Source organism: Hevea brasiliensis, chromosome 7 (assembly GCF_030052815.1).
Source record: "Hevea brasiliensis isolate MT/VB/25A 57/8 chromosome 7, ASM3005281v1, whole genome shotgun sequence".
NCBI classification, from domain to species: Eukaryota; Viridiplantae; Streptophyta; class Magnoliopsida; order Malpighiales; family Euphorbiaceae; genus Hevea; species Hevea brasiliensis.
In genome coordinates this window covers 2,805,755-2,876,375 of record NC_079499.1, presented here as the reverse complement: position 1 = coordinate 2,876,375, position 70,621 = coordinate 2,805,755, and the positions used below count along the sequence as shown (strand labels likewise).

The 70,621-nt window shown below is 29.7% G+C and overlaps 4 protein-coding genes and 1 non-coding gene across 6 annotated transcripts in view; 3 read left to right on the top strand and 2 right to left on the bottom strand.

Moving 5' to 3' along the window:
• The first annotated feature begins 20,572 nt into the window (after positions 1-20,572).
• LOC131168918 (protein DETOXIFICATION 29-like) lies at positions 20,573-53,218 on the top strand. 2 transcript variants are annotated; one of them, XM_058149686.1, is made up of 9 exons: positions 20,573-21,002; positions 21,235-21,776; positions 23,190-23,276; positions 23,679-23,735; positions 23,816-24,054; positions 24,207-24,325; positions 24,485-24,571; positions 24,693-24,773; positions 52,962-53,218. In XM_058149686.1, exons 1-8 carry the CDS (start codon positions 20,649-20,651, stop codon positions 24,738-24,740), a joined length of 1,533 nt encoding a protein of 510 aa, XP_058005669.1. In that variant the 5' UTR covers positions 20,573-20,648; the 3' UTR covers positions 24,741-24,773; positions 52,962-53,218. The 2 variants fall into 2 exon arrangements, with proteins under 2 accessions (XP_058005669.1, XP_058005670.1); XM_058149687.1 differs by lacking the exon at positions 23,679-23,735.
• Positions 27,591-27,698, bottom strand: LOC131181846 (small nucleolar RNA R71). The gene has a single exon (XR_009150322.1). It is a non-coding gene; the product is annotated as a small nucleolar RNA R71 (small nucleolar RNA).
• Positions 37,931-44,032, bottom strand: LOC110640702 (diamine oxidase [copper-containing] 1, peroxisomal-like). Its single transcript, XM_058149685.1, has 10 exons — positions 43,729-44,032; positions 43,084-43,389; positions 41,994-42,106; positions 41,584-41,914; positions 41,284-41,499; positions 40,935-41,171; positions 40,446-40,631; positions 39,620-39,760; positions 39,051-39,319; positions 37,931-38,423 (listed from the first exon to the last, which is right to left on the bottom strand). Exons 2-10 carry the CDS (start codon positions 43,084-43,086, stop codon positions 38,279-38,281), a joined length of 1,641 nt encoding a protein of 546 aa, XP_058005668.1. The 5' UTR covers positions 43,087-43,389; positions 43,729-44,032; the 3' UTR covers positions 37,931-38,278.
• LOC131181473 (protein DETOXIFICATION 29-like) lies at positions 48,752-52,664 on the top strand. Its single transcript, XM_058149690.1, has 6 exons — positions 48,752-49,183; positions 49,407-49,948; positions 51,401-51,487; positions 51,861-51,917; positions 51,998-52,236; positions 52,384-52,664. The coding sequence occupies exons 1-6, from the start codon at positions 48,830-48,832 to the stop codon at positions 52,578-52,580; spliced, it is 1,476 nt and encodes a 491-aa protein (XP_058005673.1). The 5' UTR covers positions 48,752-48,829; the 3' UTR covers positions 52,581-52,664.
• A 15,700-nt stretch (positions 53,219-68,918) lies between the features above and the next one.
• Positions 68,919-70,621, top strand: part of LOC110640680 (protein DETOXIFICATION 29-like) — a 4,442-nt gene continuing 2,739 nt past the window's right edge. The window contains exons 1-2 of the mRNA XM_058149689.1: positions 68,919-69,347; positions 69,568-70,109. Of these exons, the coding sequence (XP_058005672.1) occupies positions 68,994-69,347; positions 69,568-70,109 (896 nt within the window). The 5' untranslated portion in view covers positions 68,919-68,993. The remainder of the gene's footprint in view (positions 69,348-69,567; positions 70,110-70,621) is intronic.

Below are 70,621 nucleotides of genomic sequence, written 5' to 3'. Positions count from 1 at the left end.
TCAATGATATGGTACTTAAAATTGTATAAATTGAGAAATTCGCTATCACGAAAAATTCAAGGTGAAAGGATTGTTTTTTTTATAATTTTTGAGAATTTATTTATAGATATATTAGTAGTACTTTTTAATGTAAATAGGAAAATATTTAATTGTTAAAAAATATATAAAATAATAAAAGGACAATATTTTATTAAATTTAATCTACATAAAAATATTTTTATCACTTATGAAAAATTATTATTATTATTATTATTATTATTATTATTATTATTTGAAAAAAATAAAAAAATCCACATCTAATGTGCATGTTTTTAAATATAAATAACGAAAAACTTATGAATTGATTGCAAAGTTTATTCTAAATGGTTTGACCAAATACATGATTTTTTTTTTCATAAAATCAAATATATTATTTAAATCAATATTTATTGAGAATACATATTATAACCATAAGTAATAAAATTAATAATTTTGATTCTAATAAAATTCTCAATCTAAATACACCATGAATATTAAAAAGAAAAAAAAATCTTGAATAGCTTACATAAGAAAATAAAAATATGTCCACTAATAAAGAAAAATAACAATTATAGTTAAAAATGACACATAAAATCATAAATCGTAACGCCTCTGCTCCAACCACTAGGGGAATTACTAGTAGAGGAATTATCCGTTTTGGCCCACCCCGTCCTGAGTCTCACGGTTTTGTCCCATAAGTGGAATGGGGAACTTCTCAAGAGATCACCTATCATAAAATTTCTCTCAATCGAACACACTTAACTCTAGAGTTCTTCTAACTCTCCAGGCCATTTCACCAAAATGTGCCTCTAATAATTAGTTTCCCCCTTTTTAATGTATGATTCTGTTCATTCTTGCTCTCAATTTGGATAAGGGCACCAACGAGCCTTGCCCTACCAAAGGACCGCTCCAACCGAGGACTTCCCTTTTCGCACGAGATGTTACATAAATAGTTTTTATCACTGATGAGAAAATATTAATATAGTAATAAATATTTAAAATACAAATAGTATAATAATAATAATAATAATAATAATAATAATAATAATAATAATAATAATAATAATAATTATTATTATTATTATTATTATTATTATTATTATAGTTGTTGTTTAAAAAAAAATCAAAAGATGCAAATTTAATGTGCATGTTTTAAAATGTAGATAACAAGAAGCTTATGGATTGATTAAAAAGTGTAATCTAAATAGTTTTATCAAATACATGATTTTTTTTTTGATAAAACCCAAATGCAAGATTTAAATCAACATTTGATGAGGAATACATATTACCATAACTAATAAAAATTATATAATTAGATAGATTGGCATGCCAATAGGGTATTGTTATAGCAGTACTGCGAAAGGCTTTATATCTGTATTCATGGCTTTATGTTTGTATTCATGGCTTTATGCCCGCATTCATAGCTTTATGCCCGCACTCATTGCTTTTATGCCCGATTATGTGTTATCATGACTTTTTTTAGCCATACTGACTGCATACGTGGTTGACGTTCCACGTCCCATGGTATGACGGCCCGAGGCACCGCAGTGTCCAGTGCCAACGACCTGCTATCCAGTTTAGTCAGCCTGTCATAGGTTACCTGGGCAAAAAAATTTATTGAAATAAGTTAAAAATATTAGAAACTAAATAAATCAGTGAGAAAAATCCGAAAGGTATTAAACTAGTATTAAGAATTTAATTATTACGAAATGATCCACAATACATAGAAAATGTTAAGAGAGTAAATGAAAGACTAGCAAAATAAGCATAACGTAAGTAATTATTAGAAATGCATCCTCCATAATAAAATAAACATAAACTAAATATTTAGATTTATTTGTACATTATATAAATGATTATTGTAAACTTATGACAAAAGAGATTTTAGAGAGCAATATAAATGACGAAAAATGTACTGTCTAGAAAATTTCATATGAACCCAGTAAAATTCTTGAATATAGAAAATATGCTCCAATTATTTTTTATTTGTATACATTATTTCTTGTTAAATTATTGCACCACTAAGCAGCAATGCTTAGCGTGATGAATTTGTTTTATCGCGCAGGTACTGAAATTAAAGCCCAACGAATACTAAACAGAGATTTTGGAGTCTGATCTACAGAGTGTTCAAGCGTGTCACCTCCTCAGCAATGCATGTAGATAGGGCCCAATATAGATCATATTATGTATTTTGTACATTATAATTAGTAATTATTTGTAATGTAAACTATGAATTATATGTTGAAATATATATTATGGAACTGTAATTAATTTGTAGATCATGTAAATTATGAAATTATGTAATTATTTTGTAAATTATACAAATTAAGGAAATTTGAAAATTTTGCTTATGTAATTTGATAATGTTTACATATGAATTGAGTATGAATAGATTTATACAAATGAATATGTGAATTACAAGAACTGAATGTGAGATGAATATGATAAGTATGAATGATATTTTTATTGTAAAATATTATTGAAAATTTCAAGCAGGTGAATAGTGAAATACGTCAACTGATAATAAAATAGGAGAAATTTCGTTGGTTTCTCCGTAGAAAAATAATTGATATTAAAATATAACGAGATCAAATTATTAAAGGAATAAAGCAAGATAAGATAGGGTGCTCCGGCATCGAATAGAAAGGTCTCTTAGGCAAATCCTACATCGGCAAAGCACGAAGATGGTCTTGGGTTAAAAAAGTAATGATATATAAAATGGGAAAACTAATCACTAGAGGTGCCTTTTGGTGGAATGGCCTGGAGAGTTAGAAGAACTCTAGGGTTAAGCGTGCTCGCTTAAGAGAAATCTTAGGATGGGTGACCTCCTGGGAAGTTCTCCATTCCATCTATGTGACAAAACCGTGAGGCTTATGGCCAAAGCGGACAATTCATCTAGTGGTTGGAGTCCGATCATTACAATTGGTATTAGAGCCGCTCATGTGTCCTCTTGAGCGATGGTGGGGCAAACCTCAGCGAGAACGCTGAGTCCCGAAAGGGGGGGAGAAAGGTCCCTTAGGCAAATCCCACATCGGCAAAGCACGGAGATGGTCTTGGGTTCAAAAAGTAATGATACATAAAATGGAAAAACTAATCACTAGAAGCGCCTTTTGGTGGAATGGCTTGAAGAGTTGGAAGAACTCCAGGGTTAAGCGTGCTCGCTTAAGAGAAATCCTAGGATGGGTGACCTCCTGGTAAGTTCTCCATTCCACCTATTGGACAAAACCGTGAGGCTTATGACCAAAGCGAACAATTCCTCTAGTGGTTGGAGCCTGATCGTTACAATTTCAAATACAAAATTCAAACTCAACTCAAACCGCTACAAACATTATTTATCAAAACAAAATTCATCTCCACTATGATATATTATCCAAATTCATCGTATTAGAATCCAATGAAATCAAATACTTGAAAATATCTTATAATTGCCATCCTTAATAACTAGACTCACAAATATGAAGGAACATGTCCTTAAATTATGCAGAGATGAAACTTAGTTTTGGTATGCTAAAATTGATCTGATGATACTCTTAAATGTAAATTAAAAAAATAATTATTATAATAAAATAAAATTAATTTTTTATATTACTTACTTTTATTAATTGAATATCATGATTTTTAATTTTTATAATGAGCAAACAATCATATTATATATATAATTTTCTCAACAAACAATGATTAAATCTTAATATCAAACTAATTATTATGGTCATATAGATTTTTTTTTTTGCCATTTAACCCTGTTTGATATTATGATTCGTATCAATATTTAAAATTTATAAATCATATAATTTTCCAAGTAACACCAACTAAATATCAAATAAGCTCCTGAATTTTTAAGTCAAAAACTAAGTTGTATGTCAAATAAGGTCTTATACTTTCTAATAAGGCTAAATATAGGGGTGGCCACGGTTTGGTTTTGAACCGAAATCGGTTCGGTCAAAGCTGGACCAAAACCGATCAAAACCGGAACCGACTTCGAACCGGACCGAAACCGTCCTTTTACGGTTTGGTTCAGGTTCATATTTTTTAAGAATCGTGAACTGGCGGTTTCGAACCGTATTGAACCGACGATTTTAAACCGGATTAAACCGGCGATTTAAAATAAGTAGCAAACCAGTTAGCATACCAAGAAAACTTTTCTGCATAACTTTCAAAACTATAAAATTTTACACCAAATCGTAGTCAAATACTTTTTAGGCCAATAATAATGATGTTTAAAAGAAAAATCATTTGAGGGATTGAAAATAAGGATCATTGACTTTTACTCCTCAATTCTTTTCACAAGAAATCCTAAAAGATAAAACTAACTCTAATACTGTATGTACTTTCAATTCTGATTTTCAATGCAGCCTTGGAAGGTAACCTTTTCTTCTTTTATCTCCTTTGATTCGTCCTGTGTTATCCTTAGAATGTCATCCTTTCTTCAAGAGCACGAATCCATCATAAAAATCCATGTGTCCTTTTTCTTTGAGATGCACAACACTTAAAACAATGTTAGTTTGATTCTAGTTGAGTTTTGGTATCATCAAAATCTATGCTCCTTTGAGCTTGTGGGGTCAACAATCTCCCCCTTTTTGATGATGACAAAACTCAATTGAATCACCATGTAAATTCCAGTAAGTGTGAGTATGTGTATGAATGTATATGTGAGAATAACTCCCCCTATGTATGTGCTTATATCAACAATTAATCACAAATAACTCCCCCTTAATAATTTCAATAAAATATTCATAAGCATTTTCTTAAGAAGTCAAGTGTGACTAAAGATACTAACTAAATATGCACAATATGCACACTAATCACAAACTGTATATCATTCTCAAGTTATATCAACAACATGCACACTATAAAGTTATATCAACAATATACTATTCACAAACTATATCAACCATGAGTGATTAAATCACAAACTATATCAACCACAAGTAATATCAACCAGATTACTCATTCATAACTTTTCTCCCCCTTTTTGTCAGCATCAAAAGAATACAGGAGAAAGCATGCACATGTGAATAAATCAAAATTCAGGTTAAGTGCAGTGAATAAACAGTCAAAACAGTAACTGATATAGCAGACTAATTTAAAGTTCAGAAAAACCAAAAGTAGCAAACTAAGTAGCAAACTAACAGACAGACTGTTAGACAAAATTTAATCGACCGCTTTATCCTTTCTTTCAGAGCTTCTTCTGATTGGTTTTGGAGCAGCCATTTTCAGCTTTTTGGGCTTGACAGGTTTGTCACTCAAGGTTTGAAGAATTGCAGCAGCCAATTCAGTTCCGGGTGTCAAAGGAACAATAGGCCCAGCTGTGAGCTCAGTGACAACAGTAGTACCAGACTTAGCTGCAGACTTTTTGCCAGTTTTAGCCTTTTTGCCAGAGGGTTTACCAGTTTCCTCTTTCTGTTTGCTTCTTTGTTCCTTTTGAGCTGTTTTTCCCTTTCCTTTTGCAGGAGCAGAAGGAGCAGGTGTCTCTGGTTCTGCCTCAGACTCTGAGTCACTCATATCTTTCCCACTACCTTCTTTGCTGCCTCCATTTCCATTATCATCAGAATCATCGTCATCTTTTTCTGCTTTAGCTTCTTCCTCTTCTTCCTTTTCTTCCTCTTCTTCCTTTTCTTCTTCTTCTGTTTCTTTCTCTTCCTCTTTTTTTGTTTCTTCTTCTTCTTCTTCCTCTTCTATTTCTTCTTCTTCTTCCTCTTTTTCTTTCTCTTCCTCCTTTTCTTTTTCTTTCTCGGCTAGAGGAACAGAACTAAGAGTGACCTTCCGGTTTCTCCAAATTTCGATGGTTGAAATACCCAAATGAACTTTGATTTTAAACAATTCTTCCACATTCTTGTACATTAATATCAAAGTCCCATCAACTTTAGAGTCAAGAGCATTCATAAGAACAGTTTGAAAACCTCTAAATTTCTGTAGCTCTCCAAGTTCCATTTCAACAAATTCTCTCAAGTTGTTCACTTCCTCCAAAATACCTTCAACATTAATAGTGCCGCTTGCACTATCCTTGGAACTAGCACCTTGCTCAAATCTAAGCTTTCTACCATCATCATCTTTTTGCAAACTAGTGATTGGGATCATATTGGTCCTAAGTTTCTCGGTTTCCAAAGGTATCCCAAAGTCTCTAAACAGACCATTTAGAAGATGGGCATATGGTAGCTTGTAAGGTGGTTTCCATTTCATGATTTGCTTCGGCATAAAATAGGCAAGATTAAATTCAATTTGGTTCACTATATGCCAAATTATGCAAAGATCAAGGGTACTCAAATAGTTGGGACTGCCAGTTCTAGGATTCAACACATAAATGATAAAACTATGAAGAATTTTGATGTGTTGATGAGCATGGGTAATGCTAGTTTTATCCTTCACTTCCCCTTTAAACACTTCACCCTCAAAATCTCTTTTGTTAAATCCACCAACAGCAAAAACATCTTTGTGAGAACAGATTTTATTCCCACTGTTTGGAATTCCTAGGGCTTTAGCTAATCTAGCAACTGTCACTTCATAGATTTTCCCTTTCATTTTCACCTTAAAAGACTCATCTTTGTCAGAATCATCAACCCTCAAATTCTTATAGAATTCTTGAACTAAATCCACATACACTCCTTCAGTGTCAGAACACAGTTTATCCCATTTTTGATACTCAAACAAAGATTGCAAAGGAACAGAAACTTCAATAAAAGCAGGCCAGTGAATATACCTTGGCTCATGAATAGCCCTCTCCATATGTACAACTGGAGCTTTTGAAGTCTTTTTCTTTTTGGTTCCCTTTTCTTGAACTGGCTCACTGGTTCTTTTCTTGGGTGTTTCTTTTGGTTTGCCAATTACCAGAGGAGCATTTTTTTGTGGAGGAGGAGACGCAGGAACACTTGTGTCAGTGGAGTCCGATGATGAATATGTGGGGATTTTGGCTTTCCCTTTTCCTTTGTCTCGCGCCATAACCAATCTCAAAAGCAAATTAGGCCGTAAGGACAGTGAGGACTGAGATTACAAATTCAGTGGTGTGAGCAGCCAATATATATTCATATATATAATCAATCGAAGCATATCAACATTCATTTAGCACAACAGAGCGCAATGGCATAAAGATAGAACAGATAACACGAGATATTCGGGTTCTTACGAATCCATGGCAATCGATTTATTATTATATACCATATTTTACGAAATGTTAATGCCAAAAAAAAATTAACAACTGAGCGCTTAAAACAGAACAAACAAGCTAGAGCAAATAAAAAAAAAAAAATTATCAGCACATTGCGAAAGCAAATGAAACAGGCATAGATAAAATGTAAAACACGATTCCATTAAAGGTTTAAATTTTATACCTGAAATATACTGAAACAGAGAGTGCGAATCGACAAAGAAAAATATCCAACAGCAAATGATTTCTTTCGGCAGATTTAGTAAAATAAAGGAAACGAAAAATTTTGGGGATTTTCTTTCTGCAAACAATCGATTTAATCGATTCACTATCAACAGGTTTCGGAAATATTTAAGAATGATGAAGGGAGACGATGGCTTGGAAGGGTGTGACCGAAATGGGTTTGCAGGTGGAAAGGAAAAATGCAGCCGTTCGGGTTCTGGGAGACGGAGCGACGAAAGGAAATGAAGTTTTGAATTTTAAAACTTGAAAAGACACAACTGTAGGTTTTTGCAGGGAATAGGTAGCGTGTAGCAGAGGAGAGACGGCGAGAAGATTGATGGTTCAGAAAAAAAAATTGAATCCCGCGCAAATTAATGTGTTAAAAGTCCATTTTGCCCTTAAATACATAAAGATGCAATACTATAAGTAGAGGGGTATTTAAGTAATATGGGCTTTAAACATGCAGAATAGGCGCTCGAAAAAAAATTTTAGAGTTTTAGTGCAATCAGACCTGACTTCGGTTACAACGAAAAAGTAGGAGCAGTGGTAAAGCATTTAGCAAACAAGAAAATTAGCAAACGGATTAGTATGCCACTGAGATCAAATTCTGCAGAATACTGTTCATATCTGATAAGATCCAGAATTTTTCAAATTGCACCAAAAATATCAGAATGCATCTTTAACACTACAAACCAACATATACCACTTCATTTTCTTATGGAAACATGAGAATGCATCAAAACTTAATCAAAAGCATCAATCATACCAAGTTCTCTTCTTATTTTGCAGAAAATTTCCTCATTAAGTGGCTTTGTGAAAATATCAACAAGCTGTTTTTCAGAAGGGACAAATTCGATTTGAATATCACCATTTTGAACATGATCCCTAATAAAATGATGTCTAATTTCAATATGCTTGCTTCTAGAGTGTTGAACAGGATTTTTTGATAGGTTTATAGCACTAGTATTGTCACATCTTATGGGAATGTGATCAAATTTAATTTCAAAGTCTTCAAGCTGTTGTTTCATCCACAAAATCTGTGCAACACAACTTCCAACTGCAATATATTCAGCTTCTGCAGTAGAAAGTGCAATAGAGGTTTGCTTTTTACTGTGCCATGAAACTAATGCATGACCAAGAAATTGACAAGTTCTAGAAGTGCTTTTTCTGTCCAGTCTACTACCAGCAAAATCTGAATCACTATAACCAATAAGATCAAATGATTCACATTTTGGATACCACAAGCCAATGTTGTGAGTGCCAATGAGGTACTTAAAAATTCTTTTAACAGCTATAAGATGAGATTCTTTTGGACATGACTGAAATCTTGCACATAAACATACACTGAAATGAATATCTGGTCTAGATACTGTCAAGTAGAGTAAAGAGCCAATCATACCTCTATAAAATTTGTTATCTACCTCTTTACCTTTTTCATCTTTCTCCAATTTAATTGTTGAGCTCATGGGAGTTCCAACACTTTTCATATCCTCCATTTTGAACTTCTTTAGCATATCCTTTATGTACTTGGACTGATTTATAAAAATTCCATCTTTCATTTGCTTAATTTGCAATCCAAGAAAGAAGGTAAGTTCACCCATCATACTCATTTCAAATTCACTTTTCATCATGTTGGAAAATTTCTTACAAAGAGAATGGTTAGTAGCACCAAAAATAATATCTTCTACATAAATTTGCACAATAAGCATGTCTTTTCCTATTTTCTTAATGAAAAGAGTAGTGTCCACTTTTCCTCTTTTAAAATCATTTTGAAGCAAAAATTTACTAAGTCTCTCATACCATGCTCTAGGAGCTTGCTTTAAACCATAGAGAGCTTTAGTAAGCTTGTAAACATGATTTGGAAAGTGAGGGTCTTCAAAACCAGGAGGTTGAGCTACATAAACTTCTTCATCAATATACCCATTTAAAAATGCACTTTTAACATCCATTTGATAAAGCATGAAATTTTTAAAACATGCAAATGCACACAACATTCTAATAGCTTCAATTCTAGCAACCGGAGCAAAGGTTTCATCAAAATCAATACCTTCCTCTTGGTTGTATCCTTGAGCTACTAGTCTAGCTTTATTTCTAACTACATGTCCTTTTTCATCCATCTTATTCCTAAATACCCATTTAGTTCCAATAACAGTGTGCTTTTTAGGTTTAGGAACAAGTTTCCAAACTTTGTTTCTTTCAAATTGATTTAATTCCTCTTGCATAGCAAGAAGCCAATTTTCATCATTTTGAGCATCATCATATGTTTTGGGTTCAATTTGAGAAACAAAAGCAACATTACCAAAATATCTTCTAAGTTGAGCTCTTGTCATTATTCTTTGTGATGGACTATCAAGAATATCATCTTTGGAATGATTTCTATGGTACCTCCATTCTTGTGGAATATCTTGATGTTGAGGTTCCTCAATTTGTAGTTCTTCCACATTTGGTTGAGAGTCATCTTGAATTTCAATATTTGTGGAGCAAGGGAGTTCTTCTTCTTTGTCATTTTGATCATCCTCCACTGGTTCTTTTGATTCAAGCTCATCATTATTCGAACTCTTTGAGTTTAGAATCTGCTCAATTTCATCATCACAAGAATCTTTCCTTTGCAAGGAAGTGTTAGCATCATCAAAAAGTATATGCATTGATTCTTCCATGGTCAATGTTTTTCTATTGAAAATCCTATATGCTTTACTATTTGTTGAATAGCCTAGAAATATTCCTTCACAAGATTTAGCATTAAATTTCTTGAGATTGTTGTCTTTGTTATTCAAAATGTAACATTTGCAACCAAAGACATGAAAATATGCAATATTGGGTTTTCTTCCTTTCCATAGTTCATAAGGAGTTTTCTTTAAAATAGCTCTAATGGAAACTCTGTTCAAAATGTAGCATGTCAGATTTACATTTTCCGACTGTAAATATTTTGGTAAACTGTTTTCATTCAGCATTGTTCTTGCCATTCTTGCAAGGATCTATTTTTCCTTTCAACAACTCCATTTTGTTGTGGAGTTCTAGGAGCTGAAAATGTATGATAAATACCATTTTGAGAGCAGAAATTTTCAAAGGAATTATTTTCAAATTCTTTTCCATGATCACTCCTCAAGGATGTAATGCAATATCCTTTTTCATTTTGAGTTCTTTTGCAAAAAGCTTCAAATATATCAAAGGTTTCATCTTTATGAGCAAGAAAGAAAGTCCATGTGAATCTTGAAAAATCATCAACAATTACAAATGCATATGCCTTGCCTCCTAGACTTCTAGGTGTGATTGGGCCAAAAAGATCAAGATGTAATAATTCCAATGGTCTAGACGTAGTTACAACATTTTTTGATTTAAAAGATGATTTTGTATGCTTACCAAGTGCACAAGCTTTGTATTGAAATTCTTTTTCAAATCTTAGCTTTGGAAGTCCTCTAACAAGGTTCTTTCTAGAGAGTTTAGCAAGTGTACTCATGCTAGCATGTCCTAATTTTCTATGCCATAACCATGCACTATCATCTGAAGTCATAAAACATGTTTCACAATTTTCTTCAAGACTTGTTAAATCAAGTAAGTAAATATTATCTATTCTAGCACCAGCAAACATAACATTATTTCCATGAATCTCACAATGTGTAGAAGTAAAAATCACTTTAAAACCATTATCACACAATTGACTAACACTTAAAAGATTATACTTTAATCCTTGAACTAATGCAACATTCTCAATGCAAGGATTTTTACCAATAGTTCCACATCCAACAATTTTAGCTTTGTTTTTATCACCAAATTTCACATAACCTTCTTCTTTTAAAGTAAGAGAGGAAAACTCGCCTTTATTTCCTGTCATGTGCCTAGAGCAGCCACTATCAATGTACCAATGTTCTGTTTTCAGCATACTCCTTAGGCAGACTTGAAATCAGTTAACTGTTCTTAGGTACCCAAGCAACTTTGGGTCCTTGAATGTTAGTAACATTAGGTACGGTTCCTTTAGGCACCCATACTTTCTTTGCCTTAAAGGTTCCTTTCCTAATAGGACAAGCATTAATCATATGACCATTGTGATTGCAATAAAAGTATGTAATACTCGGTTGAGAAAAGGATGTAGCTTTAACAAAAAATTGTTTGTATTTTCCATACTTCATAAATCCATCATATCCAATTCCAGATTTTTCATTTGTGGATCTTTGATTCCCAAGAAGTATATCAAGTGTTTCTTTACCTTTTGTAAATTTAGATAAATCTCTTGTCAAAGATTCTACTTTTTCTTCAAGAATTCTGTTTTTCTCAAGAAGTCGTTCACACACTTCTTTTGATCTTTGAAGCTCATCATTAACTTCCTTAAATAATTTCATTTGAGATTTATAAAATTCATTTTCCTTTGAAACCATACTCAATGAAATATTTTCTGATCTTAAGGCACAATTTTCATGAACTAAAATTTTGCATTTCTTTTTAAAAGTTCTATATTTGTCATATGTCTTCACAAATGCAAGTTCTAATTCATCAACATTAGAAAGTTCAAGATTTACCTCATTTTCACTATCTTCGATGTGTGAGCATTCACCTTTTTCTTCAATTGCCATCATACAAGTGTTTGCAGCCTCTTTGTCACTTGTTTCATCATTTGATAAAGAGTCACTATCACTCCATGTTGCCGCCATTGCCTTTTTGCTTTTGTCCTTTCTAAACTTATTTTTCTTCTTCAATGTAGGACATTTTGGCTTAATGTGGCCTGGTTTGTTACACTCATAACAAACTATTTCACTTGAATGATTTGGAGTCTTTGGAGCATATTTCTTTGTGAACTTCTTGTATTTGCTTCCACTTTTCTAAATGCTCTTTTGAATCTTTTGACTATCATCGCCATATCTTCATCATCATCACTTGAAGCACTTGAATCATCACTTGAACTAGCTTTAAGAGCAACATTTTTCTTTTTTTTTATCTACTTTTTCGGATATGAAAGCTAACCCTTTCTTTTTCTTTTGATCACCTTCATTCTCATCTTTCTTATAAATCATCTCATGTGCAATGAGAGAACCAATCAGCTCATCATAGGTGTATTTTCTGAAATCCTTGGTGTCTTGAATAACAGTAGTTTTTGCTTCCCACGTCTTTGGAAGAGACCTCAGAATTTTCTTTACAAGTTCTTGTTCTTCAAATCTCTTTCCAAGAGCTTTAAGTAGATTTACAAGGTCTGTAAATCTAGTACTCATCTCAGCAATAGTTTCACCAGGTTTCATCTCAAATAATTCATAATCACGGATGAGGAGGTTTGCCTTTGACTCTTTTATCACATCAGTTCCTTCATATGAGACTTCTAGTTTGTCCCATATCTCTTTTGCAGTTTGACATCCTGAAACACGGTTATACTCATTAATATCAAGAGCACAATGAAGAATATTAATAGCCTTGGCATTTGTAGAAATTTTCTTCCAATCATTATCATCAAATTCAACTTCAGCTTTAGGAATTTGTACAGTTCCTTCACTGGTTTTATAAGGAATATAAGGACCATCTTTAACTATTCTCCAAGCATCAATGTCAACAGATTGTATAAAGTTTCTCATTCTAGTTTTCCAAAAGGAGTGATTTGTGCCATTAAAAAGTGGTGGTCTAGTGATGGAATAACCTTCAGCTAAGGGGGCAGGTATACCAGCAGAATTTCTAGATGAACTAGCCATGTGTGTGGATCACTCTAAGGGGTTTAATCCTCAAGCAAGAGAGACAAGCTCTGATACCAAATTGATGTCCCAAAATATGTCCAAGAGGGGGGTGAATTGGACTTTAAAAATAATTTTCGGTTCTTGCTCAAAACCTTTGAAAATTGCAGCTAGGTTCAACTTAATTGTCTAATGCGAAATATGAACAATATAACTCTATTAACAAGTTGATTCAAAGTTAAGCTTTATGCAATCAGTATACTGATATAACAGACTATATTAGCATTCAGTAAATATATCAGTAATCTGGATAGATTTTTAACACGACAACGAGCGTAATACGGATATACTAAGCGGCAAGATTATACAACAAGCGATTATACGGATATCGAGATTTAGCGATGTTGCTTTTTCTCAGATAGCAGCAAGTTCAACAGCATATGATATCAATTTTCATATCAGCAAAAGAATATCAATCATAAAGCTAAATTGCATAAATGTAAAGAGCAAGGGTTGAGAAAATGAACACTGAAATTTTTATAGTGGTTCGGCTTTAACAGCCTACATCCACTCTCTCAAAGATTCCACTTTGAGTCTTCTCTCCACTATTCTTCTCTTTTCAAGGCAAGAGACAAAGCCCTTTACAAATCTTCTCACCAAAGCTTTTACAAGTAGCTTTACACTTCTACCAAGTGTTATCCCAAACACTTTTCACAACCAAGCTTCAATAGGTGCTTGAATGACCTCTCACAAATGATAATAATGTGTTTAAAACTCACTCTCACTCAATACAACAGAATCTATAAAAAAGAGTTGAGTAAATAAGCCAATGATGAGCAATAAATCACTTTGAGCACTTTGAATGAAAGCTTTAAAGATTTTGAACAGTAGATGGACTTTCATTAAGTGCAAAATGGCCAAAGGAAGGTGTATTTATAGCTTTGGAACGTTTTTTACCGTTGCAGAAATCATTTGAACGTTACAGATACGAATTTCAAGAAAATAGCCGTTATTTTGTCGTTTTCTGCGATGTTGTGCAGAGTTGAAACAGTTAGCGTACTTGAGAAAATAGCGAACTAGTTAGCATACTAAAATAAGTAGCAAACCAGTTAGCATACCAGGAAAACTTTTCTGCATAACTTTCAAAACTATAAAATTTTACACCAAATCGTAGTCAAATACTTTTTAGGCCAATAATAATGATGTTTAAAAGAAAAATCATTTGAGGGATTGAAAATAAGGATCATTGACTTTTACTCCTCAATTCTTTTCACAAGAAATCCTAAAAGATAAAACTAACTCTAATACTGTATGTACCTTCAATTCTGATTTTCAATGCAGCCTTGGAAGGTAATCTTTTCTTCTTTTATCTCCTTTGATTCGTCCTGTGTTATCCTTAGAATGTCATCCTTTCTTCAAGAGCACGAATCCATCATAAAATCCTTGAGTCCTTTTTCTTTGAGATGCACAACACTTAAAACAATGTTAGTTTGATTCTAGTTGAGTTTTGGTATCATCAAAATCTATGCTCCTTTGAGCTTGTGGGGTCAACAGTTAATTTATTGATAGTTGAAGATGATAAAAGGAAGTACAATGGATGTACCGGAGTGGCGTGGCTTGATATATCCTTTGAGCAATTGACTCTAAGTAGCAAACATCGTGTTTTGTTATTGTCTCTTCTTGACACTCCACAGATTATAAATTTTTTAAACCAAGTGAAAACAATCCGCATTAACCACCTTCAACAATATTAATAATATAATAATGTAAGTGGCACATTCACTACATTAAGTGGCAAAAGGTAAGGATACACAAAAATCAACAAATACATTAATAATTTATATTTTAATTTTTTAAATAATAAAAATTAATCCAAAAAATTTAAATTATAAGTGAAATATATTAATAAAAACTTAAATTTGCTAATATTGTTGATTATGCCTCATATGTGGCTTTAGTCTAATTCAGAAATAAATACATATCTCCATTTAAATATAAGAAAATTATTATTTAATTTTTATATTTTAAAAAAAAATAATCATTTAATTTTTATATTTTAAAAAATATACAATTTAATTTATATACTTTATTTTTATTAAACTATTTAGTCATTCTATCAATTTTTTTATTAATCAATTCTAGTTAAATTATTATTTAATCTCTCTATTTAAAAAAAATTAATTGGTCGGTTCCTGTATTTTAAAAAATATTACTATTTAATTTAATTTTTTTAGTAAAACTAATTAATTGATCCATTTATTTTGAAAAATATAATACTATGAGATAAAAATAGAAATTTACTATGTGGAGATTAAATCTAAATTTACATTTTTTTTGAATTATTCAAATATTTTCATCCAATTTTTTAGATATCTTTTTTATGTTTTCTCTATGAGAAACTAATTTTTTATGATTACTTAAATACCTGGGAAAACTAATTAACTTTTTGCACAAAATAGCTTATACTATTTTTATCAAAAATGAAAACAGAGAGATGAGGGGGAGAAGAGTGTAGGTGTAGAGAAAAAAAAATATGGAGAAAGAGAAACAAGTGAGATTAAAAGAGAGATGAAAGATAGAAGATTTGAATAGTTTAAGTATACAAAATAATTATAAATTTAAGTAATTAATAAAATCAAATTAGACTATTAAAAAGATTGATTGATATATTTTTTAAAATATAATAATTAATTAATTTTATTAAAATGAAATAATTTAATTTATATTAACTAATTGATGAAAAGACTAAATAATTTAGATTTGGAACTTCCTTTCTTCCTTTTGCAGAGAAAGGAAAAAGAGTGCTCTTGAGAGTACTCACAGTGGTGGCCCAAAATGTAGAGGCCGATCTATCTTTTTCAGCACAGTACAAGCCACAGGTGAAATTATTGTTTTTCTATATCCATGTTTTGCCAATAAATCCACCACAAAATAGGCCTCTCTCTTGCAAAAAAAAAAAAAATTAACATTAGTTTTTATTGGGCTCCATCAGCGTCTGGTGTCCTGGCCCAAGAACCAGACAGTTTTTGGTCATTTCCAACTCTCCAAGTATCATCACTCTATCAGAATCACTATTTGTCGACTACAACTTGAAAAAAAAAAGGAACACACACACACACTCGCAATTGTTATGGTGGGCTGTCACTGTATAGGATCAAAATTTTGTAAGAATTTGATTCTATTTAATTATAATAAAATAAATTTAAATAATATATAATTAGATTCAAAATTAATTTAAATTTAAAAGATAATATTTGTGGCGAATTTAAACTTCATATATTAGATATTCGTTATTTAAATTTATTTATAAAAATATTTAATTAAATATAAAATATATATTTTTATAATAATATTTATAAATTTTATATTTTTATTTTAAATAAAATAAAATTTAAATATTTTATAAAATTATTAAATTTTTAAAAATATAAATTATCAAAAATAAATATTTTTTTATGTAGATTATTAATTAAAACATATAAAATTAAATAAATTTAAATATTCTTTTGATAATAATAAATTTAAAATAAATTTAGATAATTAATAATAAATTTTAATTAAAATTAGAAATTATTTTTTTAAAATATTAATTAAATTTAAATTTGAGTAGAGTAATTTTGCCTAGAAATTCGGTGCACCTCTCTTGTTATTCTTTTTTAAGGGGGTGTTTGGTTTACTTGTTGGGTGCAGCTGATAGCTGATTGACACAAAAATAAGCAAATTATAGTGTTTGGCAAGCTTAAAAAAATAGAGCTGATAGCTGATGGGCAACTGATATGATATCCATCAGCTGCAGTTTATATCAGCTCTACTTTTATAGCTGTTTCTCATCAGCTGATAGCTGATTTGGTTTTATTTTTTATTTTGACCATATTATCCTTTTTTATTTAACTTAAAAATTAATATTATTAATGTTTTTATTTTTTATTTGTAATTTTAACATTTTAATTAACATATTTTAACTTTGTTAAAATATTTTTTTATTAATAACATAAAATATAAAATATTTATTTATATCTAAGAACTTAAAATTAATTATAAATTTTTCTATTAACAATAATAATTATTTTATCTATATTTTTAAAATTATTTAATTATCTTAAAAAATAATTATTTTCTTATTTTAATAATAAAATAAATGATATAATATAATAGATTAATAATTATACATTTATTTAAATAATATAATATATTAATTTAATAATTATATATTTAATTTAATAATAAAATAAATAATATAATGTAATAAATTTATAATTTTATATTTATTTAAAAATTAAATAAATTACATGATATATACCTTTATTAGTCATTTCACATATCAACAACAACAACTAAATATGATTTTACCAAACACTTAACATAAAACAGCTATTATCAATTATCAATTATCAGCTAATAGTAACAGCTATCAGTTAACAATAACAGCTATTCAGCTAACAGCTATAGTTATAGCTATAGTTATATTCAAAGGTTAAATCAAACAGGCCCAAGTTTGATGCCCACGTGTTCCCCTTTTGTAATGATCTTGACGTCTTCTGCGGGCCAAAATTTGAGTCCATTTTTTGTCCATTCCAAGTAGTGTCCCTCTTTAAAATACTAGTCATATTAGTATTCCATCTTTTTTAGCTTGTCTAATTCGACAATATTTTACATTTTTTGATAATTAAGTTGAAACTTACGTTTAATTATATATTATTTTTCCTGTTACAACCATTCAGAAAAAGATTCAGTCAGAGTAAAGGTAAGTTGCCCAGTAGGCAAGTATGCTTTATTTAATGTTAAATCAATTTTATGCTTTATTTAATTAATTTAATTATACTAAATATGAATATGTGATAATAAGAAATATATCTTTAATAAACACATGATTATCTTTTGTTGTGTGTCAAATTTTGCCTTTTAATTAATGGGAAAAAAAAAAGGCTCCCATTGTCTTATTCTTCCATTCCTTCTCAAAATAAAAAGAACACACATTCTTGTTGTTCATAAATTGATTGTTAGGTTTCAAATATTAATTATATCCCAAGATTAAGCAATTAGCTTTGTGGTAATTAATATAAAAAAAATTATTATATAATTTTATAAGTAAGACAAATTTCTTTAATCAATACATAATTGAGCCTAATGGCAGAGCTTTCAGATTTCCATTCTGTTGTCTAGTCTCTTAATTATTTTTCAACAAAACAGGATGTAGGTCATGAATATTGTAGCCTGTAGGTGTCAACATATGTGGAGAAGTTTCATTACAATGGTCCCATGGAGTTTGTATTATTTGCTCTCTTTGTCATGGCAAATTATGCAATATATTGGATGTGTTAAAAAGTAATGCACTATACACTCAAAAAAAATCAATTATTCATTTCATTTAAGAGATGAGATCACCCATTGTGAGTAAATATGCACGTGCATAAATGGCACACAATAATTCGCCTTTTGTCACTTATTTCTCCAGGTTTTCATCATTGCTCTGTCAACTAACATTCACCCCAAAATCCAGCAGCTAAACTACGCTTTGAATGTTAGCTTTCCCGACAGTAGCTTTGCGAAGTCAATCTAGTGATCAGTATTGCCGTCTTGGAATGTTCTGCTAAATGTATCCAATGTATCCTTTGTCTTTATTTTTTTTTTAAACAAAATATTATTAATAAAATATAATTATTTTTAAAAAATATTAAATATATACATTCAAAAATAATATATTATTTTTAAACAGGGGACCAACAACAATGAATATCTCTTGAAGCTTTGAAATCAACCTATAAATTATTATTGAACTTTTCCCATTTATGAATTTATGCATGGACAGAATTTTTTTTTTTTTCTCATTAGCGTATCCTTTATATTCATTTTAAGGCAAAAAAGATTAATCTTTTTAAGGTTCTGCGAATTCAATCTTATGAAAATTATAAAAATTAAAATAAGGCAGTAATGGGATCTAACTTTAGGTAGCTGCAGGAAGTTTTAAGGATATTTGATGGAAAATGGCAAAATCGCAAGTTTTGATGACAAAACTCTTTAGAGAAACCAGATCGATATATAAAGCCTGCAGTAAATGCGGTTGGAGTCACTTCTTGATAAAAGTTCTTATGATTGTCTCCATCATAATTTTATAGCTTTAGCCTTAATTCTTTCAAGCCATCAAAATGATGTGTGCCGCCAAATCAACTATCCATGGCCGCTTCTTGCTTACCAATCATTAGTCTTGTGTCATTCAAGTGCTCACACGGTAGCGTATATACATACTCAAATTCGATGTGTGATAAATAAAAGCCTAACACATAAAATATATAGTGAAATTCATTTATTAAATATATGAATTTTATATATTTATATTTTTTATTTATAACAAATTAAATTTAGATAATAAATTTTCATACACATAAGGGTGAGCAGTATTTAGTTTGAATTGAATAAACTAAACTGAATCACTTTAATTCGATAATTTGAGTTTAGTTTGATTTTGAATTTTAAAAATTTTGGTTATTTCGGTTCGATAGTTTTGAAGAAAAAAAATTAGTTAAACTGAATTGAATTGCTTTATTAATTTTTAAATTACTTTATTTTTATAGAAAATTCATGTATTATATATATTTTTACATATATAAATTGTTTAATTTTATTAATTAATGGTTATTAGTTTTAAATCAAGGTTAAAATCAACCCAAATGACTTGAAAATCAAGTATAAATAAAAAATCCATCAAAGCTCAAAAATTGATCGGTTTGAATCTAATCGAACCGAATTGAATCAGAGCAATTCGATTTAATTTTGTATGCATTTGATTTGATTTGATTTTTAAAATATAATAACTTAATTAATTCAATTTTGATAATTCAGTTCGATTTGAATCGAATTCTCAATCCTACATATATATTGCTTTATCTTTATTTTTTTTTAGTTATTTGTGTTTGTATTTATTGATTTTTAAATTGCTTTATTTTTATAAAAAAATTATGCATTATATGTGTTTTTATATATATAAATTATTTAATTTTATTGAGCAATGGTTATTAATTTCAAATCAAAGTCAAAATTATACTAAATGACTTAAAAATCAAGTATAAATAAAAAATTCATCAAAGCCTAAAAATGAATCAATTTGAGCTGAATCTAACTGAATTAGAGCAGTTTGGTTTAATTTGGTATGCATCCGATTAGATTTGAATCGAATTCTCAATCCTACACATATATATTCCTTTATCTTTATTTTTTTAGTTATTTGTGTTTGTATTTATGTGACGTAAAATGATTCACATAATTATTTATCTCAATTAATTTGAGATTAAAAATTAATTATTGTTATATATATATACACATTTCTATTTGTGGAAGTTGTTTCCACAATGTATGCATGGGATAACTTCCCTTTAAAAGTTACCATTTTCACAAAACCATGCACCCATCATGGGTAGATCCAACAATTCCACAATATGTGCATGTGTTAACTTTCCTTTAAAAGCAATCATTTTCACATAGCCACCTACCATGGGTGTATTCATCTTCCAACATGGAGTCCTATATATTTGGCTTAATTTCATGCAATCATGGTCTCATAGTCATCATTTATACTCCTTTCTTGGAAGAAAAACCCATCCCTCTCTTTCCCTCTCCCAGACATGGAGGATTCAAGAGAGCCGCTTCTCTCTCAAAGAGAGGACCAACACCACAACCATCACCATGAGGATCTAGACCGTCTACACTCACTTCCCATATCAACAACAAGCACTTATTCCTTCGTCCCCGATGCCGATGACATCCCTCCTATCAACGGCATCCGTGATTTCTTCAGAGAATTCTACAAGGAGTCCAAAAAACTCTGGTACCTGGCCGGCCCTGCCATCTTTACCACCGTTTGCCAGTACTCCCTCGGCGCTATCACTCAAGTCTTCTCCGGTCAAGTTGGCACCCTGGCCCTCGCTGCCGTCTCCGTTGAGAACACTGTCATCGCCGGCTTTTCCTACGGCGTCATGGTATATGACTACGTATATATTTATTAAAACAAAGTCAATACTATTGAGTCAAAGCTGATTAGTACACATATAATACCATATCTGCTTATCAAAAAATACCATATCTGCTGTGTTCATTGATTTTCGTATATATATATATATATATATATATATATATATATATAGATAGATAGATATGTTTTGGGTTACAATAAATTGATATTGCTGATGATTTATACGTGGTAATAAACAGCTTGGAATGGGAAGTGCACTCGAAACGCTATGTGGGCAAGCATTTGGAGCAGGGCAGCTTGATATGCTAGGAATCTATTTGCAAAGATCATGGATCATTCTTGGTACTACAGCCTCACTTCTCTCATTGCTGTATATCTTCGCCGCACAACTTTTGAAGCTGATTGGGCAAACAGCAGCCATATCAAAGGCAGCTGGGATATTCTCAATCTGGATGATACCACAGTTATTCGCTTACGCCATGAACTTCCCTATGGCAAAATTCTTGCAGGCTCAAAGCAAGATCATGGTCATGGCCTTGATCGCAGCTGCAGCCTTGGTTTTGCATACATTTTTTAGCTGGCTTTTGATGCTAGATTTGGGATGGGGATTGGTTGGAGCAGCGGTGGTGTTAAATGCTTCTTGGTGGTTCATTGAATTGGCTCAGTTTTTATATATTATTAGTGGAACTTGTGGGCGAGCTTGGAATGGATTTTCATGCAAGGCCTTTCAAAACTTGTGGGGTTTTGTTCGCTTGTCTCTTGCATCTGCTGTTATGCTTTGGTAAGTTATTGCTCTCCATTTTTTTTCTACTATAACTTTATTATTATTATTATTTGTTTTATGAGGATATTGCATGTTGAAGAATCAAAATTGAACACGCAGTGGACTGGTTGTTGAGTCACTTAATTAAGGTCTGTTGAGGAAGAAACCAAAGGAGCTGAAATTTACAATTTCATCTTGAGATAAGCTAAATCTTCTTCTTGGCTTCATGTGTGATTGTCATGTAGTATTATTATATCTCAGGTCTCCAAAAAAAAGCTTTATCCCCCACTCTCTAATTAATTAATTTCTGATTGCACACTCTCTAATGGGACACATAACACATGAGAAGATTTTTCCTGTTTAATTATTAATATTTTTTAATCTGAATTAAAAAATATAAAAAAAAATTTAAAATTTTATCTTAAGCACGATTCCAACTTGTCTGTACGCGTAGCTCATCGATGCATTTTCAGATTTTGTCACAGATCTGAAGAATAATGTAGTTTAATTTGGTGGCTGAACAAACAAAACAAACAAATAAATAAATGCATAAAATTAAATTAAAAATAAGTATAATTCAATTCAAATAGAAAAAATAAACAAATTGATTTAACTTAAAATTTTAATTTAATATTTTTATAAGTTTATTTGATTAATTATTGTTAGATTTATTCCAAAAAATTAATAAAATTAAACTGAATTAAATAATTTATTTTTTAATTTATCATTATTAAAATTTTAAATTAGAGTTTATTATTACTTAAAAAATAATCGAACAAATTTAATTTTATATATTTTAATTAAAATTTTTTTTAAAAATTTATTTTTATTAATAATTTATATTTTAAAAGTTTAATAATTTCATAAAAATATTTCAATTTTATTTTATATAAAATAAAAATATAAAAATTAATAATTATTATTATAAAAAATATATTTTATATTTAATTAAATATTTATATAAATGAAATTCGAGTAACAAATATCTAAAAAGTAAAATTTAAACTTAAATTTCAAATCAAACCCTCCTTAAATCTGATTATACACTATCCAAATTTATTTTATTAAAGTTCAATCAAATTAAATATCCGCAAAAATCTGAGCAGTTGTAATTCCTATTTGACATGAGTATAAAATAAGCTCAAAAGAACTCAAGGTGAAGTCTAAAATAATAAATCAAATCAAATTAAATTAAATTGATTTGATTCAATTTAAATTAATTTTCTTTCTAATTCAAATCAATTCAATTTAATATATATATAATTTTTCAAACCAAGCCAAATCAATTATTCAATGCTAACCTCTAAATCAAATAAATATGTTAATAATTAATGTTGTTGTCAATTAATATTGGTTAGCTTAAAAAAGTATGCATAAAAGATTTGCTTAAGTTATAATAATTATATTTAAAATCTTTGTGAGCGGCTGCAGCTTAGAAGTTTGGTATTTTGTGGCATTGATACTCTTTGCTGGATACTTAAAGAACGCAGAGGTTTCAGTGGATGCCTTGTCCATATGGTGAGTATATATTCCTTTAATTATTATTATTATTATTATTATTATTATTATTATTATTATTATTATTATTATTATATTTGTTTTTAATGCTGGATTTTGCTTAATTCAGTAATTGACTATGCCTATACGACATCCTCTGTTTTTTAAAAATATATAATTTATTAAGCTTATATTATTATAATTTGGGTTTTCGGATTCCCACAGTATATGTATATTTTCTGCTAAATGTATTTAAATATTTATATATTTAAATATTAAATTATTTTTACTGTGCACTACAGAAACTATAAATTATAAATAAAATAAAATAAATACACAAAATAATAATATTTACGTGATTCACCCTCTGAATACAAATAAAAAAGATTTTTAATTTATGTATCATGAATTGTTAAATTGCAGCATCAACATTTTGGGCTGGATGGCCATGGTAGCTTTTGGAATGAATGCAGCTATAAGGTTTGTTACTGCTGTATTTATATAAGTTGAAATGAAGAGTTACCAATTTCATTAATCATAGTGTGTTGATATGCATGCAGTGTAAGAGTATCAAATGAACTAGGCGCAGGTCATCCAAGAACAGCAAAATTTTCAGTAGTAGTGGCTGTTATATCATCCCTCATGATTGCTGCCATTCTTGCTCTCATTCTCATCCTCACAAGAAATAAATATCCATCTTTTTTTTCCACGGATTCTCAAGTTAAAGAACTTGTCAACGATCTAACACCAGTCCTTGCTCTCTGCATCGTCATTAACAATATTCAGCCTGTTCTCTCTGGTAATCAAAAATTTCACCATCTACATATATAGATAGCAATTTCCATAGTTTTTGCCTTGTGATTCTCTGTTTTTTTAATCTGATTCAACCAAGATTTGACTTCAAAATTTCATAGTTTTTCTTTTTTTTTTTTTTTTTTTCGGTCATTTAAGGTGTGGCTATTGGAGCAGGATGGCAAGCAATTGTGGCTTATGTGAACATAGCTTGTTACTATGTGTTTGGGATTCCTCTGGGTCTTATAATGGGTTATAAACTTGATATGGGTGTTCGTGTAAGTCTTTTCTTCTTTATGCTCAAGCCCTTTGATAATTATGATAATTATTTGGTTATAATAGAGCAGATTAATTACGTAGATAAAACTAATTAATTATTATCATAATGGGCCAGAGGGAAATTATTAGAGAACTAATAATTTTTGATTTTGGGCCAGGGGATTTGGTATGGAATGTTGTCAGGGACTGTAGTACAGACTGTTGCCCTTTTCTTCATGGTCTATAGAACAAATTGGAACAAAGAGGTAACCTTCCACATATTATGGGTTTTTTTTTTGTCTACATAATTTAATTCAGGTAGTAGAAATATCTGCATACAACATTCAATTGTTAAAAAAGAAAATTAAATTTTTGTGTGAATTGCAGGCTTCTATTGCTGAAAGTAGGATAAAGAGATGGAGAGGACACGATTAAAGATTCAGAAGCGAAAAACAATGAAAAAATAACCTTGTCCTGAAGGTGAATGGAAATGAGCATGGATTGTGATTCTTTGAAGGAAAAGCAATGATTTATCAATAATTTCCTAGGGAAAATATCTACTTCTCATCAGAAAGCTTTTCATTTTTGTTTAGAAGAAGGTCAGGATATTGAAACCCCAAGACTTATGCTTACAATTATCTAGAGGTGTACTAATATGTAGACCTTGCCATGGCCAGTTTAATCCGAAATCGAAATTGATTAAAATTGCATTGATGATCTTAAAATTGGATAAAAAACGGTTAATTCAGTTACGGTGTATAACATTCAATTAAGTAATTTTAATTTCTTAGTATTAATTAGAGTTTGAATTCAAAATCCTACAATCTTGAAATGTTGAAATCAATCTTGAAAGTCGAACTTTTTCAATTAATATGTAATTGTGAAACAAAAATAATTTCATGTTAATAAAAGTAAGCAAATTTAAAGAAAGAAATTAATTAGACAACTTTTAATGGTGGGGTTATCATCTCCAATCAACAATAAGAGTCAGCTTCTGGTAAGTCATACATGCACAATGGTGACAATCATGTTTTGGCTATAGAATGATAACTAACAAGAAGGGTATTGATGCATACATTTTGCATAATCATTGAGGTTTAATTTCATAGCCATTTTATTTGATTATTAGTCATTTTTAGCTAATTTCATTAGTTAATTAGTTAGTTTTTCATAATTGTCAATTTTGGATTAATTTGTAATTTTTACTTTGTTTTGTGGGAAAAATGGTGTTTTTGAAGAACTGAAGAGAATTTTGCCATTGAGGAGTGTCTTCTACAGCCAAAGATGTCAAAAACAAGTTTTCAAGCTGAAATATGCATTGACCAAATTGTGCATAACTTGCCGCATAAGCTATGCAGATTTGCATAAGGAGAAAGATCACTGTTCCAGAACCAGTGAAGCGCATAAGGGATCGCATAACTTATGCGATCCACTTATCTGATCCCATAAAGAGTTCATTAATGAGCTGGCAGAAGATTCCCTTAATGTATTCCTCCTAGAACATACTATTTTAGGGCTCCATGTCAGAAAAATGCTATATATAGTCTCATTTTCCCATTTTAGAGGGGGACAAGGAGCAAAGAAGAAAAGGAGAGGGGCTGAGCAGAATTTGAAGAGCCATCTTCACCTTCCACACCATTTTTCAACTAAGATTTGCAGATTTCTTTCTTTCTTTACACTTTTCTACATTTCTAGTGTTTAATTTCTTACTTCTTAGCTTAGATTAAAGCTTTATTTCCATTTAAACTCATCATATCTTGTAAGCATTATGGATAGTGAGTAGTTTACTTTTGATTCTGGAGTAAGGGATGTAATATTTTAGTTATTTTTGTGGATTTGAACTGGGTTAGTCCCAATTTAATGAATTTATGAGGTTTAATCCATTTCTTGTGTGCTTATTCACATGCTTAATGAAGGGCCCCATTAAGTTATGTTCTTAATCCTTGGTTGAAGCACCGAAAGGAGAAAACCAAGTGATAGTTAATCAAGAAATTGGACTTAATTAACTTAGATCTAGAAATAGACTAAGGGTTAAGAGGGTTTTAATAGATTGATTAAAGAACCTAATGGGTCTTGGTTAATTTTAACTCCACGAAAGTAGGATTAAGTTAATTAAGGCACTCTTTGTCTCACTCGAAAGAGTTTTCAAAGGATTTTAGAATTAATCTCCTTTAAACCCATAAATTTCATGGATTGGGCTAGCTAGGGAAAATCCCAAAATAGCTTGAATATGAAATCCGAACTCCTAATCGCCTTTTTATCATTGTTAATTTCTAATCGAATTTAATTACTTGCCATTTTGAATATTGCCATATTTGAATTTGCTTTATTTTAATTTGATGCAAATTTAGTTAAATCATTACATAGTTGAATAGATTATTAATTTTGCATATATAGATTTCATACTCCAATACCCATCAATTTATTACTTTAATTTCAAAAATAGTCCAAATTAGTTAGCATTTTTATATCAAAAATTCAATCATTAACACAACTCCTCGTGGGAACGATATCTTTCTATATTACTTGTACGACCCGTGCACTTGCGGTTGGGCCACATCAAGTTTTTGGCGCCGTTCTTGGAGTTGTTTGCTTAAGATTGAATTCTTGATTATTTTAGTTGTTTTTTAGTTTTATCTCTGTTATCTTTTCATTTTGTGTTTGTTTGTTCTTTTTCAGGTACTCTTAATCTTTTATGAGAAGAGCTAGAAGCACAAGTAATACATCCTTATTATTCAACCACAAATTGAGAAATTTTGTAAGGCCAACAAGAAAGAAACCAGAAAAGAAAAGAAGCCTTGATAGAAACTGAATTAGAAGCGGACATGGTGATGAAAGAATTAGAATTGGTGTTGGTAATGCTGGAAATGGTCAAAATAATGAAAATGCAGCCCATGGTGAAGAAGTTGTTAATGCTAACGTGCCTAGGGGAAGTATGATGGATCATGCTTTTCCACGTTTTGATGACTTGAGAGAGAGCATAGCAAGACCAAGGATTGATGCAAATAGTTACAAGATGGATTTTGGAGTCATTCAAATGATTGAATTCTCAATTTGGGGTCATCCTTCGAAAATCCACACACACATCTGAAGAAGTTTGCTATGATTTGTGACATGCAAAAACAACCTGGAGTATCTGATGATGCAGCAAGGCTAAAATTGTTTCCATTCTCTTTGAAAGATAGAGCATTGGATTGGCTTGATTCTTTACCTCACAACTCAATTACAAATTGGGAGCGACTCAACGATGCATTTCTTGCCCAATACTTTCCACTGAAAAACTCAAGAGTTGAGGAATCAAATGATTGCTTTTAGACCAAGAGAAGATGAGACTCTTTATGAGTCATGGATGAGATGGAAGGAGTTGGAGAGACAATGTCCACATCATGCCATTCCCAAATGGATGATAAACCAGAATTTTTACACAAACGTTACTCCTGCTATCAGAGGGATCATTGATGCTCAAACTGGAGGGGAATTCATCATTAAGCATGAAGATGAAGCTTATGAGTTATTAGAGAAAATAGCAAAGAGCAGTCATCTATGGAGTAATCCAAGAGGGTCAACTCCAACTCAAAAAAGGCAAGTTGCTGAAATGTATGAGCTTGATCCATTCAACATGATCAATGCCAAATTTGATGCACTCACTAATTTCCTTGCTAAGAAAATGGAGGATTTAAGTATGCTAGTCAGTTCATCATCATGCTCTGGAAGTTCTCAACAAGTTACTTATGCAGAAGGAACAATGAGCTGTGGAGTAGATTATCCTTCATATGCTTGGAGGAATCATCCCAATTTTTCATGGGAGAATCAGCAAAATCAAGCTTGAACTCAGAACTTTCCATCACAACAACAAGAGCATCAATACCAACAACCTAGGCAACCACCACCTAGTTTTCAGCAAAAGAATGCAAATACTGCACCTTTACCAAGACAGCAAGAACAAAGTTCCACCACAGAGGCTTTATTACAACAAATTCTTGCTAATCAAATTAAGCGTGATGAAGAGTTGAGAGAGATGAAAGCAAGGCTGGAACAAATGCAAACACACAATAGGATCTTTGGAAAATCAGTTGCACAACAAGCATGCTCATCAAGTACCAATTCTATGGGGAAACTTCCTAGTCAAACAGAATATCGATGGGAGCTATGTGATGACATCACTTTGAGTAGTGGTAAAATAGTGCATAATGAGAAGAGTGAAAAAGTTGAAAAGAGAGAAAATGAGGAAGATTTTGAGGGAGATGAAAAACAAAAGAGTGAAAAAGGGAGTGCAAGAAAAGGTAAAGAGGAGGTTGGAGAGAAAGAAGAGAAATATATACCTCCAGAGCCTTACAAGCCACGACTTCCCTTTCCACAGATTTCAAAAGCCAAGCTTGATAAGCAATTTGGGAAGTTCTTAGAGGTTTTGAAGAAGCTATATATAAATGTGCCCTTTATCGATGCTCTTTCCCAAATGCCTTCTTATGCTAAGTTTTGAAAGAAATTCTCTCAAACAAAAGAAGACTTGAAGATTATGAGATCAGAGCCTTAACTGAGGAATGCAGTGCTATCCTCCAAAGGAAACTTCCTCCAAAGCTCAAGGATCCAGGGAGTTTTTCAATTCCATGCCACATTGGGGAATCATGTTCTGTAAAAGCTTTATGTGATTTAGGGGCTAGTGTTAGCCTTATGTCCCTCTCCATTTATGAGAAGCTCAATATGGGAGATCTTAAGCCAACCCACATTTCTCTTCAGTTAGCTGACAGATCAATTAAGTATCCTGAAGGGATTTTGGAGAATGTGCCTCTGAAGGTTGGGAAATTCTATATACCTGTTGACTTTGTCATCTTGGACATGGAAGAGGATTCTCATATGCCAATCATTTTGGGGAGGCCTTTCCTGGCTACAGCTGGTGCTTTGATTGACGTGAAAGGTGAAAAGCTTACTCTTAGAATCGGAGAGGATCAGTTAGTCTTCAATATTGGCAATGATAAGAAGAAGCAACATGAAGATGTAGACTCTTGTTTGAGAATTGATATAGTTGATGAGTTAGTAAAAGAGCACTTTAGAAAGAGCTATCCGAAGGCTTCTCTTGAAAGTTGTCTTATCCATGAAGGGAGTATCAATGATGAAAATCCAAAAGAGGCTGCATTTGCACAAGATTTGAATAGTAATCCACCTTGTCCTATGGCACCAATCTTTCAAGTTGAGCAAGTGGAGAAAAGTGAAGTAAAGCAACCATCTCTCAAAGAAAAAGATGCACCAAAGGTTGTCAAGAAAGAAATGGTCGGATTTTTAGACAAAGCAACAAGGATCTTCTCATGTGATGGAAAGAAAATGAAGTATAGATTCATTGAAGCACCTATTGGAAACAGAGGCAACAAATTCCAATTTCAGCCACCATGAAACATGAAAAGAGTCTAGCTAAGGACTATAAATTAGCGCTCTTGGGAGGCATCCCAAGTTCTTTTATTTTGCTTTTGCTGATTTACTTTTATTTTCATTGCTTTTGTTTTATCTTAAATCTCCCCAAATTCAATTTTTGACATTATTAAATCTTGTCCCTTGTAGATGTATATCAATAAAGAAAGGCTGGTGAACTATTGGGAGCTGCAATCTGGTTATTGCAGAGGAAAAATGCAATCTGCAGAAAAGGAAAAGTCTGCAGCAGATAGATTCTGTCCTTGAGCTGCAATCTGGTTTATGCAGAGAGGAAGAAGAAATTCTGCAGCAAAGAGGGTGTTTGCAGCAGATGGCTTGTGTTTTTGGTGAGGTTGGGTGTGAGACTTTTAAGTATGTGTGATTTTAATCTTAATATGGTGGTAAGTGAGTCATTTTTGCAGTTTTGAGCTTCTTTGGGTTGTAGGATTCAAGGTAAAAATGCTGCATTTTCTTGGCAAAACTTGGAGACTTCATTTCATCATTTGTGGTTAGATGCAACTTCATGCAAATTTTATGGAGTTTTATGTGCTAAATGTTGATTTGCAGAATTTGTCTTAAAATGGCATAGTTCTCAAAGGTCTTTTATGTAGGATCCATTTTTACATGCTTGTGTGATGCCTTTTTGATATACTTTGTATATATTGATGTGTTTTTGGTGAAACTTCTCATGGTTTATGCTTCATGGAATTATATTTCCTCATTCTAGGGTATTTTTCACACTTGCAATCCATGTTCTATTGCATTCTTGATCTTGCTAACTTGTGCATAAGCAACTGCATAGCTTATGCAATCCTGCATAACCACAATTCTTGCCATTTTCCACCTTTATTGCAAGTGCATAAGGAGAGTGCATAGCTTATGCACTTCTGCATAACCTCATTTTGTCAAATTTCATATCTGTCAAAACTTGCATAAGGTGAGTGCATGACTTATGCACATTTGCACAACTTCAAATTCTGCATTTTCTCTCTCTGCCGAAGTCTGCATAAGCAGAGTGCATAATCTATGCACTTCTGCATAACCAAAAACTCTGAATTTCCAATTCTGCCGAGGGGTGCATAAGCAGAGTGCATAACCTATGCACTTCTGCATGACCAGAAACCCAGAAAAATCAAACTTGCCGAGGGGTGCATAAGGAAGGTGCATAAGTTATGCACTTCCGCATAACCAAGAACTCCAAAAATTCAAACTTGCCGAGGGGTGCATAAGCAGAGTGCATAACCTATGCACATCTGCATGACCACCAACCCAAAATTCCAAAAATTGCCGAACAGTGCATGAGCAGAGTGCATAACCTATGCACTTCTGCATGACCCGATTTTCTGAACAACCACTTCTGCCGAGAGATGCATAAGGGGAGTGCATAACTTATGCACTCCCGCATAACTTCGCTCCTCAAAATGCACTCCCGCATAACTTCGCTCCTCAAAATTTCAAGGGTCACCGAAACTTGCATAAGGAGAGTGCATAACTTATGCACTTCCGCATGACCAAAAAAAAAAAAAGAAAAAAAAAAAATTTTGCAAATATTTTACGTAGCCTATGCAACCCTTATTGCCACTCATGCAGAACCGCACGGCTTATGCACCCTACTTATGCACATGTTCTGGAAAAGTTAAAACCTGCTGAGACTTGCATAAGGAGAGTGCATAACTTATGCACTTCCGCATGACCAAAAAAAAAAAAAAAAAAAAATTTGCAAATATTTTACATAGCCTATGCAACCCTTATTGCCACTCATGCAGAATCATGCTTTATGCACCCTACTTATGCACATGTTTTGGACAACACTTTACTCTGCATAACCTGTACAGCCTCTTATGCATCACCATTATTCCTTGAATTCTCATCTACTCTATACCAGGTAACTCTTTCCTTTTGCTCTTAAATTTCACAATTCCTGGTAATTTCTCTTTACTTTGAATTTTGATAATGCACTACTTGAGACATTGAGGACAATGTCTAATTTTGAGTTTGGGGGTGCACATTCATTTTGATTTTTGCTTCATTTTTTTTACATTTTGAGTATAGGAACATCTCATCCCATTTCATTTACATATATTGTAAATATTTTACATATACATCCATACATACATATACATAACACATTTACACACACATTATACATCACTTAGAAATTATACACTTTGCACACAAATAGACTTCTTCCATTTAGTTAATGCATTGCTCATTTTTAGGAATCATGCATCATGCATTAAATTCTTTTGCCAAATCCCTTGAGTATTGAAAAGTTGCCTATGAGAGTGATTTGACTTACCTTTAGTTGGGTTTGTGGATTGAAAGTTTCCTAAGAGGTGCAAAGTTTTGAAGTGTTATCCCTTGCCTATATCTTCTTAGCCAAAAAGCCACCCAACTAGTCATTTGGAGATGGAAGTGTTTAGAGGGAGTTATTGGATATAAGGTAGTCAAATGATGTCTTACCAATCCTAGAACAAATTTTCTAAACCTTTCAAGGCGAAATACCAGCTTGTACTTGAAAAGAGAGATGATTAGGCATTCTTTGATTTAAACCTTCTCATTTTAAACCTTTGGCCCTTTTTCCTAATTAAAATTGACCTTTGAAAACCCCTTTGAGCCTTTTTATCCTTAATTTTTCTTGAAATCCTTATTGCTACCTAGCCAATGAACCAAACACTCCAACCCTTTTCATGAGAATAATATTGAATGTTAGGTACACTTTCTAAAAAAAAATAAAAATAAAAATTAAAAAAATATATATATACAATAAAAGGGAGAAGAAGTGCTTGTCATCTTGTACAAGTGCTACTATATGTGCTTTTCACTATTGTCATTCAAATTGAAAGAAATCCACTCAAAGTATTAAAAGGAATGAGTTTGGGGGTGGCAATTTTAGGGACAATCATAAAAAAGAAAATGCAAGATACAAGTTTAAAGTATCAAAATGTCCCTCCATTTTTATGTGTTTTGCTAGCACTTGACAATTCTCATTGTGTACTTCTCTCCTCCATATATACAAAAAAAAAAGAAAAAAAAAAAGAAAAAAATTATAATAAAATAAGAAGTGTACCTTATGTTGTTAAGATTTGAAATATTCTCATGCTTTGAATCCTTTTTACCCATTCTTCTTCTTAGCCTCATTTTGAACCCCATGGCCCCATTACATCCCTAAAAAGACATTTGATCTCTTGATAGTATTTGCTACATTAGTGGAGATAAGAGTAGGAAATTTGCCTATGGGATTGAAAAATTATCCATTCATTCATTTAATTCCATAATTCTATATAGAGACACTTTGACTATTGATTGTTCTAGAATTCCTTTTGAGCATGACTCTCTCTCTTTTGATTGGTTGGTTTGGGGATTTTGAATGATAATTGACTTGATGGCTAAGCGGTGAAAGCTTGGATAAGCATTAGATTCTTTGCATTTTGAAGGATGGGTATATGGATTGTTAGTATGGCTAAAGGTGTGTTTAGTTACTTTAATAGGTAATTTTCATAGCTCTTTGGATAAGGCACCCCTAAAAATTTTGCATTACATTTTAAAGTTTGCTTGAGGACAAGCAAAAGCTTGAGTTTGGGGGTATTTGATGCATACATTTTGCATAATCATTGAGGTTTAATTTCATAGCCATTTTATTTGATTATTAGTCATTTTTAGCTAATTTCATTAGTTAATTAGTTAGTTTTTCATAATTGTCGATTTTGGATTAATTTGTAATTTTTACTTTGTTTTGTGGGAAAAATGGTGTTTTTGAAGGACTGAAGAGAATTTTGCCATTGAGGAGTGTCTTCTACAGCCAAAGATGTCAAAAACAAGTTTTCAAGCTGAAATATGCATTGACCAAATTGTGCATAACTTGCCGCATAAGCTATGCAGATTTGCATAAGGAGAAAGATCACTGTTCCAGAACCAGTAAAATCGCATAAGGGATCATAACTTATGCGATCCACTTATCTGATCCATAAGAGTTCATTAATGAGCTGGCAGAAGATTCCCTTAATGTATTCCTCCTAGAACATACTATTTTAGGGCTCCATGTCAGAAAAATGCTATATATAGTCTCATTTTCCCATTTTAGAGGGGGACAAGGAGCAAAGAAGAAAAGGAGAGGGGCTGAGCAGAATTTGAAGAGCCATCTTCACCTTCCACACCATTTTTCAACTAAGATTTGCAGATTTCTTTCTTTCTTTACACTTTTCTACATTTCTAGTGTTTAATTTCTTACTTCTTAGCTTAGATTAAAGCTTTATTTCCATTTAAACTCATCATATCTTGTAAGCATTATGGATAGTGAGTAGTTTACTTTTGATTCTGGAGTAAGGGATGTAATATTTTAGTTATTTTTGTGGATTTGAACTGGGTTAGTCCCAATTTAATGAATTTATGAGGTTTAATCCATTTCTTGTGTGCTTATTCACATGCTTAATGAAGGGCCCCATTAAGTTATGTTCTTAATCCTTGGTTGAAGCACCGAAAGGAGAAAACCAAGTGATAGTTAATCAAGAAATTGGACTTAATTAACTTAGATCTAGAAATAGACTAAGGGTTAAGAGGGTTTTAATAGATTGATTAAAGAACCTAATGGGTCTTGGTTAATTTTAACTCCACGAAAGTAGGATTAAGTTAATTAAGGCACTCTTTGTCTCACTCGAAAGAGTTTCCAAAGGATTTTAGAATTAATCTCCTTTAAACCCATAAATTTCATGGATTGGGCTAGCTAGGGAAAATCCCAAAATAGCTTGAATATGAAATCCCGAACTCCGGAATCGCCTTTTTATCATTGTTAATTTCTAATCGAATTTAATTACTTGCCATTTTGAATATTGCCATATTTGAATTTGCTTTATTTTAATTTGATGCAAATTTAGTTAAATCATTACATAGTTGAATAGATTATTAATTTTGCATATATAGATTTCATACTCCAATACCCATCAATTTATTACTTTAATTTCAAAAATAGTCCAAATTAGTTAGCATTTTTTATATCAAAAATTCAATCATTAACACAACTCCTCGTGGGAACGATATCTTTTCTATATTACTTGTACGACCCGTGCACTTGCGGTTGGGCCACATCAGGTATATATATAGGATATAGGTAGCCGTCCTCTCCATATCCACGGCTCCATCCCATATAAGCAAAGGTGAATTTAAGATGAGCACGTCTACATTTTTATCCTCGCTTTATAATTATAGTTTAGTTTTGTTAAAGTTGAATTTCTATAATCATAGTAATCCCTCCACTCTTTGCCATACACATCTTTATTCCTCTTTTCCCTCCACTTCAAATTTAAAACCCCATTAAGCATCGAAAATGCATAGGGATGATTATTGGTGGCCGCTTCAAAAAGAGTTCTAAAGGAAAAAAGAAAAGTAGATATGAAAGACAGAGAGAAAAAGAGAGGAAATGAGAGTTCCATATTTGTTTAGTTTATTAGTTCTTTACTAATCTTAACAACAATATTATGCTACTTTTAACTATCCAATTTTAGTTAACAGAAAGTTATTAATTTATTAATTACTTTGTAAATAGAATAAAAACTCATCTCTTCAATGTCTTGAGAGTGTTTGATTTAATTTATAAAAAAATTAACTTATAAATAGTGCTTATAAGCTAATTTGAGTTTATAATCATTAAAAGTTATATATTATTTAAAATGCTTATGAATGATTAGTAAGCAGTTGATGTGTTTGGTAAAAGATAATTTACAAGTACATTTATTATTATAGATTAAATGAGGATAATATATTGAAATACTTGGTCAAATTAACTTATAAGTATTAAAATGAAAAGTTAATTACTCTAGCAGGACGGAACTGCATTTGTGTTGGAGGAGCCATGGCCTCCCCAAAGGTTTTTAAAATTAAAATTTTGCCTATAAAATTTAGTATTTTCTTAAAAAAATTATTGTTTCCCCCCCCCCCCCCCCCCCCAAAAAACTTTTAAAATTTAAAATTTTACTTATAAATTTTAGTATTTTTTTTAAATTACTATTTGCCTTTCCAATATTTTTATTTTTGTTTTAACCTTTGTATTTTCATTATTTTTTTATATTATCTTATTTTGATCTCGTAATATTTTATATTTTTATTTTAATTCTTATATTTTATCAAGATTTTATTTAGTTTCTTTTTAATATTAAATTTTGGCTCTCCAATCTTGAATTTTTAGCCCTTGACCCCAGCTTATTTTTTTCAGCTTATAAGCTTATATAATGTTCTAAACAAATAGGTAAGCTTAATTTTGATCAAATCAGCTTGTAAATTATGACAAACACTCTCTTTGCTTGAATCTTTATTATAGTTACTAGTTTGCTCATGGTATCAGAGCAACAACTTGCCTAAGATCTGTTGAAGATCCTACTTCTTCTTCATTTGCTTTTGTTCTCTGGAATCTATAATTGATTTGCGAAGGCTGAGGTTATGGAGGAAAGGGAACCACAGAGAATTCGTGGGAGTGAGAGCTCAGATTTGGACAAATGGAGATCAGAACTTTAATGGAGATCCCATGTTGGTGCATAGCTCGATCGGACAATCCTTTCATGTAGAGGTGATAATGAAATATTAGCTAAAGATTGGAGAATGACCAAAGAATTAAAGCAGTTGATCTATAAATCAAACTCAAAATTAATAAATAAATAAATAAAAATAATGGTGACCAGTTGCCTTGTGGAGCAAGGTAGCTGATTCTTCACTTTAAATGGTTCCAAATTACTAACCACTTGAGAAAATTATTCCATTTCACAATTGGCATGAAGCTTATTTTTAAAATTCTTTAATTGACAAATGCAGTCCACTACATATATTGACGGGAATGTCTTTATTTAATATATTTTTTAAAATTATTTCTCAAATTATTATGTTAAGTCCAACAAATTAAAAAAAGTAGTTTTCAATAAATCTCGTCGAAGAGAAGATTTTTAGTGCAAATGAGACGATTTGAAGGCCTTCTTTTTGGTCTAATCATTTTGATCAAATATTAAAAAAATATATATATTAATGATATTATTTTGAATTATTATTTATTAAGTTAAATATTAAAATTAATAATTCATATTTTAATTGAACAAGTAATCCCAAATTTAATTTTAAAATAACACAAATTTTTTATATTATTTTTTAAAATAATTTTATTGTTCATAAATCAATGTTTAAAGAGTTTTATATTAACAAATTTAAGTTAATGAATAGTTTAAAGTTGATGAATAATCTATAAAATTTACCTAAAAAATTGAAAATTCATTAAATTTCTAATGCAAGTGAATAATATAATTTATATATTTATTAATCATACATACGTTAAACTAATATATAATGTATATGAATTTTAAATTTGATTCTTTTATTTTGATTATCAGTTTGTTTACATTTATTATATATCATTGGCACATGAACATCTTTTCAATTTATTATTGGACTTTTTGGAGTTGAAATAATATATATATATATATATATATATATATATATATATATATATATATATATATATTTTTTTTTTTTTTTTTTTTTTTTTGCGCCCATGTAGGTAGCTACCTACGTATTTGCTTACTTACTTATAAGTTATTTGATGTATGTGTAACACATATGCTTCAAAAAATTAGTATGAATAAAGAGGTAAACTTTTAAATAAATATTAATACCCTTAATTTTTTTTATATTATTTATAATATTATAAGTTCTCAATCTAAACTTACAACATGACTATTAATTAAAAAAAAAATCTTGAATAGCTTATAAAGGAAAATAAAAATTTATCCAATAATAAAGAAAAATAAAAATTATAGTTAAAATAATATAGTACTTTTTTTGTTTGAAATCAATGAAAAATTCGAGGTGAAATGACTGTTTTTTATAATTTTTGAGAATTTATTTATAGATATATTAGTAGTACTTTTTAATGTAAATAGGAAAATATTTAATTGTTAAAAAATATATAAAATAATAAAAGGACAATATTTTATTAAATTTAATCTACATAAAAATATTTTTCTCACTTATGAAAAATAATTATTATTATTATTATTATTATTTGAAAAAAATAAAAAAAATACACATCTAATGCGCATATTTTAAAATATAAATAACGAAAAACTTATGAGTTGGTTGCAAAGTTTATTCTAAATGGTTTGACCAAATACATAATTTTTTTTTTCATGAAACCAAATATATTATTTAAATCAATATTTATTGAGAATACATATTATAACCATAAGTAATAAAATTAATAATTTTGATTCTAATAAAATTCTCAATCTAAATACACCATGAATATTAAAAAGAAAAAAAAATCTTGAATAGCTTACATAAGAAAATAAAAATATGTCCACTAATAAAGAAAAATAACAATTATAGTTAAAAATGACACATAAAATCATAAATTGTAATGCCTTTACTCCAATCACTTTATTCCCACTTTACTTCAACAACTAGAGGAATTATTCGTTCGGGCCCATTCCATCCTGAGTTTCACAGTTTTGTCCCGTTGGTGAACGAAGAACTTCTCGGAAGATCACCCATCATAGGATTTCACTCAAGCGAACACACTTAACTTCAGAGTTCTTCTAACTTTCCATGCCATTCCACCAAAATATACCTCTAATAATTAGTTTCTCCCATTTTAATATATAATTCGGTTCATTCCTGCCCTCAATTTGAATAAGGGCACCAGCGAGTCTTGCCCTATCAGAGGACCGCTCCAGTCGAGGACTTCCCTTTTTGCACGGGATGTTACATAAATAGTTTTTATCATTGATAAGAAAATATTAATATTGTAATAAATATTTAAAATACAAATAGTATTATTTATATTATAATAATAATAATAATAATAATAATAATAATTATTATTATTATAGTTGTTGTTTAAAAAAAAAAATCAAAAGATGCAAATTTAATGTGCATGTTTTAAAATGTAGATAACAAGAAGCTTATGGATTGATTAAAAAGTGTAATCTAAATAGTTTTATCAAATACATGATTTTTTTTTTGATAAAACCCAAATGCAAGATTTAAATCAATATTTACTGAGGAATACATATTACCATAACTAATAAAAATTATATAATTCTAATTCTAATAAAATTCTCAATCTAAACCTATACAATGATTATTAATAAAAAAAAAAATTGAATGGCCTATAAATAAAAATTTATCCAATAAAAAAAGAAAATTAAAAATCATATAGGTTGAGAAATTTGCTATCACAAACAAATCAAGGTAAGAGGAATGATGAAAAAAAAAATATCATCTCCACTACCTCAGTTTCTTCTATTTATATTATATTATATACTAAAAAATGAGGAAGAAGAAGGAAACAAGACAAGGTGAACTCACCATAGAACTATGTTAGTTTCTTCAAGGGGTGGATTTTGCTTCACCCAAGTAGCCAATCCCTCTCCAACACGAGGATTTTGATTAGGAAACTCTCCTCCAGGATACATTTCATCACGTGCGTAAGGTGTTACCCAAAGATTATGTTTCAAGAAAGCAGCTCTTCTTAAGAATTTTGCCTCTGAACCAGCCAGTGGTAAACAATTTGAACCAGGTACTAACTTGTAACCTGTAAGCTGCCCAGTCCGGTTGACAGTTCTTGTGTTTCTGATCTGAACAATGAAATGGTCATCAACGCAAACTAGATATGGTGATTTATCCCAAAATAGGAAAAGAAATGTGAAAAGGCAATATCATACAAACCACTTATGCAACCTACACAGCTTACATTCCAGGAACATGTCCAGAGAATAGGAATACAAAAATGGTCTTCAGTCAATCAAATTATAACAAGAAAAAGCATTCACACATTTGCTTCTACAATGTGCATACGAGGAACAATAAAAAGATGTAAAACAATATCATAAACAATATGCATATAATGCTAAGAATTGTTATAGACAAGTACATACAATCCAATGGCGAGCAGTTAATGGATTGCAATCACGCATTGCTTGCAATTCAGATCTGAGCAGTTCCTCTTCAGCATAGAATGCATTATCATGCACATTATCCTTTCCTGGCTCTTCAACTTTTACATTCACCTCAACAACCTATAAGAAAAAGAAAATAGACATCTCTTAGCAGATAGGTATACATGGAATACTCAGGAAATATCCAGGAAAAAGAATGTTCTGATCTTCAGATAGAAAGACATATCAAAGGGCAGAAGATCTGAAACCCAATCTGGTCACTGGCGGATGTACTAATAAAAATAAGGGTTCAATTGACCCCTTTTTTTTAAATTACTATAATGTATATATGTATTTTTCTAAATTGATCCCTCATAAATTTAATTATTGAATCCTCTTTTTTAGTGACATATGTATATTTCTGCAAATGGGAGGTCAATTGAACCTCTTTTTATTTTATATAAAAAAAACCTTGATCTTAAAAACATGGGTTAACATCTAAGGGCCACAAAATCCCCTGAATTTACCCTACAGCAACAGGGCATTATCCCTCTCAAACTACTATCCCTCTCAAACTAGTCTAAGAAAAATTCATTAAGGTTTGGAGAAAGTTTCAAACCACCAACCTAGTCCTTCATGAAGCACCATAAATGGGCCATCTTGAGTGCGTTTTGTGTGTTGGAACAGAAATGGGATTATAGGGTTAAACTCTAAAGAGAAACAAGAAAGCCAGTCATGAAAGAGGGGGGAAAGAAGGAAAAAGAATGCTGTTAATAAAGCCCTAAAAGGTAATCATTACAACAATATCATACTACAGTGAACCCACCTGATTGAATGTTTCGCCAGGCTTACAATCAACTGCCATATCCATACGTGCCACAAAAAAGTGTTGATGGACAGGTGCATATAATCCAGGAGCAATTGTTGTACCATATTTCCGTATTTCCCCAGGTTGCAGTGCTCCTAAGCTAAGAATTCCAGTGAGTTTAACCTCAGCTTCAATTTTCCCATCCTGAAATAAAGAACAAATAGCTAAAGATATTAACAACTCTTCCTCACAACTTCACACAAAAAGCTAAAGAGATGGCAACTGTACAAAGAGTAGACACCCTAGCAATGCGAACTATAGAAATATTCCTCACTCAACAATGACCTCATTTTGCTATCAAAAGGGCAGCTAAGCCTTGCTGCTGCACTCAAAAAGCTTTGCATAGATTTAAGAAGAAAAATTAATTGATTAGGAAAGATATTGTGCCATCAAACCAATTTACATAAACCAAAAGGAGATACCCAGAGGAATTCAAGTCAGACTTACCTGATAAAAATGCCAGAAAAATCCATACTCATAATTAGCCACAGTGCATATAAAAGAAACTGACAGCCTTCTAGAACGTCGGACTTCTGGTAATCCTGTTCTCCAATCCTGATGCTTCCATAAGATACCATGATCCTCTTCATGCAAACAAACACAATTCTCAATTGTTTCAACACCTCCAGTGAAATTTGTGAAGTGTGCATCAAAGTACTTGATGAAGCCCAAACAATCACAATTCTGCAGGATAACAGTTGTGTAATTACTTGGTATCTTCAAGTCAATCAGGCAGGAAGATATACATGGTCCTATAACACGCACACACAGACCAAAAAAAAAAAAAAAGCCCCACCTTCTTAAGAGAATGTGCATTTTTACCCAAGCCGTCTTCCCCTGCATCAAATGCATTTTTCCTATAATGCAGATCATTTGGATCTCCGTAGGGAACCACCCTCTCAACAAAACTTAACCTGTGGGCCACAGGTCTCCGACCTCGACTACCATCAACATATGCAACAGAATAGATAACTAAACCCTCTCTGGGCGTGAAACCAATACGAAAATTCCACTGCCAAGCAAAAAAACCAATAATAAGCATGAAATTTTAATATAGACACTAGTTAGTAATGCAGTTCCACAAAGAAGCTAGCACCTTCTGCCACTGAACAAAGTGTCCATTAACACGAAAGCTTGGGCCTTCAGGCTGAATGATCTGTAGAGGTTTCACATCACTTCTATCAACACCTCCTCGAGATTCACCAGCAGTATAATTTCTTAAGGGATCAGCTGGTGGTAGGGGAACAAGTTTACGGTCATCAAATTCAATCACTACCATGTTTTGCATATCAACAAGAACGTGGATTCCTTCAACTGGATGAGCATAACCATTTTCAATTGGACAGTCACTCTCGGTTCTGCAGAAGATAAGAGGTTTAGCAAGCCTGCGGCTAGGAGCATCAGCTTCACTGTGATATCCAACACACCTACAAAAATTGAAATGTCAGAAAAGGAACAACACAAGCATGAAACACATTATCCACAAATAAACAGAGTAAAGCTAACCAGGGGTCCACCATCACAAGATCCATATCCTCAATACCCCTCTTTTTCATTGCCTCCCGAAATGGAGGGAATGCTTTCACCACAGCTTCACATTCAGCATATTCCATAGCATCCTGTAATTATAAAAGCCAATTAAGAAGAAATCCATGTCGGACAATTATATGCAGAATCACTTCAAATGCACATAAAAAATTAATAAAAAAAAAAAAACCCAAACAGAACTTATCTTCTAGACACTAGATTCAAATGAAAACACTCAACAGGGTACAGATTTCAACAGACCTAATAGCACAATAGTCTTCTTATTCTGAATATTTAAGATCACAAGTTAGAAATTATGCAGATGAAGCAAGAATATTGAGTTTTATGGCTCATGTTTTTAGAGAAAAAAATATTAAACACTAAAAGCTCCAAGCAAAATGGGGGAGAGAGGGGGTGGTTTTGCAGAGACGCTGTAGGAGTGAAGCTTAGATAGCTGATATTTCTGTAATTGCAAGTTTCTTGTTTTCCTACTTGTAAAATTAAAACTCTAGCAACTCTATAAATAGACACTTGTAATTCTCCTTGATAGTGAAAATTGCTGATGGCTCTCTTTGGATGTAGGCGCATTGGCAAACCATGTAAAATTCCATGTGTAGTTTTTTCACCTTTTCTATGATCATTATTCTAATTTGCATCTATGTGTGCGCGTGCGTGTGTATTGCATGGTCAAATTTTCAACAGAATATTACTTATTAGAGATAACACACCAAGCTATGTATGGAAAACCTAAGCAAATCTTTTACTTTAAAAGGTAGTTCATCATACAATAACTGGAGAGGAAAAAAAACACTAATTCTTCTTTACAGAATTTCAAATCTTTTACTTAATGCACTTTTTTGTATCTTCCAAAATTTGCTAGTTCATTAGGTCGTTCTTTTTTGTCTGATTTAGGCAAACAATTTTTACCATGTAAACAATATTTAGTAATGAATGTTCCTTTCTTCCCTTTTTTTATATCATTATCATTATCACTTAGCACTAAGTTTAACAATAAATATGTCAATCAACTCTTTAACCTTAAAGTCCATAACAAAAGTTCTTCATATACCATAGGAGGCTGAACGTTTGGAACAACTTTGGATGAAATGACTTTGCCTCTGTGGTGGCCACCTCGAGTTGCAGCATGCACTTGTTATAGCTCAACAATCCATATGCTTGTTTCATTTGACTTTTTATTTTAAACAACAAGCCTTGCTTGTCTGGGAGGAAGTTTGGTGGGAATTACAGGCCCACCTTTAGTTCTAGGAAGTAATGAGGGCTGGAAGGGAGGGAAGAAATACGCATCCGCCAATGCAACAACATGCTTATCTGGCTCCAGTAAAACTACTTCAACAAAGCGCATGCTATCTCTCACCTGAAAATAAAGTAACCACTTCATTTCTTCCATCAATAAATTTCTAAATTATAAGGGACAAAGTTCACATACCAGCTTGAGGTATCTTTAAATTTCACAAAAATCCCATGTATCTTGAAAATATAAAGTACACAGAAATCCACCAGTAAGCAGTTATTGCTATTTAACATTAACCTACTACCTATAAAGCAACAAAACAGGTAGTGAAAGTTATTTTGTGGTTTCTTTGTATTTTTCAAAACAGAAAGATGTTTGTACAATTTGAGGATACCTCAGGATGGTAAGTACAATTTACCCAATTATAAGCCAGAATTCAAGATAAAAATAGCTGTAATTAACCTCAGGAGTTGCTCCAGCTGCCCTGACAGTTGCCACTGCAACAGAAATTTCAGCAGCCGTTAAAGTGTCCAAAGGGTGGCTGGTTTGTGCCCTTGCCATCATCGGGATTCCTATACAAGAAAATAAGAAAACATAATAAGCAAATTTCAAATGAGATTAAAATTATCAAACAATCAGATAACCTAGAACTAGAAGAGAAGTCCACGCCACATCTTGCAGTTTTCAAGTTTGGACTCCCTTCCAGGGTTAATTGCTTTCTGTAACTCATTGCGTTGACAAGAAAATAACCAGGTCAATGGGGCATATCCTTAGATAAATGTAATAAATTTCGAGCATTAACGGCTTTAGCATCTAGGATAAGAAAACCATAGAAACCCAAATAAAATATATTTTTTAACATAAAATATTTAATTAATAATTTAATTTATATTAACTAATTGATGAAAGGACTAAATAATTTAGTTTGGATCTTCCTTTCTTCTTTTTGCGGAGAAAGGAAAAAGAGTGCGCTTGAGAGTGTTCACAATGGTGGCCCAAAATGTAGAGGCCGATCTATCTTTTTCAGCACAGTACAAGCCACAGGTGAAATTATTGTTTTTCTATATCCATGTTTTGCCAATAAATCCACCACAAAATAGGACTCTCTCTTGCAAAAACAAAAAATTAACATTTGTTTTTATTGGGCTCCATCAGCGTCTGGTGTCCTGGCCCAAGAACCAGACAGTTTTTGGTCATTTCCAACTCTCCAAGTATCATCACTGTATCAGAATCACTATTTGTCTACTACAACTTGAAAAAAAAAAAAAAAAAACACACACGCTCGCAATTGTTTTGGTGGGCTGTCCCTGTATAGGATCAAAATTTTGTAAGTATTTGTTATTATAATAAAATAAATTTAAATAATATATAATTAAATTTAAAATTAATTTAAATTGAAAAACTAATATTTATGTTGAGTTTAAATTTTATATATTAGATATTTATTTTTTGAATTCATTTATAAAAATATTTAATTAAATATAAAATATATATTTTTATAATAATATTTATAAATTTTATATTTTTATTTTAAATAAAATGAAATTGAAATATTTTATAAAGTTATTAAATTTTTAAAAATGTAGATTATAAAAAAAATAAATTTTTATGTAGATTATTAATTAAAACATATAAAATTAAATAAATTTAAATATTTTTTTGATAATAATAATAAATTTGAAATAAATTTAGATAATTAATAATAAATTTTAATTAAAATTAGAAATTATTTTTTAAAAATATTAATTAAATTAATAATTTTGCTCACACTACCTTAACTTTGGTGTCTCGCTCAGAAATTCGGTGCACCTCTCTTGTTTTAAGTTTTATGGCCATACGTTCCCCTTTTTGTAATGATCTTGACGTCTTCCGCAGGCCAAATTTTGAGTCCATTTTTTGTCTATTCCAAGTAGTTTTTAATAATCAAAACTTTCCTTTTTTTTTTCTACCTTAAAAAAAAATCATAACTTCTTCAAACATCAATTTTTGCTTAGTTCCATCTTTTTTAGCTTGTCTAATTCAACAATATTTTACATTTTTTGATAATTAAGTTGAAACTTACGTTTAATTATATATTATTTTTTCTGTTACAATCATTCAGAAAAAGATTCAGTCAGAGTAAAGGCAAGTTCCCCAGCAGGCAAGTATGCTTTATTTGATGTTAAATCAATTTTAATATTATTTAATTAATTTAATTATACTAAAAAGTAAATATGAATATGTGATAATAAGAAATATATATTTAATAAACACATGATTATCTTTTGTTGTGCGTCAAATTTTGCCTTTTAATTAATGGGAAAAAAAAAGAAGCTCCCATTGTCTTATTCTTCCATTCCTTCTCAAAATAAAAAGAACACACATTCTTGTTGTTCATAAATTGATTGTTAGGTTTCAAATATTAATTATATCCCAAGATTCAGCAATTGACTTTGCGGTAATTTAATATAAAAAAAATTATTATATAATTTTATAAGTAAGACAAATTTCTTTAATCAATACATAATTGAGCCTAATGGCAGAGCTTTCAGATTTCCATTCTGTTGTCTAGTCTCTTAATTATTTTTCAACAAAATAGGATGGAGGTCATGAATATTGTAGCCTGTAGGTGTAACATATGTGGAGAAATTTCATTACAATGGTCCCATGGAGTTTGTCCTATTTGCTCTCTTTGTCATGGCAAATTATGCAATATATTGGATGTGTTAAAAAGTAATGAACTATACACTAAAAAAAAATCAATTATTCATTTCATTTAAGAGATGAGATCACCCATTGTGAGTAAATATGCACGTGCATAAAAGGCACACAATAATTTGCCTTTTGTCACTTATTTCTCCAGGTTTTTACCATTGCTCTGTCAACTAACATTCACCCCAAAATCCAACAGCTAAACTACACTTTGAATGTTAGCTTTCCCAACAGTATCTTTGCGAAGTCAATCTAGTGATCAGTATTGCCGTCTTGGAATGTTCTGCTAAATGTATCCAATGTATCCTTTGTCTTTATTTTTTTTTTTTAACAAAATATTATTAATAAAATATAATTATTTTTAAAAAATATTAAATATATACATTCAAAAATAATATATTATTTTTAAACAGGGGACCAACAACAATGAATATCTCTTGAAGCTTTGAAATCAACCTATAAATTATTATTGAACTTTTCCCATTTATGAATTTATGCATGGACAGAATTTTTTTTTTTTCTCATTAGCGTATCCTTTATATTCATTTTAAGGCAAAAAAAGATTAATCTTTTTAAGGTTCTGCGAATTCAATCTTATGAAAATTATAAAAATTAAAATAAGACAGTAATGGGATCTAACTTTAGGTAGCTGCAGGAAGTTTTAAGGATATTTGATGAAAAAGGGCAAAATCGCAAGTTTTGATGACAAAACTCTTTAGAGAAACCAGATTGATATATAAAGCCTGCAGTAAATGTGGTTGGAGTCACTTCTTGATAAAAGTTCTTATGATTGTCTCCATCATAATTTTATAGCTTTAGCCTTAATTCTTTCAAGCCATCAAAATGATGTGTGCCGCCAAATCAACTATCCACGGCCACTTCTTGCTTACCAATCATTAGTCTTGTGTCATTCAAGTGCTCACACGGCAGCGTTTATATATACTCAAATCTGATGTATGATAAATATAAGTCTCACATATAAAATATATGGTGAAATTTATTTATTAAATATATAAATTTTATATATTTATATTTTTTTATTTATAATGGACTGAATTTAGACAATAATTTTTCATACACATAAGGGTGAGCAGTATTTAGTTTGAATTGAATAAACCAAACCGAACCACGTTAATTCGATAATTTGAGTTTGGTTTGATTTTGAATTTTAAAAATTTTGGTTATTTCAGTTTAATAGTTTTAAAGAAAAAAATTTGATTAAACTGAACTGAATTATTTTATTAATTTTTAAATTACTTTATTTTTATAGAAAATTTATGTATTATATGTATTTTTACATAAATAAATTATTTAATTTTATTTATTAATGGTTATTAGTTTCAAATCAAGGTTAAAATCAGCCCAAATGACTTGAAAATCAAGTATAAATAAAAAATCCATCAAAGCTCAAAAATCGATCGATTTGAATCTAATTGAACTAAACTGAATTAGAGCAATTCGGTTTAATTTTGTATGCATTTGATTTCATTCGATTTTTAAAATATGATAACTTAATTAATTCAGTTTTGATAATTCGGTTCGATTTGAATCAAATTCTCAATCCTACATTTAGTTATTTGTGTTTGTATTTATTGATTTTTAAATTACTTTATTTTATAGAAAATTTATGTATTATATGTGTTTTTACATATATAAATTATTTAATTTTATTGATTAATGGTTATTAATTTCAAATCAATGTCAAAATTAGATCGAATGACTTGAAAATTAAATATAAATAAAAAATTCATCAAAGCCTAAAAACCAATCAGTTTGAACTGAATCGAACCGAATTAGAGCAGTTAAATTTAATTTAGTATGCATTTGATTCGATTCTATTTTTAAAATATAATAATTTAATTAATTATGTTTTGACAATTTGATTCAATTTGAATCGAATTCTCAATCCTACACATATATATTCCTTTATCTTTATTTTTTTTAGTTATTTGTGTTTGTATTTATGTGACGTAAAATGATTCACATAATTATTTATCTCAATTTACTTTATTTTATAGAAAATTTATGTATTATATGTGTTTTTACATATATAAATTATTTAATTTTATTGATTAATGGTTATTAATTTCAAATCAATGTCAAAATTAGATCAAATGACTTGAAAATTAAATATAAATAAAAAATTCATCAAAGCCTAAAAATTAATCAGTTTGAACTGAATCGAACCGAATTAGAGTAGTTAAATTTAATATAGTATGCATTTGATTCGATTCTATTTTTAAAATATAATAATTTAATTAATTCTGTTTTGACAATTTGATTCAATTTGAATCGAATTATCAATCCTACACGTATATATTCCTTTATCTTTATTTTTTTTAGTTATTTGTGTTTGTATTTATGTGACGTAAAATGATTCACATAATTATTTATCTCAATTAATTTGAGATTAAAAATTAATTATTGTTATATATATATTAATTATAGTTATATATATATTAACTTTCCTTTAAAGGGAAATTATTAGATGTACCTAATGCAAATTTATTATATCTCACAATTATGTGGAATTCACTTTTCATATTATAAGGAGGGTCTATTTTTTTATGAGAGAGGAAGTACTATTTTTCAGTGCTTCTGACTTATCTAATAATTAACCCATTTAAAAGTTACTATTTTCACAAAACGATGCACCCATCATGGGTAGATCCAACAATTCCACAATATGTGCATGTGTTAACTTTCCTTTAAAAGTAATCATTTTCACATAGCCACCTGCCATGGGTGGATTCATCTTCCAACATGAAGTCTTATATATTTGGCTTAATTTCATGCAGTCATGGTCGCATAGTCATCATTTATACTCCTTTCTTGGAAGAAAAACTCATCCCTCTCTTTCCCTCTCCCAGACATGGAGGATTCAAGAGAGCCGCTTCTCTCTCAAAGAGAGGACCAAAACCACAACCATCACCATGAGGATCTAGACCGTCTACACTCACTTCCCATATCAACAACAAGCACTTATTCCTTCGTCCCCGATGCCGATGACATCCCTCCTATCAACGGCATCTGTGATTTCTTCAGAGAATTCTACAAGGAGTCCAAAAAACTCTGGTACCTGGCCGGCCCTGCCATCTTTACCTCCGTTTGCCAGTACTCCCTCGGCGCTATCACTCAAGTCTTCTCCGGTCAAGTTGGCACCCTGGCCCTCGCTGCCTTCTCCGTTGAGAACTGTGTCATCGCCGGCTTTTCCTACGGCTTCATGGTATATGACTACGTATACCATGACTACGTATATATTTATTAAAACAAAGTCAATACTATTGAGTCAAAGCTGATTAGTACACATATATAATACCATATCTGCTTATCAAAAAATACCATATCTGCTGTGTTCATTGATTTTCGTATATATATATATATAGATAGATATGTTTTGGGTTACAATAAATTGAAATTGCTGATGATTTATACGTGGTAATAAACAGCTTGGAATGGGAAGTGCACTCGAAACGCTATGTGGGCAAGCATTTGGAGCAGGGCAGCTTGATATGCTAGGAATCTATTTGCAAAGATCATGGATCATTCTTGGTACTACAGCCTCACTTCTCTCATTGCTGTATATCTTCGCCGCACAACTTTTGAAGCTGATTGGGCAAACAGCAGCCATATCAAAGGCAGCTGGGATATTCTCAATCTGGATGATACCACAGTTATTCGCTTACGCCATGAACTTCCCTATGGCAAAATTCTTGCAGGCTCAAAGCAAGATCATGGTCATGGCCTTGATCGCAGCTGCAGCCTTGGTTTTGCATACATTTTTTAGCTGGCTTTTGATGCTAGATTTGGGATGGGGATTGGTTGGAGCAGCGGTGGTGTTAAATGCTTCTTGGTGGTTCATTGAATTGGCTCAGTTTTTATATATTATTAGTGGAACTTGTGGGCGAGCTTGGAATGGATTTTCATGCAAGGCCTTTCAAAACTTGTGGGGTTTTGTTCGCTTGTCTCTTGCATCTGCTGTTATGCTTTGGTAAGTTATTGCTCTCCATTTTTTTTCTACTATAACTTTATTATTATTATTATTTGTTTTATGAGGATATTGCATGTCGAAGAATCAAAATTGAACACGCAGTGGACTGGTTGTTGAGTCACTTAATTAAGGTCTGTTAAGAAAGAAACCAAAAGAGCTGAAATTTACAATTTCATCTTGAGATAAGCTACATCTTCTTCTTGGCTTCATGTGTGATTGTCATGTAGTATTATTATATCTCAGGTCTCAAAAAAAAAGCTTTATCCCCCACTCTCTAATTAATTAATTTCTGATTGCACACTCTCTAATGGGACACATAACACATGAGAAGATCTTTTCCTGTTTAATTATTAATATTTTTTAATCTAAATTAAAAAATATAAAAAAAATTTAAAATTTTATCTGAAGCGCGATTCCAACTTGTCTGTACGCGTACCTCATCGATGCATTTTCAGATTTTGTCACAGATCTGAAGAATAATGTAGTTTAATTTGGTAGCCAAACAAATAAATAAATTAATAAACAAACGTATAAAATTAAATTAAAAATAAGTAAAATTCAATTCAAATAGAAAAAATAAAAAAATTGATTTAACTTAAAATTTTTAATTTAATCTTTTTATAAGTTTATTTGATTAATTATTGTTAGATTTATTCCAAAAAATTAATAAAATTAAACTCAATTAAATAATTTATTTTTTTAATTTTCATTATTAAAATTTTAAATTAGAGTTTATTATTACTTAAAAAATATTTGAACAAATTTAATTTTATATATTTTAATTAATATTTTTTAAAAAATTTTATTTTTATTAATAATTCATATTTTAAAAATTTAATAATTTCATAAAAATATTTCAATTTTATTTTATATAAAAATAAAATATATAAAAATTTATAAATATTATTATAAAAGCATATATTTTATATTTAATTAATTATTTATATAAATAGAATTTGAATAACAAATACTTAATATGTAAAACTTAAACCCGTCATGGGTATTAAATTTCAAACCAAAGCTTTCCTAAATCTGATTTTATACCCAAACCCATCTTATTAGAGTTGAATCGAATCTGGTACTTGCAAAAACTTGACCCATTATTATTCATATTTGAAATGAGTACAAAATAAGCTCAAAAGAACTCAAGGTGAAATCCAAACTAATAAATCAAATCGAATCGTACTAAATTAAATTGATTTGATTCAGTTTAAATTAATTTTCTCCCTAATTTAGCTCAATTCAATTTAATCCATTATAAATTTTAATTTATTTGATTCTTAATTTTTCAAACCTAACCAAATCAATTATTCAATGCTAACCTCTAAATCAAATAAATATGTTAATAATTAATGTTGTTGTCAATTAATATTGGTTAGCTTAAATAAGTATGGATAAAATATTTGCTTAAGTTATAATAATTATATTTAAAATCTTTGTGAGCGGCTGCAGCTTAGAATTTTGGTATTTTATGGCATTGATACTCTTTGCTGGATACTTAAAGAACGCAGAGGTTTCAGTGGATGCCTTGTCCATATGGTGAGTATATATTCCTTTAATTATTATTATTATTATAATACTTATTTTTAATGCTGGATTTTGCTTAATTCAGAAATTGACTTTGACTATACGACATCCTCTGTTTTTTAAAAATATATAATTTATTAAGCTTATATTATTATAATTTGGGTTTTCGGATTCCCACAGTATACGTACAATATGTATGTTTTCTGCTAAATGTATTTAAATATTTATATATTTAAATATTAAATTATTTTTACTGTACACTGCAGAAATTATAAATTATAAAAAAATAAAATAAACACACAAAATAATAATATTTACGTGATTTACCCTCTAAATACAAATAAAGAAGATTTTAATTTATGTATCATGAATTGTTAAATTGCAGCTTGATCATTTTGGGCTGGATGGTCATGGTAGCTTTTGGAATGAATGCAGCTATAAGGTTTGTTACTGCTGTATTTATATAAGTTGAAATGAAGAGTTACCAATTTCATTAATGATAATGTGTTGATATGCATGCAGTGTAAGAGTATCAAATGAACTAGGCGCAGGTCATCCAAGAACAGCAAAATTTTCAGTAGTAGTGGCTGTTCTATCATCCCTCATGATTGATGCCATTCTTGCTCTCATTCTCATTCTCACAAGAAATAAATATCCATCTTTGTTTTCCACGGATTCTCAAGTTAAAGAACTTGTCAACGATCTAACACCAGTCCTTGCTCTCTGCATCGTTATTAACAATATTCAGCCTGTTCTCTCTGGTAATTAAAAATTTCACCATCTACATATATAGATAGCAATTTCCATAGTTTTTGCCTTGTGATTCTCTGTTTTTTTAATTTGATTCAACCAAGATTTGACTTCAAAATTTCATAGTTTTTCTTTCCTTTTTTTTTGGGTCATTTAAGGTGTGGCTATTGGAGCAGGATGGCAAGCAATCGTGGCTTATGTCAACATAGCTTGTTACTATGTGTTTGGGATTCCTTTGGGTCTTATAATGGGTTATAAACTTGATATGGGTGTTCGTGTAAGTCTTTTCTTCTTTATGCTCAAGCCCTTTGATAATTATGATAATTATTTGGGTATAATAGAGCAGATTAATTAAGTAGATAAAACTAATTAATTATTATTATAATGGGCCAGAGGGAAATTATTAGAGAACTAATAGTTTTTGATTTTGGGTCTTGTTTAGGGGATTTGGTATGGAATGTTGTCAGGAACTATAGCACAGACTGTTGCCCTTTTCTTCATGGTCTATAGAACAAATTGGAACAAAGAGGTAACCTTCCACATATTATGGGTTTTTTTTTTTTTGTCTGCATAATTTAATTCAGTTAGTAGAAATATCTGCATACAACATTCAATTGTTAAAAAAAAATTAAAATTTTGTGTGAATTGCAGGCTTCTATTGTTGAAAGCAGGATAAAGAAATGGGGAGGACACACACGATTAAAGATTCAGAAGCGAAAAACAATGAAAATATAACCTAGTCCTGAAAGTGAATGGAAATGCACCATGGATTGTGATTCTTTGAAGGAAAAGCAATGATTTATCAATAATTTCCCAGGGAAAATATGTACTTCTCATCAGAAAGCTTTTCATTTTTGTTTAGAAGAAGGTCAGGATATTGAAACCCCAAGACTTCTGCTTACAATTATCTAGAGTGTACCAATATGTAGACCCTGCCATGGCCAGTTTAATCCGGAATCGAAATTGATTAAAATTGCATTGATGATCTTAAAATCGGATCGAAATCAGTTAATTCAGTATCGAAATCGGTTAATTCAGTTATGATGTATAATATTCAGTTAAGTAATTTTAATTTCAGTTAAGTAATTTTAATTTCTTAGTATTAATCAGATTTTAAATTCAAAATCCTATAATCCTGAAAGGTTGAAATCAATCTTGAAAGGCAAACTTTTTCAGTTAATATGTCTTTTTCAATTAATATGTCATTGTGAAACAAAAATTATTTCATGTTAATAAAATTAAGCAAATTTAAAGAAAGAAATTAATTAGACAACTTGTAATGGTGGGGTTATCATCTCCAATCAACAATAAGAGTCAGCTTCTGGTAAGTCATACATGCACAATGGTGACAATCATGTTTTGGCTATAGGATGATAACTAACAAGAAGGGTATATATATAGGATATAGGTAGCCGTCCTCTCCATATCCACGGCTCCATCCTATATAAGCAAAGGTGAATTTAAGATGAACACGTCTACATTTTTATCCTCGCTTTATAATTATAGTTTAGTTTTGTTAAAGTTGAATTTCTATAATCATAGTAATCCCTCCACTCTTTGCCATACACATCTTTATTCCTCTTTTCCCTCCACTTCAAATTTAAAACCCTATTTAGCATCGAAATTTTATAGTAATCGAAAATGCATAGGGATGACTATTGGTGCCGCTTCAAAAAGAGTTCTGAAGGAAAAAAGAAAAGTAGACACGAAAGACAGAGTGAAAAAGAGAGGACATGAGAGTTCCATATTTGTTTAGTTTATTAGTTCTTTACTAATCGTAACAACAATGTTATGTTAGTTTTAACTATCCAATTTTAGTTAACAGAGAGTTATTAATTTATTAATTACTTTGTAAATAGAATAAAAACTCATCTCTTCAATGTTTTGAGAGTGTTTGCTTTAATTTATAAAAAAATTAACTTATAAACTAATTTGAGTTTATAATCATTAAAAGTTATATATTATTTAAAATGCTTATGAATGATTGGTAGGCAGTTGATGTATTTGGTAAAAGATAATTTACAAGCACATTTATAATTAAAATGAATAAAAAAGATATTAAATGAAATATGTAGTGAAATTTTAAAGATTAAACGAGGATAATATATAAAAATACTTGGTCAAATTAACTTATAAATATCAAAATAAAAAGTTAATTATCCTAGTAAGACGGAACTGTATTTGTGTCGGAGGAGCCATGGCCTCCCCAAAGGTTTTTAAAATCAAAATTTTGCCTATAAAATTTAATATTTTCTTTAAAAAAATCACTGTTTACACCCCAAAAAAAAAACTTTTAAAATTTAAAATTTTATTTATAAATTTTAGTTTTTTTTAATTACTATTTGCCCTTCCAATATTTTTATTTTTGTTTTAATCTTTGTATTTTTATTATTTTTTTTATGTTTTCTCATTTTGATCTCGTAATACTTTATATTTTTATTTTATTAAGATTTTATTTAGTTTCTTTTTAATATTAAATTTTAGCCCTCCAATCTTGAATTTTTAGCCCTTGACCCCAGTTTATTTTTTTCAGCTTATAGGCTTATATAATGTTCTAAACAAATAGGTAAGCTTAATTTTAAAGTTTATAAGCTGATCAAATCAGTTTATATATTATGACAAACACTCTCTTTGCATGAATCTATATTATAGTTACTAGTTTGCTCATGGTATCAGAGCAACAACTTGCCTAAGATCTGTTGAAGATCCTACTTCTTCTTCATTTGCTTTTGTTCTCTGGAATCTATAATTGATTTGCGAAGGCTGAGGTTATGGGGTAAAGGGAACCACAGAGAATTCGTGGGAGTGAGAGCTCAGATTTGGGCAAATGGAAATCAGAACTTTAATGGAGATCCCGTGTTGGTGCATAGCTCGATCGGACAATCCTTTCATGTAGAGATGATAATGAAATATTAGCTAAAGATTGGAGAATGACCAAAGAATTAAAGCAGTTGATCTATAAATCAAACTCAAAATAAATGAATAAATAAAAATAATGGTGACCAGTTGCGTTGTGGAGCAAGGTAGCTGATTCTTCCCTTTAAATGGTTCCAAATTACTAACCACTTGAGAAAATTATTCCATTTCACAATTGGCATGAAGCTTATTTTTAAAATTCTTTAATTGACAAATGCAGTCCACTACATATATTGACGGGAATGTCATTATTTAATATATTTTTAAAAATTATTTCTCAAATTATTATGTTAAGTCCAACAAATTCAAAAAATAGTTTTCAATAAATCTCGTCGAAGAGAAGATTTTTAGTGCAAATGAGACAATTTGAAGGCCTTCTTTTTGGTCTAATCATTTTGATCACATATTAAAAAAAATATATATATATTAATGATATTATTTTGAATTATTATTTATTAAGTTAAATATTAAAATTAATAATTCATATTTTAATTGAACAAGTAATTCCAAATTTAATTTTAAAATAACACAAGTTTTTTATATTATTTTTTAAAATAATTTTATTGTTCATAAATCAATGTTTAAAGAGTTTTATATTAACAAATTTAAGTTAATGAATAGTTTAAAGTTGATAAATAATTGAAAATTCATTAAATTTCTAATGCAAGTGAAATAATATAATTTATATATTTATTAATCATGCATACATCAAACTAATATATAATGTATATGAATTTTAAATTTGATTCTTTTATTTTGATTATCAGTTTGTTTACATTTATTATATATCATTGGCACATGAACATCTTTTCAGTTTATTATTGGACTTTTTGGAGTTGAAATAATATATATATATATATATATATATATATATATATATATATATATATATATATATATATATATATATATATATATTTGTGTGTGTGCGCACCCATGTATGTAGGTAGGTGTGCGTATTTACTAACTTACTTATAACCTATTTGATGTATGTGTAACACACATGCTTCAAAAAATTAATATGAATAAAGGGGTAAACTTTTAAATAAATATTAATACCCTTAATTTTTTTTATATTATTTATAATATTATAAGTTCTCAATCAAAACTTACAACATGACTATTAATTAAAAAAAATATTGAATAGCTTATAAAGGAAAATAAAAATTTATCTAATAATAAAGAAAAATAAAAATTAGAGTTAAAATAATATAGTACTTTTTTTGTTTGAAATCAATGATATGGTACTTAAAATTGTATAAATTGAGAAATTAGCTATCACGAAAAATTCAAGGTGAAAGGACTGTTTTTTATAATTTTTGAGAATTTATTTATAGATATATTAGTAGTACTTTTTAATGTAAATAGGAAAATATTTAATTGTTAAAAAATATATAAAATAATAAAAGGACAATATTTTATTAAATTTAATCTACATAAAAATATTTTTCTCACTTATGAAAAATTATTATTATTATTATTATTATTATTATTTGAAAAAAAAAATGAGCACTAAATGTGCATGTTTTAAAATATAAATAACGAAAAACTTATGAATTGATTGTAAAGTTTATTCTAAATGGTTTGACCAAATACATGATTTTTTTTTCATAAAACCAAATATATTATTTAAATCAATATTTATTGAGAATACATATTATAACCATAACTAATAAAATTAATAATTTTGATTCTAATAAAATTCTCAATCTAAATACACCATGAATATTAAAAAGAAAAAAAAAATCTTGAATAGCTTATATAAGAAAATAAAAATATGTCTACTAATAAAGAAAAATAACAATTATAGTTAAAAATACACATAAAATCAACCACTAGAGGAATTATCCATTTTGACCCACCCCATCCTGAGTCTTATAGTTTTGTCCCATAGATGGAATGGAGAACTTCTCAGGAGATCACCCATCCTAGGATTTCTCTCAAGCGAACACACTTAACTCCAGAGTTTTTATAACTTTCCATATCATTCCATCAAAATGTGCCTCTAATAATTAGTTTCTCCCATTTTAATGTATAATTCACTTCATTCTTGCCCTCAATTTGAACAATGACATCAACGAGTCTTACCCTACCAGAGGATCGCTCTAGCCGAGGACTTCCCTTTTTGCATGGAATGTTACATAAATAGTTTTTATCACTGATGAGAAAAATATTAATATTGTAATAAATATTTAAAATACAAATAATAATAATAATAATAATAATAATAATAATAATAATATTATTATTATTATTATTATTATTATTATTATTATTATTATTATTATTATTATTATTATAGTTGTTGTTAAAAAAAAAATCAAAAGATGCAAATTTAATATGCATGTTTTAAAATGTAGATAACAAGAAGCTTATGGATTGATTAAAAAGTGTAATCTAAATAGTTTTATCAAATACATGAATTTTTTTTTTTGATAAAACCCAAATGCAAGATTTAAATCAATAATTACTGAGGAATACATGTTACCATAACTAATAAAAATTATATAATTCTAATTCTAATAAAATTCTCAATCTAAACCTACAGAGTGACTATTAATTAAAAAAAAAATTCGAATGGCCTATAAATAAAAATTTATCCAATAACAAAAGAAAATTAAAAATCATATAGGTTGAGAAATTTGCTATCACAAGCAAATCAAGGTAAGAGGAATGCTTTTATAATTTTTGAGAATTTATTTAATAGATATATTACTTAGTAGTAGTTTTTAATTAATCTAATATAGGAAAATATTTAATCATTAATAAAAATATATAAAATAATCAGAATAACAATATTTTGTCAAATTTAATCTATATAAAATCATAAATAATTTTTAACACTTAATGAGAAAATATTAATATTATAACAAATATTAAATATTATTATTCAGTAGAAAGCTGAGACATAGCCCTACAACTTTCATGATAAACACAAATCCAAATTCTGACCATAACCTAGTAAAATTGCCAACCAAACTTAGGTCACCAAATCTGGCAGAACCAAATTATCCAGAAATTCTGGGTACAGGTCAATCCGGCCAGTTATGGTAAAATGACCATAACTTGAGCTACAAAACTCCAATTGGAGTGATTCAAAAAGGAAATTAAAGAAGACATAAAGGAACAACTTTGATGAAGAAAATTTTATCAAATTTCTCCTGTAACAATAACCAATAGAACAGTAAACTTTGGGTATGAAATCTAAAAATTTTGAATAACATAAAATAAGCTTTGTAATGGTATTGGAAATCAATACCAACAAAAATAGAATGCAAAATGTGGTATCTTGGCGAACTTAGGTTCAATAAATTTATTATGTATCAAAAAGTCAACAATTTAAGTGAATAGTAATGTGAATAATAATACAAAGACACAAAGTGTAAGAACTAAATTAGTAGAGAAAATTAACGTATGAAAATTGAGATCCATGAAATGTTCATGGATTACTTGGAATAGAAATAGTAACGCACCTAAATGACTTAATGAACATTTAAATTATGTGAGTATATAGTTAAGATTTGTATTCCCATTACTAGTAGGTCTAATAAAACATAAGTGATACCACTTGAATATGAAATGAAATTAACTTAGATGGATTGTTGAGTATAAATGGGATGAGGTTTACATTAGAACTTATGTTTTCATTACAAATAAGATAATAACACCTTGTATGAGTTATGAATTCATATAAATATTGTAATGAATAAATGAATCACATGAAAATATGAATGGAACATTAGTTTTCTCTATGAGTAAAGGAGGAATGTCTTGAGTACAATGATACATGAATACCATTGTTGAGAATTGTGATCAATATGAATGATGTAAGGAATGTATGAATATTATGATGAATGTATAAATTATGAAATTTGTCATGAAATAATAAAGTCATAAAACACAATATAATAATATTTATTGATATTATGTGCCATTTTATTGCCTAGACATGTGTGTCAGATTGGATAGATTGGCATGCCAATAGGGTATTGTTATAGCAGTACTGCAAAAGGCTTTATGCCTGTATTCATGGCTTTATGCCCGCACTCATGGCTTTTATGCCCGATTACGTGTTATCATAGCTTTTTTTAGCCATACTGACTGTATACGTGGTTGACGTTCTGCGTCCCATAGTATGACGGCCCGAGGCACCGCGGTGTCCAGTGCCAACAACCCGCTATCCAGTTTAGTCAGTCTATCATAGGTTACTTGGGCAGAAAAATTTATTGAAATAAGTTAAAAATATTAGAAACTAAATAAATCAGTGAGAAAAATCCAAAATGTATTAAACTAGTATTATTTAATTATTACGAAATGATCCACAACACATAGAAAATATTAAAAGAGTTTTCGACTAGCAAAATAAGCATAACCTAAGTAATTATTAGAAATGCATCCTCCATAATAAAATAAACATAAACTAAATATTTAGATTTATTTGTACATTATATAAATGATTATTGTAAACTTATGACAAAAGAGATTCTAGAGAGTAACATAAATGACGAGAAATGTACTGTATAGAAAATTTCACATGAACCCAGTCAAATTATTGAATATAGAAAATATGCTCCAATTATTTTTTATTTGTATACATTATTTCTTGTTATATTATTGCACCACTAAGCAGCAATACTTAGCGCGATGGATTTGTTTCCTCACGCAAGTACTGAAGTTAAAGCCCAACGAATACTAAACAGAGATTTTGGAGTATGATCTACAGAGTGTTCAAGGTTGTCACCTCTTCAGCAATGCATGTAGATATGGCCCATATAGATCATATTATATATTTTGTACATTATAATTAATTATTATTTGTAATGTAAACTATGAATTATATGTTGAAATATAGATTATGGAACTATAATTAATTTGTAGATTATATAACTTATGAAATTATGTAATTATTTTGTAAATTATGCAAATTAAGGAAATTTAAAAATTTTACTTATGTAATTTAAGAATGTTTACATATGAATTGAGTATGAATAGATTTGTACAAATGAGTATGTGAATTATAAGAATTGAATGTGAGATGAATATGACGAGCATGAATGATATTTTTACTGTAAAATATTATTGAAAATTTCAAGCAGGTAAATAGTGAAAATACGTCAACTAATAATAAAATAGGAGAAACTCCGCTGGTTTCTGCGTAGAAAAATAATTGATATTAAAATATAACGAGATCAAATTATTAAAGGAATAAAGTAAGATAAGATAGGGTGCTCCGGCACTGAATAGAAAGGTCCCTTAGGCAAATCCCATATCGGCAAAGCACGGAGATGGTCTTGGGTTCAAAAAGTAATGATAAAATGGGAAAACTAATCACTAGAGGCGCCTTTTGGTGGAATGGCCTGGAGAGTTGGAAGAACTCCAGGGTTAAGCATGCTCGCTTAAGAGAAATCCTAGGATGGGTGACCTCTTAGGAAGTTCTCCATTCCATCTATGGGACAAAACTGTGAGGTTTATGGCCAAAGCGGACAATTCCCCTGGTGGTTGGAGCCCGATTGTTACAATTGGTATCAGAGCTGCTCGCGTGTCCTTTTGGGCGATGGTGGGGCAAACCTCAGCGAGGACGCTGAGTCCCGAAAGGGGGGAAGAAAAGTCCCTTAGGCAAATTCCACATCGGCAAAGCACGGAGATGGTCTTGGGTTCAAAAAGTAATGATATATAAAATGAGAAAACTAATCACTAGAGGCGCGCCTTTTGGTGGAATGGCTTGGAGAGTTGAAAGAACTCTAGAGTTAAGCGTGCTCGCTTAAAAGAAATCTAGAGTTAAGCGTGCTCGCTTAAAAGAAATCATAGGATGGGTGCTCGCTTAAGAGAAATCCTAGGATGGGTGACATCCTGGGAAGTTCTCCATTCCACCTATGGGACAAAACCGTGAGGCTTATAGTCAAAGCGGACAATTCCTCTATTGGTTGAGCCCGATCGTTACAATTCCAAATACAAAATTCAAACTCAACTCAAACCACTACAAACATTATTTATCAAAACAAAATTCATCTCCATTATGATATATTATCCAAATTCATCGTATTAGAATCTAATAAGATCAAATACTTGAAAATATCTTATCATTGCCATCCTTAATAACTAGACTCACAAATCTGAAGGAACATGTCCTTAAATTATGCAGAGATGAAACTTAGTTTTGGTATGCTAAAATTGATCTAATGATACTCTTAAATGTAAATTAAAAAAATAATAATTATAATAAAATAAAATTAATTTTTTATATTACTTACTCTTATTAATTGAATATCACGATTTTTAATTTTTATAATGAGCAAACAATCATATTATATATATAATTTTCTCAACAAACAATGATTAAATCTTAATATCAAACTAATTATTATGGTCATATAGATTTTTTTTTTTTGCCATTTAACCCTGTTTGATATTATAATTCGTATCAATATTTAAAATTTACAAATCATATAATTTTCCAAGTAACACCAACTAAATATCAAATAAGCTCCTGAATTTTTAAGTCAAAAATTAAGTTGTATGTCAAATAAGGTCTTACACTTTCTAATAAGGCTAAATATAGGGGTGGTCATGGTCTGGTTTTGAACTGGAACCGAATCGGAACCGGTTCAGTCAAAATGGGAATAAAACTGATCAAAATCGAAACTGGCTTCGAATCGGACTGAAACCATCATTTTGCGGTTTAGTTCAGGTTTATATTTTTTAAGAACCGTGAACCGGCGGTTCTAAACCGGATTAAACAGACGATTTCAAACCGGATTAAACCAGCGATTTAAATATAAAAAAAAAATTCAATAAATATGTTACCTCACTCATAATTCATTTATATATATTATTAATTCTCTACACAATTATTCTCTGTATTTTCTTCAATTCTTAATATTTTTTAAATTTTTCTCAAATTCTCTAAATAATTATTTTCTACACTCATTTTAATTTCCAATACTCTCTCAATTTTCTTACTTTATTATTTTATATATTTACTGAAATTTTTAATACTATCTCAATTACTTTGTTATTATTTTAAATCTTCAATAAAATTTCCAATACCCTCTATTTTATTTTTTTTTCTCTTTTATACTTTTTAATTATCAATTATTATATAATTTTTTTAAAAAAGCAAGTAATAAAACTAGAAATTTTTATTCTTCTAAATCCTAAAGGGATATTTAGGCAAAATTAAGTTCATACACTTTTTGCTATTTTATTTTAAAAAAAAAATAATTTCGTCTCTAGTTTTTTAATCAGGTTCAAGTCTTAATTTATTAAAATTTTTTTAAAGATAAATTATTTTCTTTCTTTTTTTTTTTTCTTATTTTATTTTGATTGAAAGATTTCTAAGAAAAATTAAAATATTTTTATAAATATAACTTAAATTTTGAATCAATAAATTTTTTCTCTAATTTTTTTTGTCTAAACTACCCTTAAACCATCCCTAAACTATTTCCAAACCGTTCTCGAAACTGTCTTGAACTATTCTTTTTCGAACCGCCCTTCAAACCGTTTTAAACCGGGGCTCAAACCGGAACCGGTGGTTCATGAATCGTCTTCCAAACCGTCCCCTGGCGGTTTGGTTCAGATTCATGATTTCATTGAACTTAAACCGGCGATTCAGGAACCGTAACCGGCGGTTCCTGAACCGTGGCCACCCCTAGCTAAATAAGTTCACATTTAATAAAAAATATATATTTTTATTAATTTTACAAGTTAAAAAGTATTTGTTAATTTTACAAGTTAAAAAGTATTTATTAATTTTAATTAAAATAAAATTTAAAAAAAGGAAATTGAAAAAATGATGAATTTAATTTCTAATATTTTACTACTTTAAAAATAATAAAAAAGTTATTATTAAAAAAATATATTATTAATTATAAATTTATTTGACTCAAAATTTAATTCTCAGTTTATTTAAATTTAATTAGTGTTTGGTAAAACTATGTTTAGCTGTTGCTGTTGATATGTAAAATGACAAATAAAGGTATATATTATATAATTTATTTTATTATTAAAATAAATATAAAATTATAAATTTATTATATTATATTATTTATTTTATTATTAAATTAAATATATAATTATTAAATTAATATATTATATTATTTATTATATTATTAAAATAAAAATATAATTATTAATCTATTATATTATATTATTTATTTTATTATTAAAATAAAAAAAATAATTAAATTTTTTAAAAAATAATTAAATAATTTAAAAAATATAACTAAAATAATAAAGTAATTATTATTATTGATAAAGAAAAAACTTATAATTAATTTTAAATTTTTAAATATAAATAAATATTTTATATTATTAATAAAAAATATTTTAATAAAATTAAAATATATCAATTAAAATATTAAAATTATAAATAAAAAATATAAAAATATTAATATATTAATTATTAAATTAAATAAAAAATAATAATATAATTAAAATAAAAAATAAAATCAAATCAGTCATCAACGAATAATAAGATATAAATGACAGTTAATAAACTTATTAATTATCAATTTTACTTTTAAAATTTATTAAATATTTTAATTTATTTATTTAAATATTTACAAATTATTTATCTAACAGATCAATCAAACACTTTCTTAGCTTCTCCACTAACTATCAGAACGACGGTTTCGATACGCAAGCTAGAAAGCCGTACAACAGGGGAATAAGGATATCACCACACTAAAATCACCACAAATTAATATATGGTCGGCACTTGGCAATGGGCCAATGGCAGCAATTTTTTTTTCCCGAAATGTCCCTTTCAGTGCTGAAGGACAAGTTGATACATGCTGACGATTGGAACGACCGACATACCGCATGCGTCCAATTTTCATTTCAATCACGATATGGACACATACCGACCCAGCTTTCTCTACCCAACACTGCCCGAGATTTGTATTTTTAAGCTTCCTCTTGTCTTTAACGATTGTTCTCGCTTTCGTTATGTGAATATTTAGCTTGGATAATTGGTACGTAATCCAATGGCCAATATTTTATTTTAATCAATAATTTATGAAATTCCCAGCAGTCTGCTCTGAAAATGAAGTGGGCGGTGACTCTGTAGCATCTATCTAACTCTAAGCCGTTGAAGGCATTTTACAGAAAGGGCTATCAAAAGGGTACAAAAATAATTTTTCTTGTATTGATTTGCCATTAATAGTTAATTTATTGATAGATGAAGATGACAAAAGGAAGTACAATGGATGTACTGGAGTGGCGTGGCTTGATAGATCCTTTGAGCAATTGATTCCAAGTAGCAAACATCGCGTTTTGTTATTGTCTCTTCTTGATACTCCACCGATTATAAATTTTTTAAATCAAGTGAAAACAATCCGCGTTAACCACCTTCAACCATAATAATAATATAATAATGCAAGTGGCACAATCACTACATTAAGTGGCAAGAGGTAAGGATACACAAAAATCAACAAAAATAAATTTTATACATTAATAATTTATATTTTAATTTTTTTAAATAATAAAAATTAATCCTAAAAATTTAAATTATAAGTGAAATATATTAATAAAAACATAAATTTGCTAATCTTGTTGATTATGCCTCATATGTGGCTTTAGTCTAATTCAGAAATAAATATATATCTCCATTTAAATACAAGAAAATTATTATTTAATTTTTATATTTTAATAAAATTAATTATTTAATTTTTATATTTTAAAAAATATACTATTTAATTTATATATTTTATTTTTATTAAACTATTTAGTCATTTTATCAATTTTTTCATTAATCAATTCTAATTAAATTATTATTTTGAAAAATATAATACTATGAGATAAAAATAGAAATTTACTACGTGGATATTAAATCTAAATTTGCCTTTTTTTTTGAATTATTCAAATATTTTCATTCAATTTTTTAGATATCTTTTTTATGTTTTCTCTATGAAAAATTAATTTTTTATGATTACTTAAATACCTGAGAAAATTGATTAACTTTTTGCACAAAATAGCTTATACTATTTTTAACAAAAATGAAAACAAAGAGATGAGGGGGAGAAGAGTGTAGGTGTAGAGAAAAAAAAAATATAGAGAAAGAGAAACAAGTGAGAATAAAAGAGAGATGTAAGATAGAAAATTTGGGTAATTTAAGTATAAAAAATAATTATAAATTTAAATAATTAATGAAATTAAATTAGACTATTAAAAAGACTGATTAATATATTTTTTAAAATATAATAATTAATTAATTAATTTTATTAAAATAAAATAATTAAATAATAATTTAATTTATATTAACTAATTGATGAAAAGACTAAATAATTTAGATTTGGAACTTCCTTTCTTCCTTTTGCAGAGAAAGGAAAAAGAGTGCTCTTGAGAGTACTCACAGTGGTGGCCCAAAATGTAGAGGCCGATCTATCTTTTTCAGCACAGTACAAGCCACAGGTGAAATTATTGTTTTTCTATATCCATGTTTCTCTCTTGCAAAAACAAAAAATTAACATTTGTTTTTATTGGGCTCCATCATCGTCTGGTGTCCTGGCCCAAGAACCAGACACTTTTTGGTCATTTCCAACTCTCCAAGTATCATCACTGTATCAGAATCACTATTTGTCGACTACAACTTGAAAAAAAAAAAAAATACACACGCTCGCAATTGTTTTGGTGGGCTGTCACTGTATAGGATCAAAATTTTGTAAGAATTTGACCCTATTGAATTATAATAAAATAAATTTAAATAAAATATAATTAAATTTAAAATTAATTTAAATTTAAAAGATAATGTTTATGATGAATTTAAATTTTATATATTAAATATTTGTTAATTGAATTTATTTATAAAAATATTTAATTAAATATAAAATATATATTTTTATAATAATATTTATAAATTTTATGTTTTTATTTTAAATAAAATAAATTTTAAATATTTTATAAAGTTATTAAATTTTTAAAAATATAAATTATCAAAAATAAATAAATTTTTATAATAAATAAAAATATAAATATTTTATAAAGTTATCTTTTGTTGTGCGTCAAATTTTGCCTTTTAATTAATGGGGAAAAAAAAAAGGCTCCGATTGTCTTATTCTTCCATTCCTTCTCAAAATAAAAAGAACACACAGTCTTGTTGTTCATAAATTGATTGTTAGGTTTCAAATAGTAATTATATCCCAAGATTAAGCAATTAGCTTTGTGGTAATTAATATATAAAAAAAATTATTATATAATTTTATAAATAAGACAAATTTCTTTAATCAATACATAATTGAGCCTAATGGCAGAGTTTTCAGATTTCCTTTCTGTTGTCTAGTCTCTTAATTATTTTTCAACAAAACAGGATGTAGGTCATGACTATTGTAGCCTGTAGGTGTCAACATATGTGGAGAAGTTTCATCACAATGGTCCCATGGAGTTTGTACTATTTGCTCTCTTTGTCATGGCAAATTATGCAATATATTGGATGTGTTAAAAAGTAATGAACTATACACTCAAAAAAAATCAATTACTCATTTCATTTAAGAGATGAGATCACCCATGTGAGTAAATATGCACGTGCATAAAAGGCCCACAATAAGTCGCCTTTTGTCACTTATTTCTCCAGGTTTTCATCATAGCTCTGTCAACTAACATTCACCCCAAAATCCAACAGCTAAACTACACTTTGAATGTTAGCTTTCCCGACAGTAGCTTTGCGAAGTCAATCTAGTGATCAGTATTGCCGTCTTGGACTGTTCTGCTAAATGTATCCAATGAATCTTTTGTCATTATTTTTTTTAAAAAAATATTATTAATAAAATATAATTATTTTTAAAAAATATTAAATATATACATTCAAAAATACTATATTATTTTTTAAACAGGGGACCAACAACATTGAAAATCTCTTGAAGCTTTGAAATCAACCTATAAATTATTATTGAACTTTTCCCATTTATGAATTTATGCATGGACAGAATTTTTTTTCTCATTAGCGTATCCTTTATACTCATTTTAATGTAAAAGTAGATTAATCTTTTTAGGGTTCGTGAATGATTATTAAATTTTATCACTGTATCTTATATTTATTCTACCAGAAGGAAGAGAGAAAAAAAAAAGTTATGCAATTTTAATTTTATGAAAATTATAAAAATTAAAATAAGACGTAATGGGATTTAACTTTAGGTAGCTGCAGGAAGTTTTAAGGATATTTGATGAAAAAGGGCAAAATCGCAAGTTTTGATGACAAAACTCTTTAGAGAAACCAGATCGATATATAAAGCCTGCAGTAAATGTGGTTGGAGTCACTTCTTGGTAAAAGTTCTTATGATTGTCTCCATCATAATTTTATAGCTGAGCCTTAATTCTTTCAAGCCATCAAAATGATGTGTGCCGCCAAATCAACTATCCACGGCCGCTTCTTGCTTACCAATCATTAGTCTTGTGTCATTCAAGTGCTCACACCGTAGCGTGTATACATACTCAAATCCGATGTATAATAAACATAAGCCTAACATAAAAATATATAGTGAAATTTATTTATTAAATATATAAATTTTATATATTTATATTTTTTTATTTATAACAGATCAAATTTAGATAATAAATTTTCATACACATAAGGGTGAGCAGTATTTAGTTTGAATTGAATAAATCAAACCGAACCACTTTAATACGATAATTTGAGTTTGGTTTGATTTTGAATTTTAAAAATTTCGATTGTTTCAGTTTTATAGTTTTGAAAAAAAAAATTGATTAAACTGAATTGAATTGCTTTATTGATTTTTAAATTACTTTATTTTTATAGAAAATTCATGTATTATATGTATTTTTACATATATAAATTGTTTAATTTTATTGATTAATGGTTATTAATTTTAAATCAAAGTTAAAATCAGCCCAAATGACTTGAAAATCAAGTATAAATAAAAAATCCATCAAAGCTCAAAAATTGATCGGTTTGAATCTAATCGAACCGAACTGAATCAGAGCAATTCGATTTAATTTTGTATGCATTTGATTTGATTTGATTTTTAAATATGATAACTTAATTAATTCAGTTTTGATAATTTAGTTCAATTTGAATCGAATTCTCAATCCTACATATATATTCATTTATCTTTATTTTTTTTAGTTATTTGTGTTTGTATTTATTAATTTTTAAATTGCTTTATTTTTATAAAAAATTTATGCATTATATGTGTTTTTATATATATAAATTATTTAATTTTATTGATCAATGGTTATTAATTTCAAATCAAAGTCAAAATTATACTAAATGACTTAAAAATCAAGTATAAATAAAAAATCCATCAAAGCCTAAAAACGAATCAATTAGAGCTGAATCTAACTGAATTAGAGTAGTTTGGTTTAATTTAGTATGCATCCGATTCGATTCAATTTTTAAAATATAATAATTTAATTAATTCGATTTTGACAATTTAATTTAATTTGAATCGAATTCTCAATCCTACACATATATATTCCTTTATCTTTATTTTTTTTAGTTATTTGTGTTTGTATTTATGTAACATAAAATGATTCACATAATTATTTATCTCAATTAATTTGAGATTAAAAATTAATTATTGTTATATATATACACACATTTCTATTTGTGGAAGTTGTTTCCACAATGTATGCATGGGTTAACTTCCCTTTAAAAGTTACCATTTTCACAAAACGATGCACCCATCATGGGTAGATCCAACAATTCCACAATATGTGCATGTGTTAACTTTCCTTTAAAAGCAATCATTTTCACATAGCCACCTACCATGGGTGTATTCATCTTCCAACGTGGAGTCTTATATATTTGGCTTAATTCCATGCAATCATGGTCTCATAGTCATCATTTATACTCCTTTCTTGGAAGAAAAACCCATCCCTCTCTTTCCCTCTCCCAGACATGGAGGATTCAAGAGAGCCGCTTCTCTCTCAAAGAGAGGACCAAAACCACAACCATCACCATGAGGATCTAGACCGTCTACACTCACTTCCCATATCAACAAGCAGCACTTATTCCTTCGTCCCCGATGCCGATGACATCCCTCCTATCAACGGCATCCGTGATTTCTTCAGAGAATTCTACAAGGAGTCCAAAAAACTCTGGTACCTGGCCGGCCCTGCCATCTTTACCTCCGTTTGCCAGTACTCCCTCGGCGCTATCACTCAAGTCTTCTCCGGTCAAGTTGGCACCCTGGCCCTCGCTGCCTTCTCCGTTGAGAACTGTGTCATCGCCGGCTTTTCCTACGGCTTCATGGTATATGACTACGTATACCATGACTACGTATATTATTAAAACAAAGTCAATACTATTGAGTCAAAGCTGATTAGTACACATATATAATACCATATATGCTTATCAAAAAATACCATATCTGCTGTGTTCATTGATTTTCGTATATATATATATATAGATAGATATGTTTTGGGTTACAATAAATTGAAATTGCTGATGATTTATACGTGGTAATAAACAGCTTGGAATGGGAAGTGCACTCGAAACGCTATGTGGGCAAGCATTTGGAGCAGGGCAGCTTGATATGCTAGGAATATATTTGCAAAGATCATGGATCATTCTTGGTACTACAGCCTCACTTCTCTCATTGCTGTATATCTTCGCCGCACAACTTTTGAAGCTGATTGGGCAAACAGCAGCCATATCAAAGGCAGCTGGGATATTCTCAATCTGGATGATACCACAGTTATTCGCTTACGCCATGAACTTCCCTATGGCAAAATTCTTGCAGGCTCAAAGCAAGATCATGGTCATGGCCTTGATCGCAGCTGCAGCCTTGGTTTTGCATACATTTTTTAGCTGGCTTTTGATGCTAGATTTGGGATGGGGATTGGTTGGAGCAGCGGTGGTGTTAAATGCTTCTTGGTGGTTCATTGAATTGGCTCAGTTTTTATATATTATTAGTGGAACTTGTGGGCGAGCTTGGAATGGATTTTCATGCAAGGCCTTTCAAAACTTGTGGGGTTTTGTTCGCTTGTCTCTTGCATCTGCTGTTATGCTTTGGTAAGTTATTGCTCTCCATTTTTTTTCTACTATAACTTTATTATTATTATTATTTGTTTTATGAGGATATTGCATGTTGAAGAATCAAAATTGAACACGCTGTGGACTGATTGTTGAGTCACTTAATTAAGGTCTGTTGAGGAAGAAACCAAAAGAGCTGAAATTTACAATTTCATTTTGAGATAAGCTAAATCTTCTTCTTGGCTTCATGTGTGATTGTCATGTAGTATTATTATATCTCAGGTCTCCAAAAAAAAGCTTTATCCCCCACTCTCTAATTAATTAATTTCTGATTGCACACTCTCTAATGGGACACATAACACATGAGAAGATCTTTTTCTTTTTAATTATTAATATTTTTTAATCTGAATTAAAAAATATAAAAAAATTTAAAATTTTATCTGAAGCGCGATTCCAGCTTGTCTGTACGTGTAGCTCATCGATGCATTTTCAGATTTTGTCACAGATCTGAAGAATAATGTAGTTTAATTTGGTAGCCAAACAAATAAATA

What these genes read in the sequence shown, in the direction of transcription:
- LOC131168918 (XM_058149686.1), top strand. Translation starts at nt 20,649, where the DNA reads ATGGAGGATTCAAGAGAGCCGCTTCTCTCTCAAAGAGAGGACCAACAC. An exon ending in GCTTTTCCTACGGCGTCATG is followed by an intron (nt 21,003 to 21,234) that starts GTATATGACTAC and finishes GGTAATAAACAG; the next exon opens with CTTGGAATGGGAAGTGCACT. An exon ending in GCATCTGCTGTTATGCTTTG is followed by an intron (nt 21,777 to 23,189) that starts GTAAGTTATTGC and finishes GAGCGGCTGCAG; the next exon opens with CTTAGAAGTTTGGTATTTTG.
- LOC110640702 (XM_058149685.1), bottom strand. An exon ending in CTTGTGATGGTGGACCCCTG is followed by an intron (nt 41,915 to 41,993) that starts GTTAGCTTTACT and finishes CAATTTTTGTAG; the next exon opens with GTGTGTTGGATATCACAGTG. An exon ending in CTGGCGAAACATTCAATCAG is followed by an intron (nt 39,761 to 40,445) that starts GTGGGTTCACTG and finishes TTTTTCTTATAG; the next exon opens with GTTGTTGAGGTGAATGTAAA.
- LOC131181473 (XM_058149690.1), top strand. Translation starts at nt 48,830, where the DNA reads ATGGAGGATTCAAGAGAGCCGCTTCTCTCTCAAAGAGAGGACCAAAAC. An exon ending in GTGGATGCCTTGTCCATATG is followed by an intron (nt 51,488 to 51,860) that starts GTGAGTATATAT and finishes GTTAAATTGCAG; the next exon opens with CTTGATCATTTTGGGCTGGA. An exon ending in TATTCAGCCTGTTCTCTCTG is followed by an intron (nt 52,237 to 52,383) that starts GTAATTAAAAAT and finishes GGGTCATTTAAG; the next exon opens with GTGTGGCTATTGGAGCAGGA.